The sequence below is a fragment of the Zingiber officinale genome, chromosome 3A, assembly GCF_018446385.1.
Source record: "Zingiber officinale cultivar Zhangliang chromosome 3A, Zo_v1.1, whole genome shotgun sequence".
In the NCBI taxonomy this organism is placed as follows: domain Eukaryota; kingdom Viridiplantae; phylum Streptophyta; class Magnoliopsida; order Zingiberales; family Zingiberaceae; genus Zingiber; species Zingiber officinale.
This window is the reverse complement of record NC_055990.1, coordinates 23428403-23500491: the sequence shown is the minus strand read 5'-3', so window position 1 is coordinate 23500491 and position 72089 is coordinate 23428403. Positions and strand designations below refer to the sequence as shown.

The 72089-nt window shown below is 39.2% G+C and overlaps 2 protein-coding genes across 7 annotated transcripts; one reads left to right on the top strand and one right to left on the bottom strand.

Annotated features, from left to right (window-relative positions):
- Positions 1-42980: 42980 nt before the first annotated feature.
- On the top strand, positions 42981-47853 carry LOC122051447 (protein WHAT'S THIS FACTOR 1, chloroplastic-like). Of its 3 annotated transcripts, none has more exons than XM_042612593.1 (3): positions 42981-44681; positions 44870-45056; positions 47372-47853. In XM_042612593.1, the coding sequence occupies exon 1, from the start codon at positions 43104-43106 to the stop codon at positions 44580-44582; it is 1479 nt and encodes a 492-aa protein (XP_042468527.1). In that variant the 5' UTR covers positions 42981-43103; the 3' UTR covers positions 44583-44681; positions 44870-45056; positions 47372-47853. The 3 variants fall into 3 exon arrangements, with proteins under 3 accessions (XP_042468527.1, XP_042468529.1, XP_042468526.1); XM_042612595.1 differs by having other exon boundaries at positions 44849-45056; XM_042612592.1 differs by lacking the exon at positions 44870-45056.
- Positions 47854-52301: 4448 nt separating this feature from the next.
- Positions 52302-71853, bottom strand: LOC122051445 (probable WRKY transcription factor 4). Of its 4 annotated transcripts, XM_042612591.1 has the most exons (5): positions 71486-71847; positions 58179-58299; positions 57728-58088; positions 57476-57630; positions 52302-53203 (listed from the first exon to the last, which is right to left on the bottom strand). In XM_042612591.1, the coding sequence occupies exons 1-4, from the start codon at positions 71723-71725 to the stop codon at positions 57498-57500; spliced, it is 855 nt and encodes a 284-aa protein (XP_042468525.1). In that variant the 5' UTR covers positions 71726-71847; the 3' UTR covers positions 52302-53203; positions 57476-57497. The 4 variants fall into 4 exon arrangements, with proteins under 4 accessions (XP_042468525.1, XP_042468523.1, XP_042468522.1 ...); XM_042612589.1 differs by having other exon boundaries at positions 52302-53248; positions 57728-58419; positions 71486-71853; XM_042612588.1 differs by having other exon boundaries at positions 57728-58419; positions 71486-71852.
- Positions 71854-72089: the final 236 nt, after the last annotated feature.

Here is a 72089-nt window from a genome sequence, read left to right as displayed (position 1 = left end):
TCGAGGGTTAACAGACCAGGGCGAGCCTACACTACGAGACAATCAAGCCAAAGAATCGTAACAACCCATCAGAGAATAATCACCACATGTCAGGGAATATGCTAACGGTCTGTGGCTCGTTGCCTCCTGATCCCTCCTCAGACCTATAGAAAGATGTCACGTGTCAGTCACCGCCAGACAAATCCTGACACCCGACATTCCCTGACACTCGTCAGACTCCAGAAGCATCCACTGCCATATAAAAAGGGAGACTTTGTCTCTACACAGGTACGCTCACTCGTCTTTTCATTCTCATCTACTTTTACTTTTCATCCTTTCACTGTGATTCTAGGAAAAAAGCACCTGACTTGAGCGTCGGAGGGCCTGACCCGAGACGCAGAGGAGGCTTGTCTGAGTGTGCGCAAAGCCCTCGCGTCGTCGTCCTCGTCATCACCCCCCGTTATCCGCTCATGGGAACCCTTTCGGTAGGTGCCAGATCAACCAGGCGTCTTGGCGACTTTCCGTCAGCACCAGCGACATCGTGGCTAGCCTTTGTCCGACTCAGCTTCCGGATAGGATTAAATTTAGTGTCGTCTGTGGGAATACAGCTACCTGCTCCGGAATGTGAAGATGGAGGATTCTGGCAGAATCTATGTAACTAAAGCGTACGAACTCTTCAAAGAAGCCAAAATATTGACTAAGGCTGGCGGCAACTGAAAAGCAACAAACTACCGCTTCCAGACCGCGAAAGTTACCTGAGGTTTCCAAGGAACCGACTCACGCCTCTGATAGGGGTTCCGAAAGAAAATAGCCCACGGAATTTCCACCTGCCTTTTATAGAGAGTCCGGCCAATGTTACTATCAGCCAAAACCGGGATGTTATAGCCGCAAGGAGCAACCACAAGTTTCTGTGGCTGAAAGTTCTTTGCCTAAGTATTCGAAGAGAGGGAATTCTATCGTCCCTCGCAAAGAACGTCGGGTGGAGCCGGAAGAGAAAATGCCCTTCTCTTCCAAAATATTGGAGGAAAGGCTACCCAAAGGATACCGACCCTCAACTATTGGGGAATATGACGGCAGTAAAGATCCTGAAGACCACTTCCGCAAGTTCAGGAATGCAGCTCTGTTACACCAGTACAACGATGCCGTTAAATGTTGGGTATTCCTGAATACCTTATCGGGCTCTGCTCAGAAATGGTTCGATGGACTACCGCATGAGTCCATCACCTGCTTCTCCGATTTCAAGATCGCATTCCTGCGCCACTTCCCCAGCAGTAGGAAGTATCAAAAGATGGACCAGTGCTTGTTTGCTCTCAAGCAAGGGTCCTCCGAGCCGTAAAGAAGCTATATCAAACGCTTTAATCAAGTGGCTCAGGACGTTTCCCTCGGCCACGTCAGAAATACTCATGAGCGTCTTCTCTCATGGGCTGACAGAAGGAGAGTTATTTAGGGATCTCATCAGAAATCCCGTAAAGAATTTCAATGAGATATTGGAGAAGGCGGCCAGCTACATCAACGTGGAGGAAGCGCAGGCGGTGCGAAGAAAGACAGACAACCCTGTTGGTGCAACCTTAGGTCAAGGTTGACCTGGGTGACCCGACTCGAGTTGACCTGACTCAAGGGATATTTTGATGTTTGACAAGAATAGAGAAGTTGTATTTTGATGTTTGACAAGAATAGGAACTTGGGGGATTGTGGGTGCAACTTTTGGTCAAGGTTGACCTGGTTGACCCGACTTGAGTTGACCTGATTCGGGAAAAGTCCAAGTATGGAGACTTCGCACGGAAAAGTCCAAGCAGGGAGCTTGGCACGGGAAAAGTCCAAGCAGGGAGTTTGGCACAGGGAAAAGTCCAAGTATGGAAGCTTGGCATGGAAGGTCGGAGAGGGCTCGGTAGCCTCCTCCTGACTAGGTCGAGAGGGCCTGAGCTCGTTCTCTGGACTGGATGGAGTCGGAGAGGGATCGGTAGCTCGTTCTCCGGACTAGGTCAGAGAGGGCTCGGTAGCTCGTTCTCTGGACCGAACGAAGTCGGAGAGGGCTCGGTAGCTCGTTCTCTGGACCAGACGTGGAAGTCGGAGAGGGTTCGGTAGCTCGTTCTCTGGACTAGGTCAGAGAGGGCTCGGTAGCTCGTTCTCTGGACCGGACGAAGTCGGAGAGGGCTCAGTAGCTCGTTCTCCGGACTAGGTCCGAGAGGGCTCGGTAGCTCATTCTTTAGACCAGACAGAGTTGGAGAGGGCTCGGTAGCTCGTTCTCCGGACTATGTCAGAGAGGGCTCGGTAGCTCGTTCTCTGGACCGGATGAGGAAGTCGGAGAGGGCTCGGTAGCTCGTTCTCCGGACGAGGTCAGAGAGGGCTCGGTAACTCGTTCTCTAGACCGGGAAGGCTTTAGGGTTTAGGGCTGGGAAGCTCTAAAACCTACATAGGCATTGGATCGGTCTGTTGACCGATCAGTAACCAAACAGAAGCTTACTGAGGGTTATCTGATCGGTCTGTAGACCGATCAGGAAGCGATGGACGATAGGAGGGGATCGGTCTGTGGACCGATCCACCTATAGTCTGATCGGTCCACAGACCGATCAGGCTTGTGGAACCAACTCTCTATGAGAGTTGGAGATCGGTCTGGGGACCGATCAGCCTAGGGCCTGATCGGTCCATAGACCGATCAGATGTCTTGTGGACCGATCAGGGTGAAGCCTGATCGGTCCAGGTCTAGCCGTTGAGTCACAACGGCTAGATTTCTGTGTCTTCTGTTTCTTCTTCGCAGGTGCAGTTTATAAGCCTCTACAGTGAAGGTGGAAACAACAACTTCTTCATCCTCAAGACTGCGACCAGAGCTTTGCTGAGCTCTTCATTTTTCTGAAGCTTCGTGTGAGCTTCCATTGCTGGTTTTCTAGCTGCTATTGTTGGATCCGTGAAGTTGCTGCTTCATCAACGGACTCCAGTCGACAACGAGAAGGCAAGCAAACTTGGTAGGGTGTCTTTACATTTATATTGTCCATTGTTTCTTGCTCTACTCTTTGTACTCCATTATTGCTATTGCAAAAGGAATTGTGATGAGGTTTCTCCACCCAGAAGGAGTTCTTATTAGCCGATTTTCCGGGGTCTCATCCACCGACGGATTGATAGGATTCGTCCACCTTACGGACAAGCCGAGGAGTAGGAGTATCATCTCCGAACCTCGTTATAACGTCGTGTTTGAGGTTTGATCATCTTCATTTTCGTTTCTACTTTTTATTTCCGCTGCGCTAACTCAAATTGTAGGAAGAAACGAGAATTTGGGGTCGGCTATTCACACCCCCCCTCTCTAGCCGCTATCCGAAGGTCCTAACAAGTGGTATCAGAGCGAGGTCGCTCTTCGTCGGATTAACACCCGGGGGAGCACGAGCTAGAGAATGGATCAACTTGGAGAAGACATCACGATTCCACCCTTCTACGATCGCGACGACTTCGCGTATTGGAAGGTAAGAATGAAGTATTTTCTTATGACTAACCTAGTAAATTGGAATTGTGTACAAGTAAGTTTTATTCCTCCGGTGGATAAAAGAGGAGAACCTCTCGAGAAGAAGAAGTGGACGAAGGAACAAATCCACCAATCCATAATCAACGACGAGGTAACAAAAATCTTTGAATTTTCATTACCTAATGATATCTTGTGTAAGATAGGCAGATACAACAATGTCAAGGAATTGTGGAACAACTTGGCTAAGTTCCATGAGGAGAGCTCCAATTCAAGTCATGAAGAGGAGTCAAGTGAGCCAAGTAGCTCACATCATGGAGGTATGGAATTAGAAGTTGAGGGCTACTCAACATCTAAGGAAGAAGAAGAGGAGAGTTCTTCTTCAAGAGTGGAGCAAGAAGAAGAAGCCTCTACCTCCGGAAGGGATGAAGAAGAGAGCTTATATCCATTCTCAACCCTAGGTAACTCAAGCAACTTAATTTCAAGTAAATTACATATAATGTACTTTGAGTGTAGGGAATATGGGCATTACAAAAGTAAATGTCCAAAGAGGATTAGAAAGACTCCACCGGCACCAAAAGTTGGAGTGTATACTGAAAGCCTAAGCTTTGTAAACATTCATTATGAATAAAGAATCACATTTGGTCAAATTGTCTACATTTGTTTGTAGTTGTTCATTTAATTTATATTGTAGATAACATAGTATGTGGTGTCACATACAGAAGATGATGTTATCAGTACCTTATAAATTATAAACAGTAGCTCACGACTAAAATGGAAAGGAACAAACCATTAGAAGGTCGTAGTGTAATTAGGTATTAGTATATCTTGACTATATAATTACACTAGTACACTCAGAGTGTATTGAGTAGGACCATTAGAGGTCGTTTCTTTTATACTGACTTTATAAAGGAACAAAGACCTCAGTTATTATGGAAGTGTGTGCTCTTAATCCTAATATAATAACAAACACATATCTTTTATATTTATTTCTTTAATTTATCAATGGGTGAGATTTAGTTCGATGAATCAATAAACCCGATAAGTTGGGAAATGGTATCACTTATAGTGTGTGTTGTTGATTATAGAAGGAAACTGTGTCCTAGAGATACTAGGTTGATAATGTCCCCAAGAGGAGCTCATAAGGATTGTCATGTTAAACCCTGCAGGTGGACTTAGTCCGACATGACGATAAGGTTGAGTGGTACTACTCTTGGACTTATATATTAATTAAATGAGTTGTCAGTAACTCACTTAATTAATGGACATTCGATATCTTAAACACAGGAAGACTAACACACTCATAATAAGAAGGAGCCCAAAAATGTAATTTGGGATTGGTGCGATAGTTCAATAATAGTTCTCTAGTGGAATGAATTATTATTGATAAAATTAAGTTGTGTGTTCGGGGCGAACACGGGATGCTTAATTTTATCGGGAGACCAAAACCAATTCCTCCTCTCGGTCCCTATCGTAGCCTCTTATTTGTAGAGTTCTATACCCACCTATACCCACCTTCTATACCCACCAATAAGGGGCCGGCCAAGCTAGCTTGGGAAACAAGCTAGGGCCGGCCTAGGTATGAATTTGGGTGGCCGGCCCTAGCTTGAACCCAAGCTAGTGGGGGCCGGCCAAATTAAATTAAAAAGGGATTTTAATTTTAATTTTTATTATGTGGAAGAAATAATTTATTAAAGAGAATTAAAATTAAAATATCTCTCTTGTAAAAGATCTACAAAAGATTAAAGAAAGAGATTAGATCTCTTTCCTTATTTGTAGATTGGTGAGATATTTTATTTTTTCTTTAAAATTATTCACATGTTGATAAAATTAAAATTATAGAAATTTTCTTTTATCAACCATGAAGAGATTTTTAAAGAGAAATTTTATTTTTAAAAATTTCTGAAAACAAATTAGGAAGTTTTAATTGTTGATTAAAACTTGTCTAATTTTTTTTCTTCATTGATGTGGCCGGCCATTGGTTTTTTTGGGAAATTTTATTTTATTTTTCTCAATTAAATCATGTCAAGGAAAATTAAGGAAATTTTATTGTAATTAAATTTCCTAATTTGCCTAGGCCAAGGAATATAAAAGAAGGGGTAGGGGTGCCTTCATGAGACACAACCTCTATTATTTTCTCTCCCTATTTTCCTTGGTATTGTGGCCGGCCATCATCTCTTCTCTTCTTCCTCTTTGTGGTGGCCGAAACTCTCTATTGCTTGGAGCTCTTGTGGAGGCCGGATACTACTTGGAGAAGAAGAAGAAGAAGGAGAGGAAGCTCGCATCTCTTAGAGCTTGGTTGGTGGTTTTCTTCTTCCTTGGTGAAGCTTTCTTGTTTTGGCCGAACCTAGCTAGGAGGAGAAGAAGGTGCTTGGTGGTTTCTCATCTTGGAAGATCGTTGCCCACACAACGTCCGAGGTTAGAAGAGGAATACGGTAGAAGATCAAGAGGTTTTTCTACAAGGTATAACTAGTAATTTTTCTTTCCGCATCATGCTAGTTATTTATGGAAATAATACCAAATACAAGAGGCTTACATTATAGAATTTGGAATATGTTTTTCGATGTTGTGTTCTTTTGTATTTTCTTTTCCTTGTGATTTGATTGTTCTCTTTGGTTAACCTAAAGTTATTTTAGGAAATTAAATATTAGCTTTCTATAAAAGGTTTTGTCTAGTCGGTGGTGGTTGCTCCCATATCCAAGAAGGCCATGTGCCTCGCCACGTCAGTACTGGGAACCAATTATGGAAATTAATATTTAATGGAATTAATAACTTAAGGAGACTTGGGTCGAACGTGTTAAGTTCCGCAGGAGATCCAAGTCAAAACCTAAAAGAACAAATAGATTAAGTTTTGGATCAAACGTGTTAAGTTCCGCAGGCGATCCAAAATTTAATTTAAAAGAACACATGGTAGCTAGGAAAAGGTTCAGACCTTTGTACAAAATTTTTGTACAGTGGAACCTATAGGTTTTCCGAGTAGCAACCAACAATTGATATCAGAGCTAGGGTTTTGCCTCTGTGTATTTGGTATTTAGTTTAATTATGCACATGTCATACATAATTTAGGCAGGTTAATAGTAGGATGTGCTAACTTTGTGGATGCAGGATCCAACTATTATGACTTTTAGTTATTATGTGTGTGATTAGACCCTTGGACATGTCAAGGGCATTTATATGTGTGTGCATGATTGTATTAAAATACAGCAGGAGCTGTATTTAGTTTTATTAGTATTTTATTTTTGATCTAGATACATGTACATTCCTTTTATGGAATATAGGATCAAAAATGTAAAATTCTATTTATGTCGCGGATCGAATCTTGCAAAGCGTGGAACCTTCAAAGGACTAGAGGCGCAGCGGAACTAGGAGCAAGATGGATGCGACAGCTAGACCCGGTGGCGGTGGCCAAATATGGCAGCAGCTTGGGATGACAAAACACGGAGGACAACTAGAGATAAAAGCCATAATAGTTGAAAATTAGTTTCTCTATTTATTGCTTTTATATTGTGCTGTGTGTGCATGTTAGTTTACAAGTAAAGTAGGCTAGCATAGTTAAAATTCCTCATTTATAAATAACTAAGTGGGAGAGGGAATTTTAAATAAATCCCATGGTCTCCATTACTGGTTTGTAAGTGATGCAAACAAGCTTGCGCGTTGGCTCTGAGTGCCTTCCTCTATAACGGATGAGCTTGTTTGCGGATCACTAGAACAGACTTCCATTTTTGGATGACTATAGGAAGTTAATTAAGAGCGTGTGATCTTCCCCAACGGAAGGGGCATAATCTTATTAATGGACTTAGTGTCAAGTAATGGTGTACACTTAGATACATCTAATAGTATCCTCCCCAACGGAGTCACTGCTATTATTTGTGTGACCAAATAATACCAACTATTAATTTTATTTGTCAAAAGTTAGGTTGACAAGATAATAAAATTAATGGGTTAAAATCCTCCTTTACAAATGTTGAATTTGTATACGTCCACACTAACGTGGCATACAAAATTCACGGTGTTATGAGGTGTTGGTTAATTTAAAATAGTATTGTTTGAGGAATCAATATTATTCTAAATTTAGAGTTCTGACCAAAAGTTATTTGTGATTCTTAGGATGACTTTCAACCCACTGTCCATCATACTTCAACAAAATAGACTTACTGGACCTAATTACATAGATTGGAAAAGGAACCTGGATATTGTTCTGACTGCTGAAAGCTATAAATTTGTACTGACTGAACCTTGTCCTGATGCACCCACTGGTGAATCTACCCAAGAGGAGATTGAATATCATAAGAGATGGGTAAAGGCAGATGAGATGGCGCGGTGTTACATTTTGGCTTCAATGTCAAATGTATTACAACATCGACATCAAGTACCAACGACTTATGATATTATGAACAATCTCAAGGAACTCTTTGGTCATCGGGATAGGGCTTCTAGACAAGAAGCTATGAGAAAGATAATGACGACCACCATGCAAGAGGGTACTCCTGTAAGGGATCATATCCTAAAGATGATGGCTTATCCGAACGAGATACTGATCCTTGGAGGAGAAATTGATGGAAACCCAGATCGATATGATCCTCCAAGCGCTACCTAGAAGTTTTGAGCAGTTCCGCCTAAACTATAATATGAATAAGAGGATTTATTCATTAGGGGAACTACTACTTCAAGCAGCAGAAGGATTATTTCGTCATAATTCTCAAATTCACTTTGTTGAAAATGGTTCTACTTCTAAACCGAGAGGAAAGAAGAAGAAGAAACAAGTCGGCTCAGCAAAGAAAGTGAATAAATCTCAAAGTACGGGATTTAAAGCTGGGAAGCCGAAGGGCAAGTGCTTCATCTGCAAGCAGGCAGGACATTGGAAGGCGAACTGTCCTCGTAGGAACCAAAACAAAGGTATATCTCATGCTCTAGTTGTTGAAACATGTTTAGCGGTGTTATCTACCAGCACCTGGTGTGTAGATACGGGAGCTACTGATCATGTCTGCAATTCCTTGCAGGGGTTCCAGGAAACCCGACGACTATCTGAAGGGGAGATTACCGTCTACATGGGCAATGCTACTAAGGTGGCAGTTGTTGCAGTGGGAGACGTCTACTTATCTTTTAGTAGTAATAAAAATTTGATTTTAAGAAATTGTCTTTATGTACCCAGTTTTAGAAAGAATTTAATTTCGGTTTCTAAACTGTTTTTAGATGGATATTCAGTTTCTTTCAGTAACGATGTAGTTATTAAAAGAAATAAAGTGATTATCTGTTCTGGTGCATTAGTTGGCAATTTGTATACTTTAAATTCAATTTCTTCTACAAAGCAAAACATGGAAATTTATAACTTATCTTCTAATTCTAATAAGAGAAAAGAACCTTCGGAAATGAACCAAGCATATCTTTGGCATCTAAGGCTTGGTCATATTAACTTAAGTAGGATTCAGAGGCTTATAGCCGATGGACTTTTGAGTTCATTAGAGTTGAAAAATTTTCCAACTTGTGAATCCTGCTTAGAAGGTAAAATGACCAAAAGGCCGTTCAAGGCCAAGGGGTATAGAACCAAAGAAGTGTTAGAATTGGTTCACTCTGATTTGTGTGGTCCTATGTCTGTCCAAGCGAGAGGAGGTTTTGAATATTTTGTCTCTTTCATAGACGATTATTCAAGATACGGATACATTTACCTAATGCTGAAGTCCGAGTGCTTTGATAAGTTCAAAGAATACAAGGTGATGTGGATAAACGATTAGGTAAAAGTATCAAGACACTACGATCGATCGTGGTGGCGAATACCTCTTAGGAGAGTTTAGGAATTACTTATCGGAGGGATTCAATCCCAATTATGCACTGGAACACCCCAGCAGAATGGTGTAGTAGAGCGAAGGAATAGGACTCTATGGAGATGGTTAGATCAATGATGAGTTATTGAAATTACCAAATTCGTTTTGGGGATATGAACAACAGTATACGTTCCGAACTTAGTACCTAAATCAGTTTCTTCTACTCCCATAGAATTGTGGAATGGGCGAAACCCCAGTCTAAGACATATTCGGATTTGGGTAGTCCAGTACATGTGCTAAAACCAGATCTTGATAAGTTAGAATCTCGTACAGAAGTTCGCGTGTTTGTAGGATATCCCAAAGGAACGAAAGGAGGTTTATTTTATAGTCCTAAAGACCAGAAGGTCATTGTTAGCACCAATGCCCAGTTTTTAGAAGAAGACTATATAATGGATCACAAGCCCAGTAGTAAAGTTGTTTTAGAAGAACTTAGAGAGGACATGTCTACTTCAGTACCAACAGTACAAGATGAAGTACCACAAGAGACTGCAACACATGTCACACATGATACACAACCACAGACAGTGCCTCGTCGTAGTGGGAGGGTTGTAAGGCAGCCTGATAGATTCATGTTTTTGGGAGAGTCTTTGGACTTGATCCCGGGTAAACATGAACCTGATCCACGAACATATGACGAAGCACTCCAAGATATAGATGCAGCATCTTGGCAAAAGGCAATGAATTCTGAAATAGAGTCTATGTACTCTAATAAGGTCTGGGAGCTTGTAGAACCACCTGATGGTATAAAAGCCGTTGGATGCAAGTGGATTTACAAAAGGAAAAGAGGGACAGACGGGAAGGTAGAAACCTTCAAAGCTAGGCTTGTTGCGAAAGGGTACACTCAGAAAGAGGGAATCGATTATGAGGAAACCTTTTCACCGGTAGCCATGCTTAAGTCTATCCGGATACTCTTATCCATTGCTGCTCATATGGATTATGAGATTTGGCAAATGGATGTCAAGACAGCTTTCCTTAATGGAAGTCTTGAAGAGAACATCCATATGAAGCAACCAGAAGGGTTCATTGAAAAAGGCAAAGAGCATCTAGTGTGCAAGCTCAATCGGTCCATTTATGGACTAAAGCAAGCTTCAAGATCTTGGAACATCCGGTTTAATGAAGTAATCCAGTCATATGGATTTATTCAAAGTCCGGATGAGTCTTGTGTATATAAGAAGTGTAACGAAAGCGTGGTGGTATTTCTTGTACTATACGTAGATGATATTTTGTTAATTGGCAACAATGTCAAGGTATTATCTAACGTAAGGGTATGGTTGTCCAAACAATTTGATATGAAGGACTTAGGAGATTATGCACACATTCTTGGGATCAAAGTTATAAGGGATCGTAAGAAAAGAATGTTGTGTCTGTCCCAAGCTTCATATATAGATACAATCCTTGCTCGTTTTAGCATGCAGGATTCCAAGAAAGGTTTCTTACTTTTTAGACATGGAGTAGCTCTATCTAAAGAGATGTCTCCAAAGACATCAAAAGAGATAGAGGACATGAAAGCAGTTCCTTATGCTTCGGCTGTAGGAAGCCTAATGTATGCAATGCTATGTACGAGACCTGATATCTGTTTTGCCGTGGGCATGGTCAGCAGATATCAGAGTAACCCTGGACAAGGACATTGGACTGCGGTAAAGCATATATTAAAGTACTTGAGAAGGACTAGAGATTATATGCTAGTTTATCAAGCAGACGATTTGCTCCCTGTGGGTTACACGGATTCAGATTTCCAATCAGATAGGGATAACAGTAAGTCTACATCAGGCTATGTGTTTACTTTAGGAGGTGGAGCCATTTCATGGAGGAGTGTTAAGCAGAAATGCGTTTCGGACTCAACCATGGAAGCTGAGTATGTAGCAGCCTCTGAGGCAGCTAAAGAAGCAGTATGGCTCAGAAACTTTCTAATGGACTTAGATGTGATTCCTGGTTTGCCCAAAATCATCACAATTTATTGTGATAATAGCGGTGCAGTTGCAAACTCGAAGGAACCACGAGCCCATAAGGCAAGTAAACATATAGAGCACAAGTACCACCTGATACGAGATATTGTGAAGAGAGGAGAAGTTGTCATCGCCAAGATTGCATCAGCGGATAACCTGGCAGATCCTTTCACTAAGGCCCTTCGGCCTCGGCATGTGGAGGGAATGAGAATCAGATATATGGTAGAAGATATGGCAGCTTAGTCATTAGTATAAGTGGGAGATTGTTGGAGTGTATACTGAAAGCCTAAGCTTTGTAAACATTCATTATGAATAAAGAATCACATTTGGTCAAATTGTCTACATTTGTTTGTAGTTGTTCATTTAATTTATATTGTAGATAACATAGTATGTGGTGTCACATACAGAAGATGATGTTATCAGTACCTTATAAATTATAAACAGTAGCTCACGACTAAAATGGAAAGGAACAAACCATTAGAAGGTCGTAGTGTAATTAGGTATTAGTTTATCTTGACTATATAATTACACTAGTACACTCAGAGTGTATTGAGTAGGACCATTAGAGGTCGTTTATATCGACTTTATAAAGGAACAAAGACCTCAGTTATTATGGAAGTGTGTGCTCTTAATCCTAATATAATAACAAACACATATCTTTGATATTTATTTCTTTAATTTATCAATGGGTGAGATTTAGTTCGATGAATCAATAAACCCGATAAATTGGGAAATGGTATCACTCATAGTGTGTGATACTAGAAGGAAACTGTGTCCTAGTGATACTAGGTTGATAATGTCCTCAAGAGGAGCTCATAAAGATTGTCATGTTAAACCCTGCAGGTGGACTTAGTCCGACATGATAATAAGGTTGAGTGGTACTACTCTTGGACTTAGATATTAATTAAATGAGTTGTCAGTAACTCACTTAATTAGTGGACATTCGATATCTTAAACACAGGGAGACTAACACACTCATAATAAGAAGGAGCCCAAAAATGTAATTTGGGATTGGTGCGGTAGTTCAATGATAGTTCTCTAGTGGAATGAATTATTATTGATAAAATTAAGTTGTGTGTTCGGGGCGAACACGGGATGCTTAATTTTATCGGGAGACCAAAATCAATTCCTCCTCTCGGTCCCTATCGTAGCCTCTTATTTATAGAAAACTATACCCACCTATACTCACCTTCTATACCCACCAATAGGGGGCTGGCCAAGCCGGCCTAGGTATAAGATTGGGTGGCGGCCCTAGCTTGAACCCAAGCTAGTGGGGGCCGGCCAAATTAAATTAAAAAGGGATTTTAATTTTAATTTTTATTATGTGGAAGAAATAATTTATTAAAGAGAATTAAAATTAAAATATCTCTCTTGTAAAAGATCTACAAAAGATTAAAGAAAGAGATTAGATCTCTTTCCTTATTTGTAGATTGGTGAGATATTTTATTTTTTCTTTAAAATTATTCACATGTTGATAAAATTAAAATTATAAAAATTTTCTTTTATCAACCATGAAGAGATTTTTAAAGAGAAATTTTATTTTTAAAAATTTCTGAAAACAAATTAGGAAGTTTTAATTGTTGATTAAAACTTGTCTAATTTTTTTCTTCATTGATGTGGCCGGCCATTGGTTTTGTTTTGGGAAATTTTATTTTATTTTTCTCAATTAAATCATGTCAAGGAAAATTAAGGAAATTTTATTGTAATTAAATTTCCTAATTTGCCTAGGCCAAGGAATATAAAAGAAGGGGTAGGGGTGCCTTCATGAGACACAACCTCTATTATTTTCTCTCCCTATTTTCCTTGGTATTGTGGCCGGCCATCATCTCTTCTCTTCTTCCTCTTTGTGGTGGCCGAAACTCTCTATTGCTTGGAGCTCTTGTGGAGGCCGGATACTACTTGGAGAAGAAGAAGAAGAAGGAGAGGAAGCTCGCATCTCTTAGAGCTTGGTTGGTGGTTTTCTTCTTCCTTGGTGAAGCTTTCTTGTTTTGGCCGAACCTAGCTAGGAGGAGAAGAAGGTGCTTGGTGGTTTCTCATCTTGGAAGATCGTTGCCCACACAACGTCCGAGGTTAGAAGAGGAATACGGTAGAAGATCAAGAGGTTTTTCTACAAGGTATAACTAGTAATTTTTCTTTCCGCATCATGCTAGTTATTTATGGAAATAATACCAAATACAAGAGGCTTACGTTCTAGAATTTCGAATATGTTTTTCGATGTTGTGTTCTTTTGTATTTTCTTTTCCTTGTGATTTGATTGTTCTCTTTGGTTAACCTAAAGTTATTTTAGGAAATTAAATATTAGCTTTCTATAAAAGGTTTTGTCTAGTCGGTGGTGGTTGCTCCCATATCCAAGAAGGTCATGTGCCTCGCCACATCAGTACTGGGAACCAATTATGGAAATAAATATTTAATGGAATTAATAACTTAAGGAGACTTGAGTCAAACGTGTTAAGTTCCGCAGGAGATCCAAGTCAAAACCTAAAAGAACAAATAGATTAAGTTTTGGATCAAACGTGTTAAGTTCCGCAGGCGATCCAAAATTTAATTTAAAAGAACACATGGTAGCTAGGAAAAGGTTCAGACCTTTGTACAAAATTTTTGTACAGTGGAACCTATAGGTTTTCCGAGTAGCAACCAACAAGTTCTTCTTCAAGAGTGGAGTAAGAAGAGGAAGCCTCTACCTCCGGAAGGGATGAAGAAGAGAGCTTATATCCATTCTCAATCCTAGGTAACTCAAGCAACTTAATTTCAAGTAAATTACATATAATGTACTTTGAGTGTAGGGAATATGGGCATTACAAAAGTAAATGTCCAAAGAGGATTAGAAAGACTCCACCGGCACCAAAAGTCAAGGAAGTCGGAGTCCCGATACGCAAGTGCAAGGAGCACGTGGTGTGCTTCCAATGCAAGCAAAGGGGACATTATAGGAGTCAATGTCCAAGGGGGAGGCAACCTCACAAGGACAAGAGACCAAGCACATCTATGGGGAGAGCTAAGGCAAACCCTAAGGTATCCTTTAAGGCACATTCTTGCAATTCTAATAAGACACATGCTAGTAGTTTTATTGCAATTGTCAATAATGATAAGCATGATAACCATAGAAACCGATACATGTGCTTAGGTGCCAAACATGTTAGCCTAGATAAGGACAATGCTAGAAATGCCAACCCTAGAGTTAACTCATCTAAGGTTAAGGAAAACCTAGATAGGAATCCCAAAACAACTAGACATATGCCTAGGAATACCTCAAAGAAAAATGGAAAATTAAAGCTTGAAGTATTAAAGAAGGAAAATCAAGTCTTGAGGTCAAGACTTAACACTTTAGAAAAGGCTCTTAAGAATTTGGAGAATTCAAATCTAGGGTCTAAGGGTCAAAAATCAAAGCCCAAGGACATGAGAGGTTTGGGTCACAAACCTAAGTCTCAAGTGGCTTATCATAATGTTCCATTCGATTATGGAACAAGACCTAGGGCTAGGAAGACCATCACCAAGGTCACAAGGGGAGTCACCCCTAGAGTTGATCTTGATGAGTCCCAAATGACCAAGGCTTTAAAGCCTAGGAGGGTCATTAGGAGGGTTGCTAGGGAAGTCATCCCTAGTGAATATTTAGTGAACCCAATGAGCTCAAATAGGTATTGGGTTCCTAGGAGCGTGATTCCTTCACGCTAGATGGTTTAGGGTGTGCCAACCTTAATTGGATAGGTAGTTAACCTACTCATGGCAAAAGGTGGCATTTTAGGAATTTTCAATGTGTAATCAAGCCTTGAAAATGAAATTAAAAATTATTCCTAAGGTGATTAGGATGTGCCAACCACATTTGAGGAGTTTTCTAGGGTCAATCTAAATGGCACATAGTGATCTAAAAATCTTTAGTATATGATTTTAGGTCTATTACACTTAGGAATTAGAATTTATGGTAAAATGATCAAAATTATCAAAAATGGCAACTAAGGCTAGAATTAGGTATTTTCTATACCTTTATATATTATTTGTCATACATTGTTTGTCATATGCCATGTCATGACATCATATTTAACTTATTATCATTTGAAATGTCATGATAATACTTAGGTTAGTTATATGTCATGCCTTATTTAAGTTTCATACTTTATGCCATGACATCATGACATTGGCACATATTTCCACTTATGATATTATTTTATGCCATGTCATCATCTCTTGCATTTATGATCAATTAAATTGATTTAAGGATAAAAACATAATTTGATATGGAAATCTAATTGTTGTTTAGAAAATGCATGAGAACTTAGCTTAAGATGACCTAAACCCATATCTCACATCAAAATTGACTTGGATGTGTTTGATACACCTTAGATGTGTGTGAGATATTAGGATTATGAGTTACGATCAAGGTGCATGTTTCTTGTACCTAGATGAGCCTAATTCGAATTTGAGGATCGTAGGGAAAACTTGTGTACAATTCATGTACATTTAGTCCTAAGATTGTGGTTCTAAATTGAATGGTTTAAGATCATTTCAAAATTGATTTGAAAAACCTTGATGAAGCTTTTCTAGTGATAGCATTCATCATTGAGCAAGTTGATACAAAGATGAATTAACCTTGAGCTATTTCAAAGTCTTTCGAACTTTGTATCAAGATTTAAAAATGAAAATTATTTTCATAGAAAACTATTTTTTCATGATAATATATGTTATGAGGAATGTATCCTCAAAATTTTACAATTTTTGGAATTTTCTGTGATTTTTTAGGGGTTTCTGAATTTCGGGAGAAAAATCAGAAATCTTATCAGAAAGTTGTGGACCGATCAGAGAGGATCCTGATCGGTCCAGGGAAGTCTGGATCAGTCACTGGACCGATCCAGGGTAGTGTGGATCGGTCTGGTGAGATCGGTCTGGTGACCGATCAGAGCGTGCCAAAATGCTGATTTTCGACCGATTGTCTGAAATTTCAGCTATGGAAGTTGGTGTTTTAGATTTCTAAAGGGTTGAAACTCTCCAAGACATTGTTGGTGCAATGGTCAAGGAGGAGTTGACCTTTAGGGGGAGTTTTACCTATTAGTCAAGGGGGAGTTGACTTTTAAGGGGAGTTGATTATTGACTTTAGTATCAAGGGGGAAATTAAGGGTTTCAATGAAAGGTATGAGACTTTCATTAGGAAGAAACTCTTGACCTTGATTCACTCTTTTTGATGTGTGTCAAAAAGGGGGAGAATGTCCAGAGAATGTTCAAGGAAGAACATTGGAGTTTGGGGAGAATGTCCAGAGAATGTTCAAGGAAGAACATTGGAGTTTGGGGAGTTTGGGAAGAATGTTCAGAGAATGTTCAAGGAAGAACATTGGAGTTTGGGGAATGTTCAGAGAATGTTCGAGGAAGAACATTAGAGAACTATTTGGAAAACCTAAGTTAGGTTATCGGGTTAACCTAATTTGATTATGGTTTTTGTCAGACATCAAAAAAGGGGAGATTGTTGGTGCTGTTGATACAGTCTGACCTGGATGTTGTTTTGCTGTTGACACTGATTTAAGTTTGTATCAGATAATTAACTCAGATTAATTACTAATCCAGGTTGACTAGGTTGACCTGATTGAAGCAGTTGGAAAGTCCTGGTGAGTGAAGCCAGGTGAAAACCCTAGTGAGTGAAGCTAGGTGCAAGTCCTGGTGAGTGAAGCCAGGTGAAAACCCTAGTGAGTGAAGCTAGGTGCAAGTCCTGGTGAGTGAAGCCGGGCAAGGGAAAATCCAGATGGATCAAGGGTGATCGGACATCTGGTGTTGAAAAGTCCAAGAAGGAAACTTGGCATGCGGAGTCAGAGAGGGTTCGGTAGCTCGTTCTCTAGGACCAGATAAAGTCGGAAAGGGCTAGGGAGCTCATTTTTCCGGACTAGGTCGAGAGGGCTCGATAGCTCGGACTGACGGATCGGTCGGCAGACCGATCCAGGTTCTGACACCGATCGGTCCGCCGACCGATCGTGAATCGATGGCTACCGAACGCCATCGACGGTCCGCACCGATCGAAATCGATCGAGCCCATCAGAAGCATCGATCGGCCCGAGACCGATCAGAGGCCGTAAGCGTTGGGAAGAACGCTATCGATCGGTCTCGGACCGATCAGATACGCTGATCGGTCCGCAGATCATCAAGCCGCGCGTATTTGAAGACCATCTGATCGGTCCGGGGACCGATCAGATTAGTGCCTGATCGGTCCGCAGACCGATCAGCGATGATCGGCGTGGATCGATCTGCAGACCGATCCACGGTATTGTTTATTTTGCATGTACTTTTTCGATTGCCGTATTTGTCTTCACCATCTGTTTTTAACCATCTGCTGTGAGTCTTTTGAGCTTGCAGGTTGCAGGTCACATTCTCATGGTTGAATTCAAATTGAGCTTCATTAAGAGAAGAAGACAAGTGCTCTTTACACTGTGATTTGCTGCAACAGATGCATTTGAGGCATCAACGTTCACTGGGTTTCTAATTGCGATTGGGCTGCGATCTGCTTGACTCCTGGGGATTGGTTCGAGCTCAGAAGACGCCAGTGATGACTGTGATATCATTGGTGTGAGTTCAGAGAACCAGGTAAGGAGGAAGAGGGATTGGCTGCAGCGCTGATTTGCGCAGTTTTGACCAGATCTGTGACAGCAGAGATCAGATTTGAGAAGCAGTAAAAACAGCGAGAGGGGAACAAGAACAATACAACGAAGAAAGCTTGAAAGAAAAGTCTGTGCTGTTGTGCGAAGTTCTTGAGCTCTCGGGTGAACTGCGATCTCTGTTTTCTGCTACTGATACTCGCGTGGTTGTAAGCATTTCTATTCTCCTTTGCCACCGAGTTTCTGTAAGTCTCGTGCTTTAATTTAAATCTTCCTTGAGACTCTGTTGAGAGGTTGCTCCACCGAGAAGGAGACATCTTTAGCCGGAAGTTATCCGGGGTGCGATCTGCCGAAGATCAAGGAGTCGTCCACCTTACGAACACGCCGAGGAGTAGGGGCAAGTTATCCCCGAACCTCGTATATCTTTGTGTCTGCTGTGTGTGTGTTTTTCTTCCTTCGTTTTAGTTTTCCACTTTCGCTGTGCTAACTAGTTTTTGTGTAGAACTCTCTGTCTAAGTTTTTTTTTAAGAGGCTATTCATCCCCCTCTAGCCATCTAAGATCCCAACAAGTGATCGAGCTGCTCTTCATCTGGACTAACATTCCAAGGAGCAACAAGATGGCCATGAAGGAAGGATTCAGCACCAACAGACCACCGTTCTTCGATGGAGCAGATTTCCAGTATTGGAAGAGCCGCATGGAGTATTACCTCAAGACTGATATCTCCATGTGGTTCTCGGTCAAGGAAGGCTTCACACCACTGAAGGACGAAGAAGGTAAGGAACTCGATTCATCAAGGTGGTCTACTGAACAAACTCATAAAGGGCAAGCCGATGCCAAGGCGGTTGTCACCTTACAATGTGGGATTGCCAAGGACCAACTCGTCAAGGTAGGTCCATTCTCGAGTGCAAAAGATTTATGGAACAAGCTTATCGAGCTTCAAGAAGGAACTCGAGATTCTCGGATAGCCAAGAGGGACCTATTCATGAATCAACTACAAAATCTCACCATGAAGGAAAATGAAACGGTAAGTGAACTACATGGGAGGTTCAAGGAAATCATCAATGGTTTACATTCCGTGGATGAACGCGTGGAGAATCGCGATCTAGTAAGGTACGCTCTTAAATCCTTTCCAAGGAATGCCTTGTGGTCATCTATGGTAGATGCCTACAAGGTTTCCAAGGATCTTTCCATTGTTAAATTAGACGAATTCTTTTGTGAAATGGAACTTCATGAACTTGCTAAAAAAGGTCAAAAGGAGAAAGGTATAGCTTTGGTTGCAGGAGAAAAGAGCAAGGATGGGAGAAGAAGGAGAGAAAAGAAGAAGGAGAAAGAGATTCCTTCATCTTCATCCTCCTCCGAGTCCGATGATGAAGGTGGATCATCATCAAGCGAGATGGCAAATTTTGTGAGGAGGATCATGAGAAGAAGCAGGAGATATAAAGGAAAAGGTAAATCTAATGATCAAAATATCGATAAGACTAATGTTACATGTTATGAGTGTAGCAAGAAAGGCCACTACCAGAGTGAGTGTCCAAAACTCAAGAAGGAGGAACGGGCCAAAAAGAAGGAGGAAAGAGCCAAGAAGAAGAAAGCTCTCAAGGCCACTTGGGATGAATCCTCCTCAAGCTCATCGGAGGAGGAAGAGAAGAAGGAGAAGAGTACTCGGCAATTGGCACTCATGGCAAGGGAGGAGTCCGAATCCGAGAGTGATGACTCAAGCACATCAGCCGCGGCTTCATCATCTTCGGATGATGAAGAGGTAACCTCTTCTCACTTAGAAAAATGCTATAAGACTATTACACATTTGTCTACCTTGCTTAAAAAATCAAAAACAGAAAATAAATCATTAAAAGAAGAAGTAGAGAACTTGAGAGCTCTTAGGGAAGATGAGGTTGATGACCTACATCTAGAGCTCCTTGAAGATGAAAACAAAGCCTTGAAGGGTGAGGTTGAGAAACTCAAGAAAATGCTTGAGAAATTCTCAACTAGCTCCAAGACATTAGACATGATTCTAAATGCCCAAAGGGCGGTCTACAACAAGGCTGGATTAGGATACCAACCTAAGGAGTCTAGTTTTATTTCTTTAGTGTCAAGAACCCAATTTCATAGATCGCATGTTTCTAGGGTTCATGAGACTAGGAAGAAGGTAACAAAGGCATGGGTGCCTAAGTCTTTCATTATAGATGCATTAGGTCCCAAGATTTGGGTACCTAAAACATCTATCTTTCGTGTCTTGTAGGCATTGGTAAAGGGGGAGCGTCTATCAACTTGGTTTGTTGATAGTGGATGCTCCAAGCACATGACCGGGGACAAGTCACTATTTACCATTCAAAACAAAAATAGAGGTAATGTGTCATTTGGTAACAATGGTAGTCTTAAGGTTGTAGGAGTTGGAGACATTCATATATCCGAATGTCTCCATATCAAGAATGTCCTTCTAGTCAAGGGGATGACTTTTAATCTCCTAAGTGTCAGTCAATTGTGTGATACGGGTTACACAATTGAATTTCATTCAAGTCAATGTTTGGTTAAACACATTGACACACTTGACACGGTACTAGTAGGCACAAGGGTTGATAATATTTATCAAGTATCGTTTAAAAGTGCTACTAATGCTTTGATTAAGTGTTTCATGTCAAAAGAAGAAGAGTCTTGGCTATGGCATAGAAGGTTGGCACATGTCAACATGAAGAACATCCGGAAGTTGGCCAACCAAGGATTAGTGCGAGACTTACCCAGCATCAAGTACCACAAGACCAAACTATGTGATACATGTCAAAAGGGTAAGCAAACAAAAGGTGTTCATAAAGGTAAAAGCATTGTAAGTACATCTACTGCTTTAGATTTATTGCACATGGACCTATTTGATTGCAGTAGTGTAATATCATTGAATGGAAGTAGATATTGCTTGGTAATCGTTGATGATTTTACTAGATGCACATGGACTTTCTTTTTGAAACATAAGGACCAAACTATAGATATTTTTATTTCCTTTTGTAGAAGAACTGAAAATGAAAAATCGACAACAATTAAAACCATTAGAAGTTATCATGGTGGGGAATTTCAAAATCATAGGTTTTTAGAGTTTTGTCAAGAAAAGGGATATAGACATGAGTTCTCTACTCCAAGGACCCCACAGCAAAATGGGGTTATGGAGAGAAAGAACCGAGTCTTACAAGAGGCTGCACGAAGCATGCTCAATGAGTACTCACTACTGAGCTACTTATGGGCTGAAGCTGTGAATACAGCTTGCTATGTGCAAAATCGAGTTTTAATACATAGGTTTTTAGGAAAGACTCCCCATGAACTTTGGTTTGGGAAATCACCAACAATTAAACATCTTAGGGTGTTTGGTTGTAAGGTGTTTATTTTGAACACCAAGGACCATCTTGGGAAGTTCACGGCTAAGGCTGATCAAGGGATACTGGTCGGGTATTCTCTTACCAGCAAAGCCTATCGAGTCTACAACAATAGGACCAAATTGATTGAAGAGTCCTCTGATGTAGCCTTTGAAGAAATCCCTAACTTAAATGATCAACCAAGGGATGTAGGAGAAATTCAATTTGAACTTAGAAATATAAGTTTGAATGATCAAAATGAAGAACGAGTCAAAGTTGACTCTGATGTTGATGAGCAAAGGCAACAAAGAACTCAATTTGATCCTTTGCCTGATATTGAGTTCTCGCCTGTGCCGAGTGAGACCATTCATGAGGCACCACCAACACCAAGACAATCTAGGATAGCCACTAGTCATCCCCAAGAGCAAATTGTGGGAGACATCCAACAAGGGGTTAGGACTAGATCATTCTTCAGAAATGAGTCTAATGAAGTCGCATTGATTTCAGAGATTGAACCAAAATTAGTTGATGAGGCATTGCACAATCCTGATTGGATCATAGCTATGCAAGACGAATTAGGTCAATTTGAAAGGAGCCAAGTGTGGGACTTGGTTCCTAGACCGAAAAAGACCACCATTATTGGAACTAAATGGGTCTTCAAAAATAAGTTAAATCAAAAGGGAGAAGTTGTAAGAAACAAGGCAAGACTTGTAGCCAAGGGCTATAGTCAAGTCGAAGGTCTCGATTATGATGAGACTTATGCTCCCGTGGCACGATTAGAGTCCATTCGTTTGATGCTAGCTTTTGCTGCACATAAAGGTTTCAAACTCTATCAAATGGATGTTAAATCTGCCTTCTTAAATGGTTTTATTAAAGAAGAAGTCTATGTTGAACAACCACCGGGGTTTGTGAATACCGAAGCTCCAAACCACGTGTACAAGCTCAAGAAAGCACTTTATGGGCTTAAACAAGCACCACGAGCTTGGTACGAAAGGTTGTCAACATATTTACTAGAAAAGGGTTTTGTGAGAGGCCAAATAGACCCAACACTATTTCTGCGTAGAGATGGTGAAAATATTTTTGTAGCCCAAGTATATGTCGATGACATAATTTGTGGCTCAAATAACAAGGGCTATTTGAATGAATTTATTTCTCACATGGAAAGTGAGTTTGAGATGAGTCTAGTAGGAGAATTGACATTCTTCCTTGGACTTGAAATCAAATAAACTCGAGATGGCATTTATGTCCATCAGACGAAATACACTCAAGAGATGCTTAGAAAATTCAATATGAGTGACTCTAAGGAAGTGTCCACTCCAATGGCGACAAACACTCGCCTTGACAATGATGAGAGTGGGAAACCAATTGATCTAACGCAATATAGAAGCATGATTGGTAGTCTTCTATATCTCACAGCTAGTCGACCGGACATACTCTTTGCTGTGGGCATGTGCGCTAGGTATCAAGTCTGTGCCAAGGAATCTCATTTAATTGCAGTTAAGAGAATATTGAGATACCTTAAGGGCACAATTCGAGTAGGTCTATGGTACCCTCGTACAGAGTCTTTTGACTTGATAGGCTATACCGATTCCGATTATGCTGGGTGCAAATTGGATCGGAAAAGCACTAGTGGGGGTTGCCAATTCTTAGGTTCATCATTAGTTAGTTGGTCAAGTCGGAAGCAACATTGTGTTGTTCTCTCCACGACCGAGGCCGAATATATTGCCATGGGAGAGAGTGTATCACAGTTGTTGTGGATGATACACACCCTAGAGGATTATGGATTTTCTTATAAGGGTGTACAAGTGCTATGTGACAACATTAGCACGATCAACCTAACTAAAAATCCAGTCCATCATTCAAGGACCAAGCACATTGAAGTGCGTCATCACTTCATTAGAGATCACGTAGCTAGGGGTGACATTGTGCTCACATATGTGGAGTCAAAGTCAAACCTAGCCGACATTTTCACCAAACCCCTTTCGGAAAATGAATTTAGTCATTTAAGGAGGGAGTTGGGGATGTGTTTGGCTCCTTAGGTCCTTAGGACTTCATCATGATCAATAAGGACAAATTAAAATGACAAAAGAAATTGGGAATGATTTTGGGCAACTTGGGAACATCTCACACAAACTATAAGGTTTAACAAAATATTTTTGTTTGCTAGAAATGGGGTAAGATGCTAGGAACAACCAAATTATTCAAAATGTATCATGCATCTCTTGAATAATTAGGTTGAAGAGACATTAATTGAGTATGGGGAACACCATTACATAATTCATGTGTAATTGGTTCCTAGATCTTACTTATATATTCCAACCAAGGAATCTTGGTTGGACTTTTGCCTAGAAATTTTCCAATCATGGTTGATGGTTGATGTGTTGATTGGTATTGTTGTTTGGTTCATGTCATGACTTTTGATTGATAAAACGATAGGTTATTAAAGGAAATAATAATAACTTGGATATATTTTGACAAACTTGAAACTAAACATAACAAGAATCAAGAATTTCAGCTTTCATGCCTTGATTGCAAATTAGGACAAGTTGTCTATATTTTGACAAACTTGAACCTGATCATAGAGACGAGTTTAGCAAAAATATGTTTTGAACTCTTAAGGACCAAGAAGACAGAACTCCATATGTTTGGAGTTAGTGTGAGGTTTTGTTTGATGAGAATCTGAAACTTTAGAGCTATAAACATGTTCAGACCATAACTTTTAGGTAAGAGCTATGCTTGTAGATCCTCCATGTTCTAGGTGCTGAACTTGGGAGTTTTCCTAGAGAAACTCCCACGAATTATCGAACACAAGTTACTGAAATTACTACTTTCAGTTACTGAAATTACGGGAGAAATCAGACACTGATCGGTCTACGGACCAATCAAGTCAGCCTGGCATGCTCGAGCCCGCTACTGATCTCTTTCTGATCGGTCTACAGACCGATCAGAGAGTTCCCTGATCGGTCCGGAGACCGATCAGATCAATTCGGCAGAAAAGCCACTGATCGGTCTACCGACCGATCAGGAATCTTGCTGATCGGTCAAGGGGACCGATCAGTGAGTACTGATCGTCTCCTGATCGGTCCGTGGACCGATCAGGATGATCCTGGATCGGTCCAGGGACCGATCAGGAGGCTTCTGATACCTTCTGATCGGACAACCGTCCGATCATTTCTTCACTGTACACCCATCTAAACCCTTAAAACCTCCCGATCCCTTATTTTCCTCATTCACGGGAAACCCTAGCCGACTCTTCCCACCAGCTCACCCTTTCTCTTCTCTTTGCACGCCGGAACACTAGTCCAGTTCTAGCCCTCCGAAGCTCTAGCCGAGAGTTCAATGGCACCAAGGTAACTCCTATTTCTCTAGAACTTTGGCATTTCGACTTCATTTCTCACATATCTGTGGCTTTGTGTTTCGGGTGGCTCCTGTGCTCTTCTTTTTCCCATTGTGTCCCATTAGAAAGAAACCAGTAGGTGAGGGTACTTCCAAGTCCAAAGATAAATCCAAAGCTCCTGCTGCTAGTTCCCGACCTCAACCATCCAGTTCGGGAAGATTTCCCAACCAACAGTTTGAACAATCCTTTAAGGAAAGGACCTTCAAATTGCTCCCATGTAGATCAGTCGATCAAAAATACATGAATGAGTTTTGTCCAGCAATTACGGAGACCATAGCGTACTATAAACTTGATTCCTTGGTATATTTAGAGAGAGATATCAACTTTGACCTAGTTTCTGAATTCTATAACAACCTTCATCAGACTATTGATGGTAGTTATAGATCAAGAGTGGCTAAGCAAAACGTTGATTTCAGCTTAATTGCCTTCTTTGATTATTTAGGCTGTCGTTTGTGTTCGGGGACGGTGTTCTCATTCTATCCTTCTTTGCCTGAACCCGTGCCTCATCCTCTTGATGTCTCATCTGACTCGATTTATGAGTACTTCTTTGGACATCCGAGACCGGATGGATTAGATGAGTTAGATGTCGACTTTCCTACATTTGCAGCCCTTGGCCTTTCTGCTCCTGATTACATTCTTTTCAAAATTGTCACAAACTGTCTTCTACCTATCACCTCTAAACCATTGGCAGAGATTCGACCGTATCATTGTCTGATGCTTTACGGGTTGCGTAGGCGTCTTGACTTTGATGTCATGTCGAGTGTCTATACTTCTATCATATCCCATAGCGAGCCAAGCGGTTACACCATCTATATGCCTTTTGGGCATATAATTACTGACTGGCTTGAGACCCTGGGTATTGATGTCTCTAAGGGGAGGATAGTAAAGATGGTTAGGCAGGATTGTCGACTTGGGAAACGTGCATTTTCCAAGTCTGGGATCTTAGGACAGGATGGGGCAGTTAGGTGGAAGGATGGGAGGGCACTAGGTGAGTTACCTCGACGACAGGTTGCTCCTCTTGCTGCTCCTCCTGATGCTGCGCTGGCAGATCGCCGAGCTGGAGAGTCGCTTTGATCGACACGAGGAGATGGTGGTTGCTGAGTTCGATGGACTTCGCATTCGGATAGACCAGCGCTACGATGACCAGCGCTTCGATGATATGCGCAGTCATCAGGTGGTGACACAGCAGTTGCTACTCGGATGGATGGCACGCTACCCGCCTCCGCAGTCTTACCCAGGCTATCCATCCTCCAGCGTGCCACCTCAGGATTTCACCCCTCCTGCCGATGGTGGTGATGTTCCTCAGTGTGAGGATGTTGATTGATACAGTTTGTTTGTTGACTGTCTGTATTTTGGATGTTATTTGTTAGTTTTTATGTCGGACCTGGATGTTTGCACTTCTGATGCTACTCATGTATTTATGCTACTCAGTTTTATATTTGCTTGCTCTTTATTATGCTTCATTTTCTATCGATTTTTAATATGCTGTTCCTATGCCATAATTTGATTGTATCTTGTGTCTTTCTTATTGTCATATTGTGACCTTAGAGGGAATTCTAGGTCAGTTAAGAGAAGGCAGTATGGGTTAAGGGGGAGCCTTTTGAATTTTTGTCACCTCATTTGCACCTTTTCGGTGTTTGACAAAGGGGGAGAGGATACCTAAGTTTAGAAATGTATGAAAGCTTGATTTTAGGGGAGAGGATAACGGGAAGGATCTTGATTCCCGTCCTTGACTTGGTGGTGTATCCGTCTTAGGGGGAGGATCCTGATTTCCCTAAAATTATGGGTATATGAGCATTTCTGATCTAAACTTAAATCGTGTTGTCAAACAACAAAAAGGGGGAGATTGTTGATACAGTCTGACCTGGATGTTGTTTTGCTGTTGACACTGATTTAAGTTTGTATCAGATAATTAACTCAGATTAATTACTAATCCAGGTTGACTAGGTTGACCTGATTGAAGCGATTGGAAAGTCCCGGTGAGTGAAGCCAGGTGAAAACCCTAGTGAGTGAAGCTAGGTGCAAGTCCTGGTGAGTGAAGCTAGGTGAAAACCCTAGTGAGTGAAGCTAGGTGCAAGTCCCGGTGAGTGAAGCCGGGCAAGGGAAAACCCGGATGGATCAAGGGTGATCGGACATCCGGTGTTGAAAAGTCCAAGAAGGAAACTTGGCATGCGGAGTCAGAGAGGGTTCGATAGCTCGTTCTCTAGGACCAGATAAAGTCGGAAAGGGCTAGGGAGCTCATTTTTCCGGACTAGGTCAGAGAGGGCTCGACCCGGACTGAGTCGAGAAGCTGGATCGGTCGGCGGACCGATCCGATGGCTCTGACACTGATCGGTGCGCCGACCGATCGATGGCTACCGAGCGCTATCGATCGGTCCGCACCGATCGAAATCGATCGATAGCCCATCTGATCGATCGGGAGACCGATCAGAGGCCGTAAGCGTTTGGGAAGAACGCTATCGATCGGTCTCGGACCGATCAGATTATCTGATCGGTCCGCATCGACCGAAGTCGCGCGTATTTGAAAGCGGCGCCATCGATCGGTCCGGGACCGATCAGATTAGTGCCTGATCGATCCGCAGACCGATCAGCGATGATCCAGAAAGCGTGGATCGGTCTGCAGACCGATCCACGGTATTGTTTATTTTGCATGTACTTTTTCTGATTGCCGTATTTGTCTTCACCATCTATTTTTAACCATCTGCTGTGAGTCTTTTGAGCTTGCAGGTTGCAGGTCACATTCTCATGGTTGAATTCAAATTGAGCTTCATTAAGAGAAGAAGACAAGTGCTCTTTACACTGTGATTTGCTGCAACAGATGCATTTGAGGCATCAACGTTCACTGGGTTTCTGATTGCGATTGGGCTGCGATCTGCTTGACTCCTGGGGATTGGTTCGAGCTCAGAAGACGCCAGTGATGACTGTGATATCATTGGTGTGAGTTCAGAGAACCGTAAGGAGGAAGAGGGATTGGCTGCAGCGTGATTTGCGCAGTTTTGACTAGATCTGTGACAGCAGAGATCGATTTGAGAAGCAGTAAAAACAGTGAGAGGGGAACAAGAACAATACAAGAAAGCTTGAAAGAAAAGTCTGTGCTGTTGTGCGAAGTTCTTGAGCTCTCGGGTGAACTGCGATCTCTGTTTTCTGCTACTGATACTCGCGTGGTTGTAAGCATTTCTATTCTCCTTTGCCACCGAGTTTCTGTAAGTCTCGTGCTTTAATTTAAATCTTCCTTGAGACTCTGTTGAGAGGTTGCTCCACCGAGAAGGAGACATCTTTAGCCGGAAGTTATCCGGGGTGCGATCTGCCGAAGATCAAGGAGTCGTCCACCTTACGGCCACGCCGAGGAGTAGGGGCAAGTTATCCCCGAACCTCGTATATCTTTGTGTCTGCTGTGTGTGTGTTTTTCTTCCTTCGTTTTAGTTTTCCACTTCCGCTGTGCTAACTAGTTTTTGTGTAGAACTCTCTGTCTAAGTTTTTTTTTAAGAGGCTATTCACCCCCCTCTAGCCATCTAAGATCCCAACAGGTGCAACCTTAGGTCAAGGTTGACCTGGGTGACCCGACTCGAGTTGACCTAACTCGAGGGATATTTTGATGTTTGACAAGAATAGAGAAGTTGTATTTTGATGTTTGACAAGAATAGGAACTTGGGGGATTGTGGGTGCAACCTTTGGTCAAGGTTGACCTGGTTGACCCGACTTGAGTTGACATGATTCGGGAAAAGTCCAAGTATGGAGACTTGGCACGGAAAAGTCCAAGCAGGGAGCTTGGTACGGGAAAAGTCCAAGCAGGGAGTTTGGCACGGGGAAAAGTCCAAGTATGGAAGCTTGGCATGGAAGGTCGGAGAGGGCTCGGTAGCTCGTTCTCCGGACTAGGTCAGAGAGGGCTCGGTAGCTCATTCTCTGGACTGGATAGAGTCGGAGAGGGCTCAGTAGCTCGTTCTCCGGACTAGGTCAGAGAGGGCTCGGTAGCTCGTTCTCCGGACTAGGTCCGAGAGGGCTCGGTAGCTCGTTCTCTGGACCAGACGTGGAAGTCGGAGAGGGATCGGTAGCTCGTTCTCTGGACTAGGTCAGAGAGGGCTCGGTAGCTCGTTCTCTGGACCGGACGAAGTCGGAGAGGGCTCAGTAGCTCGTTCTCCGGACTAGGTCCGAGAGGGCTCGGTAGCTCGTTCTTTGGACCAGACAGAGTTGGAGAGGGATCGGTAGCTCGTTCTCCGGACTAGGTCAGAGAGGGCTCGGTAGCTCGTTCTCTGGACCGGATGAGGAAGTCGGAGAGGGCTCGGTAGCTCGTTCTCCGGACGAGGTCAGAGAGGGCTCGGTAGCTCGTTCTCTAGACCGGGAAGGCTTTAGGGTTTAGGGCTGGGAAGCTCTAAAACCTACATAGGCATTGGATCGGTCTGTTGACCGATCCAGTGATACTTTGGTTTATCTGATCGGTCTGGTGACCGATCAGTAACCAAACAGAAGCTTACTGAGGGTTATTTGATCGGTCTGTAGACCGATCAAGAAGCGATGGACGATAGGAGGGGATCGGTCTGTGGACCGATCCACCTATAGTCTGATCGGTCCACAGATCGATCAGGCTTGTGGAACCAACTCTCTGTGAGAGTTGGAGATCGGTCTGGGGACCGATCAGCCTAGGGCCTGATCGGTCCACAGACCGATCAGATGTCTTGTGGACTGATCAGGGTGAAGCCTGATCGGTCCAGGTCTAGCTGTTGAGTCACAACGGCTAGATTTCTGTGTCTTCTGTTTCTTCTTCGTAGGTGCAATTTATAAGCCTTTACATTGAAGGTGGAAACAACAACTTCTTCATCCTCAAGACTGCGACCAGAGCTTTACTGAGCTCTTCATTTTTCTGAAGCTTCGTGTGAGCTTCCATCGGCTGGTTTTCTAGCTGCTATTGTTGGATCCGTGAAGTTGCTGCTTCATCAATGGACTCCAGTCGACAACGAGAAGGCAAGCAAACTTGGTAGGGTGTCTTTACATTCATATTGTCCATTGTTTCTTGCTCTACTCTTTGTACTCCATTATTGCTGTTGTAAAAGGAATTGTGGTGAGGTTTCTCCACCCAAAAGGAGTTCTTATTAGCCGATTTTCCGGGGTCTCATCCACCGACGGATTGATAGAATTCGTCCACCTTACGGACAAGCCGAGGAGTAGGAGTATCATATCCGAACCTCGTTATATCGTCGTGTTTGAGGTTTGATCATCTTCATTTTCGTTTCTACTTTTTATTTCCGCTGCGCTAACTCAAATTGTAGGAAGAAACGAGAATTTGAGGTCGGCTATTCACACCCCCCCTCTCTAGCCGCTATCTGAAGGTCCTAACAAACCCTCCTCCCGTAAATAAGCCGAAGAGAAGAGTACCTCAACCTCCTGCTCAACCTCTCCCGCGCGCTTGGGACGCCCGACCTACTTTCCACCCCGGTCAGGATGTTCTGCCGATCCCGCGCGTAGTCGCAGTCAATGCTGTTGGTGCGGTTAGCACTAACGGTCTAACCCAATTTTTGATGAATGAAAAAATAGGTTAAGTTAGTTTTGTTGTTGATCTAACACTCTGACCGAGTGCAGGAGAAGCCTAGACAGGTCGACGGGCTGACCAGATGTCTGGCACGAAGCCCAACTAGGTCAACGGGTCGACCGGATAACTGGCACGAAGTCCAAATGGGTCGACGGGCTGACCAGATGTTTGACACAAGTCCAACTAGGTCGACGGGCTGACCGGATAGCTGGCGCGAAGTCCAGACGGGTCGAAGGGCTGACCGGACGTCTAACAGGTAAGTGAAGATAAGTCACTTGAGGGGAGTGATTGTGAGGATGCATTACCGGGAAGGGAACTTAGGCGCCGATCCGACTTAGAACCATTTCGGAACTCTAAGTCAAGATCGTGACTAGACTCCGGTCTCGGAAAGACGGAATCTAAGTCATACTCTTTCTATTTTGAATTATGAACTGTGTTAATAATCTGTTTTGCAAGAGATATGAGTGCCTCGGACTAACATTTTTCTTGCAGGAAGGAATCTGCTGGAAAACATGGTCCGAGCGCCCCGGAGGAACCCAGGCGCCTGGAGGTCCGGGCGCCCGGGAGGTACCCTGGCACCCTGAGGCGGAATTTTATCCCCAACGTCACTGTGCCACGTGGAGTTCACTGGTTGGCTCGGCTACGTCATGGTCGAGGCGCCCTGAAGGTTCCAGGCGCCCCGAACCTCCTATGTAAGGAGGGGCAAGACTAAAACTCCAACAACAACTCAGAATCTACTCTATTGTGCTCCTGCGACGCTGCGAAAAGTTCTCCGACAAGTGTCAGTTTGTTTTTAATTTTTATTCTATTGTCGGTTCTTTCTTTCCTAATTAATTCTGTACTTAGTCTTGTATTAATTTTTTGAATTAATTAGTGATTGCCCAACGAAAGCACCTTTGTGTGTGAGTCTTGGAGTAGGAGTCGATAAAGGCTCCGAATCAAGTAAATCGACTTTGTTAGCCGTGCTCTCGCTTTTTATTTTCCACTGTGTACTCGTACTTGAAATTTTTTTTCGATATTCACCCCCCCTCTATCGACTCTTCACGATCCAACACATGCTCCCCGACCTGGATCTTGGGGATCGCGCTATTGCACTTATCATTGGTCCCACTCGCATCCTACCAGCGAGTGCTTTCAATTTGCCCGTGATTCCCGGCGTGTTGCCGAGCTGGGCCTACCACCCCCTGAGCTGGCTCCTCAGGTCCAAAGAATGATGGAGGAGCAGCGCAATGCAGCGAGACAGACCAGCAGACCCCGGGCCAGCAAGAGGGGCCAAGCATGCAACAACAAGGACACGCTGGGGAGCAAGGAGAAGCCCGCAAGGCGGAGAATCGAGCTCAATTCAGGTTCGGACCCGTCTTCTGATTCACCTTCTGATTCTGATTTACAGGCCATCAACGCGAGGTAACTTCGGTGCTTCTGCTCTTCGACGTCCGATTCATCCGAAGATGATTTGTCCCACATCGCCTTGAGTGCTTTTTTCTTGGTTCTGTCGTTCTTTAGCTTTGGGCACTCATTCTTGTAGTGTCCCTTCTTGTTGCATCCGAAATAGGTCACGTTTTTGTTGTTAGGATCGATGGTGGAGTTGATCTTCTGCAGGTCATTTCTGCTGAAGTTCTTCTTTCTCCTAGTGAACATTAAGTTCACCAGTTATTCTTCATCTTCTGGGTCTTGGTCAGTCTTACCTTCAGGTTTAGGTTTGGTTCTTGACTTGTGTTTGGAGGAACCTGCAAAAAGGGTAATTTCTTTCTCGACCTGTTTTGAGTTAGTTTATTCATGGAGTTCGAGTTCACAAAATAGTTCATCTAGCTTTAATTTAGAAAGATTCTTCGAAATCTTGTAAGCATCCACGATGGATGCCCACAGTGCATTTCGAGGGAGCGCATTAAGGGCATACCTTATCAGGTCGCGGTTCTCCATCTGGTGGCCGATATTGTGAAACCCATTGAGGATGTCCTTTATCCTTAAATGGAGTTGACTTGCAGTTTCTCCTTCCTGTATTTTTATATTAAATAGTTTATTTAAATAGAGGTCTCCTTTGATTACCTTCACGTCGTTGGTTCCCTCGTGCAATTTGATGAGCTTGTCCCACATTTCTTTCATATTTTCGTGTGGGCCAACGCGGTTCAGTTCTTCTTTCGTTAGCCCGTACTAGAGGGTGTTGAGAGCCTTGAAATCTATTTGGACTTTCTTCTTCATCTCCAGATTCCACTGTTTCGGGTCCATCGAGCGTTATCGACCGGAGCCTTGTAGCCTCTAGTGATGCTGAACCACTGGTCGAAGTCGGTCTTCAGATAGACCTCCATTCGCTTCTTCCAGTACCGGAAGTCATCGTCGTTGAAGAGGGGAGGACGGACAGTGTTGTATCCCTCGTTTTGGGCCATTACTCTTGCACACAATAAAGAAAAATAGAGATGGTCCCAAGACTTTTGGTCTTGGATTCGTAGTGTGGGACAAAAATAAAAATATTAAGATTGAATTGGTGTTGCACCAATTCAGATTGGTTTGCTACGAGAAAATGTTTCCAAAGAGGTAATTGTACTAATTTGAATTATGTCAAAAAACTTAAAAACTGAAAATGAGAAAATAAAAAATTTCACCCATTTTGCCTGATTGGTGGTTATACCAAATCAAAGTGGTACCTGCTCTGATAGCACTTGTTGGATCGAAAAGAGCGCTAGAGGGGTGAATAGCGATCATCGAAAATTGGTACTAAAATAAAGTACGCAGTGGAAAGATAACAATGAAAACAATGCTAACAAACCAAGTTTTACTTGATTCGGAATCTTCGTCGACTCCAACTCCAAGGCCCGCACGTGAGAGTGCTTTCGGTGGGCAATTCAATAATATTTCGCAAATCTTTTACAAAATTAATACAATGAATGTATAATCTTAAGTGCAGAAGTAAATAAGTATACCAACAACTTCTCAGAGATCTGTAAGACTGTGCTTTCAGTTGTTGGAGTCGCATCACTCTGTCATCGGAGTTGTGTTGCTCGGTCGTTAGAGCAGCGTCACTCGACCGTCATAGTCGCGTCGTGGAGTCGCAGGAGCGTCTTTAGAGCAGCACGCAAGAAAGTAATCGTAGAAGAAACTTGTGTTCTGTGCTCTTGATGGAAGGCTGCTTATATAGCCAGTTCTGGGCGCTTGGATCCCTTCCGGGTGCCTGGACCATGACATCAGTCAACCAATCAGGGTGCTCCAAGCTGGCAAGAAGATAAGCTTCAGCCATTCCGGGCACCCAGATCTCCTTTTCCAGCAAATTGTATTCTTGCAAGAAAAGGCTAGTCCAAGGCAAATAAAAAGTATACTACCTTGCAAAACAAAGTAAGCATAATAACAAGTAGAGCAATAATTAGATTATGTCTCCTCGAGATCAGAATCTAGTCAAGATCTCAACTTAGATTTTCAAAATATATCTATGTTGGATCGACGCCTACTGTTCCCTCAAACGGGGAGCACGTCCTCACCAAGTCACTCTTCTCCAATGACTTACCTTAACTTACCACTTGGCTAGACATCTGGTCAGCCCGTCGACCTATCTGAACTTCATGCCGGCTATCCGGTCGGCCCATTGACCTAGCTGGACTTCGTGCCAGATATCCGGTCAGCCCATCGACCTATCTAGACTTTTTACCAGCTATCTGGTCAGCCCGTCGACCTAGTTGGATTTCTTGCCAGATATCCAGTCAGCCCGTCGACTTATCTGGACTTCTCCTGCACACTTAGTTAAATCGTTAGACCATAATAAACCTGCTAACTTAACTTACTTTATATTCATCAAAACCTGAGTTAGACCGTTAGTGCAACCTGCACCAACAATAACGACAATAATAATAACAGAATTCTAATAAACTAGATAGGCTACCACCACTCCCGCTAAGACCGACACTAGAGCAGTAGCCAACATTATCCCTGTCAGCCTGGATTCATTTGGGGTAATCTCAAGTGGCGCAACTTTAGGATTCTCCATCGAATCCACAATCGGATCCTCTTCTAGATCTTCCTCGATCATTTCCGGGTCCTCTTTGAACTCTTCAGGATCCTCTTCAGCTATATGATAAAGTAGTTCCTCACATAATTCTGAATATGTGACGCGTCCTTCATGACACCCCCATATATAGTCTACTATGAACTTAGGATGCTCTGGCAATGAACGCGTCAAAGCTCAGATCCTATAACTATTCAGGACTGGAAACTCTTCTCTCTCAAGTTTCCAAAATAGGTCATCAAGTCGTCTAACGTATCCGTCGACTCCATAAACAAAGTTATACTCTATCTCCTGAGTTTCTTCCCTCAGCTGGTTCCACCGTACTTCATGACAAGTCAATGTAGTAATTGTCCGTGTCATCTGAAAAATTGAAATTAAATAAGTCAGTACAAAATTGACTAACCAGTACAAAATCGGCTTAATTCAATTTATACAGGCATAGAATCAACATAATAAATCAAGAAAAATAAATCTTCTCGATTTTCAGGAGCCTAAGTTTACTGACCCATTATACCCGTTGATCGAGAATCCAGATCCTAAGCTTGCTCCATTGTCCTCAATTGGAACCGATCTAATTGGACAGGGAATTACTGTACTTATGTTATGTTATTGTTTAATCTAAGCTCATTTCAACTAATTTCAGATTTATTGATCAAACTCAGGTCCGTTTGATCAAATCAATGCTCATTGGTGTAACTCTGATTCATTAGAACAAATCTAATCCAATTGATCAATTTAGACCCAATAAAATATATATGGTCATTTGATCATTTTTAGTCTAAATCCAATTAATCAATCTAAATTAATTCTGATTTGAATCAACCTAATTTGGTTAAATCAAATAATGATTTATCAAATTTAATTGGACCAAAATTGATTACTCCATTAATTATCATGCATTCAAATAATATTAATGCATGATCGAAAATCTATTTTCTAATTAATTAATGCATGCATTCAAATAATATTAATGCTACATGAAGCATGCATGGGCAAAATATCAAGGGTGCATGTTTTTTTTATTTATAAAATTCATTGCATGAATAGAAAGAGAAAAAAAGAGTAAAAGAAATATCTCACGAAGCATTGAGCTTTGTCATCACTGTCCCTTTTTTTTTTTTTTTTTCGCCTCAGCGATTTCTCCGCCGCACGCTACGGCTACCCACACCACTTCAACCGTGCAACCCCGATAGACGCGGTCACCTACCATACCAGCCTCTTGCCGACCTATAGGGAAGGTCGCTGGTCCTTTCCGGCACCAGGCTTTGGTCGCTCTCGGTTCGACAAGGTCGCCTGCTTTTGTTCTGCCCATCCCAACTACCAACACATCGCCGGCCAGACGGGACGCCATCTCCGGCCATAGAACGCCATTGTCGGCATATCCTCGCGGCATGAGCCCAGTTCAGATGGAAATCGCGACCCTGTCGCGATTTTAGCCCAGTGCACTACCGAACAGTAGTGCTATCACCGGCGACGATTCAATCGCTGACCAACGACCCTATCACTAGTCTCCTGCTGCTTTAATGCAGTCGTTGGCCCTCCTTTGCATCGACCAAACCGTCGGCTACAGAAGCACGGAGATTTCCATTCAAAAGTCACCTTCGTGACTCGTTGCAGCGTGATCAACAATGAGAAATCATTAAAAGATATAATTCCTAATGCTCTTATACCAATGAAGGAATTATATCTATTAATTATACAAAACAATTAAATACTTATATCGATCTCCCGTAGATCTACAATCGATGAAGGTGGGACTTACTCTCGGAAGAATCATCACAGGATCGGAAAGTTCTCCGTAATTCTACGAACTAAATCTCATCGTCTCAGATGTTCTTCTTCCTCTCTCATTGTCTCCTTCTACATCTCTTTCCTTGAATGATCCTTGAACGTACCTTTTATAAAAAAAAAATAACCTAAGATATAATGGACTTTTTCATTAAGAATAATAGGGAATATGAGCACGTTACCACGTTCTCATTTCTTATAATTGATATTTTATGAATGGTTATTTTAATAGATTTTAACATCAAATTTTAACGGATACTAACCTTCCTCGTACAAAAGTCAATTACTCTAAGATAAATGTATCTGTGGTTTACTCTGTTTCAGAAAGTGTACAGCTATCTTGAAAGAACCACTAACATGACAACTTTATCTTTTCTTCTAATGGAGAGTTTTCTCCACCTATAAACAAATTTGAGCAGAAGAAAAATAGTGAAAATTTTAGAGTCCCCAAAGAATTATAGGTGGTGGATAGAAATTAGAGATTCTAACCATATAAATTAATTTATTAACATTAATTATATTCATACGCATTTCTATTGTGACTAACCGTGGTTGATTGTCATTGCTAAAATTATGGGTGGATTTAGGATTTTAAATTTAGGAGGTCGCATATTAAGTGATGAGTATTATCAAATTTACTATGTATATTTACCTTCAAACGGTCTAAAGAAGATTCTAGGAAAAGAATCGAAGAATTTTAACTTGCAAGTGGACAATTTATGTATTTCATCTTATTCTTCTTTCCTTCATATTTATAGATGTTCACGCCTTTCATTTTTATATTCAAGAAGAATTTTAACTTGCAAGGTGGACAATTTATGTATTTCATCTTATTCTTCTTTCCTTCGTATTTATCGATGTTCATGCTGTTCATTTTCATATTCAATTTTTATGACACGAAAAACATTTTAAAACTTTATTTTGTGTTTCGTAGGTGTTAATTGTGATTTCAATTTGAGAAATCGGGAGAGTCAAAAGTTTTTGTGGCAGATAAGGATAGATTTGAGAACAGAAATATTGTTTCATTAATTTATATAAACAGTCATCATTCTGAAAATTTATTTTTGTCATTATGTCTCTTCTTATAAATCAACACAAATAATATTAAATTAACGAGTTCTAATTCTAAATCCTCTATTAATATGCAACCATAGAAATTTGTGTTAATTATTATATTCTATGTTGATAAATCCTTCGGTCATAAGTTTATTTTTTGAATTACTATCGAAGATTAAAGAATTCTTAAACCTATCATGATGCAACTTGTAATTGTTTTTTAAAATGAAAATTTAACAATTTCCTAAAACTTCACTGGCGAACATTAAATTTAGCATAAATACAGATAACTACCCGTTGAAACTTTCAAACCGTTTCATCATTACCAATCTCTTTAAAAACAATTCCAATTTTTTATCTTAAATAATTTATTGAATCCATATACAAGGAGAGACCTTTGTTTAAAACCTAATTTCGTATCTCTAATTTACTCTATGTCCCAACTTAATCCCTCTTCTTTTTCATGTGTCAAATACATCTTTTAACTTTTAAAAAATATCCCAAGATTGTCCCTCCATTTATTTGGACATTAGTTGCCAACTTAATCCCTCTTCTTTTTCATGTGTCAAATACATCTTTTAACTTTTAAAAAATATTCCAAGATTGTCCCTCCATTTATTTGGACATTAGTTGCGGACATAGGAGTGTCTGAAAAATCTGACTTCGTCCCTCTAGTTTACTCATTGTCCCAACTTAATCCCTCTTCTTTTTTATGTGCCAAATACATGGGGATGGATCTTCTGATCCGTAAAAACTGGACTAATTCATAGTCCAACCTTTGTATTGGTGGGAGACAATGTGCCCCCACCTATTAACAGGTAGAGATCATTGTCTCCCACCAATCCCCTTGTCCCGGTCCAGGAGCAGACCAGGACAAAGGGACCAGAGGATCCGGTCTCCAAATATATCCCTTAACTTTTAAAAAATACCTCATGATCATTCCTTATTTATTTAGATGTTAGTTGCTGATGAAGGAATGTCTCGTTTTCTAAAAATTAATCTTACAACAATAACATCAACGCAAAATGAGGGGAAAAGCATGAAACCAAAATAAGGTGCATCAATTAAATCAAAATAAAGTACATCAGAATAAAAATAACACATGACTATTTACATAGAAGCAACATAATATCAATATTTCAACCAAAAAAAGAGTCGGCTTGATATTCAAATAACAATAACAAATCCAACACACTTGACCAATACTAATTAAGTATAACCAAAAATAATATCCAAAATATACAAATAACAACTACAATATCACTGTTTGGTAATTGATACACTTGACAATTCTGCTTGCGCTTTCTTTTGTTGGTTGTCCAATGAAGCTCATAATCCTGATAACATCACAAAGTTCTTTCCACCTTTTACAAAAACATGATTTTGCCCATTGAATATTTGCTTCACCTGAAACATAAAATTTTCAGAAACTAAAATTCATCTAATGAAAACAAGTAATCAAATACAATTCTATTTCACTTACGTTGATTAATGGTATCGTGTTAGAGCTGTCCTTAATCTTCACTCCAGTTGTCTTTTGTCGTATAACCTATAAATAATCATAATAATCGAAAACAAAAAATACATTACTATGAACAAAGTAATACACATTATGCTTTTCTAATATGTATAAAATTCGATAACCTGTAACTTTTCTCTTTCGTTTGATATTAATGCATCATGCACTATCTCTTTCTTGGGAATGATTCTCTCTCCTTCATCTTGCATTGCACAACTGCATTTGTGTATGTGCACCTATCTCCATTTCATTACATTCTCATGGTACTAATTCATGCTCTATCCCTTTGCTTTGATGTGATGTTGTATTTAAATCACTAGATTTAGGTATCTTGCAACTCCTTTGATTATGACCAATCTCATCACAACTCCTACATTTGTTGTTTCTTCCCAAACTTGTCAGCTTTGTTTGTTTTGAAATAATTCATCTGGATCTCACCTTCTCAATTTTGCTAGCCTACCAACTCTTGCAATGGAGAGATTAAATGACATTCATGCCACAAATTCAGTCCATTGATGGGCATGATTGATCCACTATAACATCGTTTGTAGGTCTCAACACTATAATGGCAATGTACATAAGCTCTTGGATCTTCTCTCTTACACTAAATAGCACAAATAACATGTGGGAAGGGATTCTTGTCAAATCCCATTTCCTACAATTGCAAATTGCATCCTACACAAGTCAACGGAATGCTACTGGGTTGGCCCCATGATTTGATAATGTGTCTCGTCAGATATCATGGGACTATATCCAAATGCTTCCAAGTGATTCTTTCCCAACACCACCTTAATTTTAGGACATATTACAGTATTCCATTTCTCAGCCTTTACCCTATTCAGTAATAATTGCACCCTATTCTTGCTTTTCATAAAACAACCATAACACCAATCACAGGCCTACATGCCTGTTTAAAACCTTCTTTGCAGGCGGAGAGGCAAACATAAAGTATCTGTAATCTTAAACCATCATCATCTTCTATCATCTTTAGAATCACCTAAATACCTACATCATACCTCTTTAGTTTAGCACAGTAATTTCTTATTTTGCTAAATTATTCTTATATGCTGCCCTCAATTATCTTAAGTGCTTTTCTCTTAGCTAGATAAGCTTGTTTCTTTGAAATATTTGCCTTCAAAGTAGTGCATATATCTTGTCTGAATTCGTTGGTCCCCAACTTAGGATTTGATTTGAATTTCTTTGTAAAAGTTGTACCCAACCAGGTTGAGCTGATGTTTTTACTAGTACGATTCCAATAACAGTTGCTATGTGTAGATTTCAATGTCTTTATTTGCTAACAAGAATCTTTATTCATTGGTGATACAAGAATATTCCATTCATAGCATTCAATTTTGCACTCACCCCGATGTCTAATTTTATCATTCTTGATAAACCTTACAAGCTTCCCTCATCTTATATGTTGTCTTTCTATCGCAAACTTTGTCTCTTCTTTCGAACTGAATATCATACCAAGTTTCAATTCAGGATTTTTGAAATCTACATTCGAGTCATAAGTCAAAAATCTTTTTGAATCATCATCTTCTTCTGATTCAACAACACCCCCAAACCATCACTATCTACACAGTCATCATCCCCTTCATCTCATTGCATTATTGACAACAACTCATCAAAAATGTCTCCCTGATTTCCTAGACCCCCCATCAATGAATTTGTCAAACAATTCATCATCTTCCTCAACACCCGATCAATGAATTTGTCAAACAATTCATCATCTTCCTCAACACCAAAGTTATTATCATAAAATTTATCTGCATCTTCTTCATCATTGTCTTCCTCACTCTTGCTACCATTTATCATCACTTCAAGGCCTTTTGCTTTCTCTAAACCATTAGGAAGATCTATTTGATTGATTGTAACAACATCAATATGTTCTATATAAATTTCTACTTCAAAGTTTCTAGGAGTATGATTCCTAATATCAAGTGCAGTTTCATCATTGTCCAACTATCTCCTATTACATAAAGTTCTTCCAATTTTGTGCCAAAATCTGAAGCTAGCTTTCTCTGTACATCCTACTTCTTCAGCAAACCCATAGAGTTCAATCATTCCCATCTTCTCCATATTGACATAATCAAAAAATTTAACACTCCTACCTCTATATACTTTCTTCTTCCTACTAGTTTCCATCATACCATTGTAGTACAATTTGATCGAAATACAAGATTGCTCCCCAATAGAGCCTGTATACAAATAATTCACACCTCAACAAACTTATCCAAAATATCATCCAATTGACAAAACTAAAAGTGGCGAAGCTTTAAATGTATAAACATTACCATTATATGGTGTGAATTTCAGATAATGTTTGTTTCATCTAGCTATAAACCAACACCACTTGCACTTAATGTAAATCCAGTAATTAATTACATCCAAAAATAAAGCAATAATAATAGTCAGATTTATAGACAAAAAATAAATCCAGCAACTAACTACATAAATAAAATTATTCTCATAAATTTTAAATTTAGGAATCAGAATATATACAAAGTGGTAATAAATTGGAAAAAGAAAATAGTTGTACCAACAGCAGCAAACAAAATCTACAGAGCCTTCATAACTATGACATTATGGAACTAAACCTTGAATTGAAGCTAATTATGTACTTATTTTTGCCACTTACTTTGATTGGACCCAAGTAAAGCAAAAAATTAAGAATAAAAAAAGTCATATTTTCACACCTTTCCCCTATATAACTCCTTCCAATCGCCAGTTTTTTCTCACAATTCTTTTCACTTCCAACCCATTTCTTTTCTTGAATATATATATTAAATAGTCAAATTTGCCAACAAAAGGGAAAGAAACCAGTGAAAGAAAAGAAAAATAGAGTCTCAATACAAACCTAGCGACAACAAAGGAGTAGAGAGCGGTGCAGATTTAACACATGACACAAAACACGAAATGACGGTGGCTAACAGTAGGAACTTCAGAGGTTGGGACTTTGTTATGTGGGTTCTATCGTTGGCTCTCTGTCTGAACTCAGAACACAACACACATGGTAATTTGAAACAACAAAAGGTTTTACATAAATTTTATGTCGGAGACTAAGAGTGGATGAGACTTCATCCCAGTGTCAATTTTGAAACACAAATTTAAACATGTAAAAATCAATGGTTTAAGAAGATTTTGAGAGAACCCCATGAAGAAGAGGGGGCGGGGGAATAAGTGTGATTAGGGTTCTAGATCTAATTTTAAGAAATAAGACATTCCTTAGTTAGTAACTAACGTGAGACAAGATTTTGGGATGTTTTTTTTCAAAGATAAGGGATGTATTTGGCACATAAAAAAGAAGAGGATTAAATTCAGACAAGGAGTGAGTGAAGTATAGGGACAAAATCAGATTTTTTTTCCCAATCTTTTCTCCCAATTCACTCTTCCTTTTAAGGGTGTAAATGAATCAAGTCGCTCATGAAATATTCGAATCTTGATTCGATAAAAGTTCGTTTGAGCTAGTTTAATGAAGCTCGTTAAAATAAACAAATCAAGTTCAAGCTTTACAATATTTGACTCGTTAGCTCGTGAACATGTTCGTTAAGCTCATAGATAAACTTTTAAATAAAAAACATAATAATTTTAATATTAAATTTATAGATTTTACACTAATAAATATATTAAATTTATTGATTAGAATAAAATTATAAATTTCAATAAGAATATTATAATTTTCTCTAAATACTAGTGATCGTGCACACGCTTCGCGTGTGTAATATAATACATTAAAATCACATTCACCATTTATAATGAAATTATATTAATTAAAGTATTTTAGTATTAAAATACTAAAGTATAGTCATTAGTAGAGTCATTAGGGTAAAGTACTTGACTTTTGAAAATCTGAATTATTTGGGTCTTTGAAAATTCGAATGTTTGGATTTTCGAGTGTCACTTACGGTTTCCCTATGAAAAAATTAATTTAATTTAATATTATACTTATCTTAGTCAAAAAAACTAAGAAAAATATATTTTTTAACATTGTCGGCCTAAAATATTTATAGAAGCTTTTTTGATCATAGAGAACTATATATTTTTATATAAAACAACCAGAGAAAATTAATAATGAGAAAAATTCATAATAATATGCCGCAGCCGAGTCTCGAACTCTAGATCACTGATTGTTTCACTTGTGGAATTACTAATAAATCTTGGAATTATTTTTAGTGTGAATAGAAAAAAAGATATTAACGTAAATTCATTTTAGGCTTCACCAAAGTTAGTTAGTAAAGGGGGAAGATATTTAATAAAATAATAATAATAATAAGATATAATTTTATTTTTAATAAATATTTAAATTTATAATTTATATTTATTAAATTAGTTTAGGTTCGATAAAAGCTCGAATAAGTTCGTGAGCAATAAATATATTCGTTAAATACAACTTGAGCTCAATTCAATTATAAACGATCTAAATTTAAACATTCAAGAATTCAACTCGACTCTACTCGATTACACTCTTGTTTCCCTTTCTACATTTGTTATTAAATTTAGGTATCTGTGTTAAGACTTTTCCAGAGATATTTTAAATAATTAGGTAAACTTTGCGGGGCATTTTGAAATTCTGTCTGAATTTTTCCTGTGCATAAATATCTATCCCCTTTCTCCGTCGCAGAATAGCAGGCGTCCGACTCCGACGCGCTGCGCCGCCTTCTAAGTCGCGTGTACCTCTTCTCCGGCATCTCACGGCTGTCGATCCTCTTCTTTACGGCGGCCATGGCGCTCGTTGCCCTTCCTGTTCTCAGCCCACCGAGATTGAGTGCGGACCCTTGCATTTCCCCATTTCTCAAGTCCTCCTTCCTCCCGGCCACCATCATTCCCTCCTCCTCCACTTCCTTCTCATACCGCACCACCACCACCACCACCACAGGACGGAAATTTCCTCGTCCTTTAACCGTCACCGCTTCCTCCTCCAAGATCGTCCGCTTCCCCCCGCTCGACCGCAACGCATCCAAGCACAGCCGCCTCCGCTTCGCCCGCAAGCTCAAGACCCTACTCCTCTCCAAACCCCGCCACTTCCTCCCCCTCCGCATCCTCTCCCGCTGCCGCCCCTACCTCGGCCTTCCCCCCTCCCGCTCCCTCCTCTCTATGGTCCTCCGCTACCCAGCCCTCTTCCGCATCCTCCGCTCCCCCTCCGACCTCCTTTCCGTTGCCCTCACCCCTGCCGCCGAGGATCTCGCCGCTCGCGAGTCCCTTGCTCGCTCCCACCTGACCTCTGCCCTCGCCTCAAAACTCCAACGCCTACTCATGCTCTCCCCTCGCCGATCCCTCCTCCTCTCCAAGCTCGTCCACCTCGCCCCTGACCTTGGCCTCCCCCCGAACTTCCGTTCGCATCTCTGCAATTCCCACCCCGACCGTTTCCGCACCGTCGACACATCGTACGGCCGCGCACTCCAGCTCGTCGCCTGGGACGACGCCCTCGCCGTCCCTTTTCCTTCCTTCCGCCCGCCTCTGTCCTGCGAAGACCGCCGCCCCATCATCGATCGCCCTTCGCGCTTTAAGCACCTCCCCCTTCGCCGCGGCCTCAATCTCAAGCGCCGTCACCGTGATTACCTAATTCGCCTGCGCGAGATGCCCGACGTCTCCCCCTATGCGGTTACGGCCGATCGAGGAGAAGAACAGAGCCGTTGGTTGTCGCCTGAAGAGGCTGAGAAGAGGGCGTGCGCGGTGGTGCGAGAGGTGCTGGGAATGACGGTGGAGAAGCGCACCTTGGTGGACCACTTGACGCACCTGAGGAAGGACTTCGGGCTGCCCAACCGGCTGAGGGCGTTGCTGGTCCGCCACCCTGAGTTGTTCTACGTGAGTGTGAAGGGGGTGCGCCACTCGGTGTTCTTGATGGAGGCTTATGACGACAAGGGGAAGCTGTTAGTGGAGGACGAGCTGCTGGAGGAGAAGAGGAGGTTGATGGAGTTGGTTAGGGAGGGGAAGAAGATGAGGAGGGAGAGGAGAAAAGATGTTGGATACAGTGACCATGCGGACTCTGTGGAAGAGGAAGAGGACGACGAGGAGGAGGAAGAAGGCAATGAGGATGATGATTTTGCCAACCTGTTTGAGTCTGGGATTGGGGAAGACTGGGAGGAGATTAGGAATTGGACTAGTGATGGGATTACGGAAATTGAAGTCGAAGAATTTTGGGTAAAGAAAGCTGCCTCCACTGGTGTTGTTGAAGGTGTTGGAGAGTTGGAAGCCTGGTGAACCATAGCTCCATGGATATTAAACGTATCGGAGACTATTAAGAGAGAGATCAGTCAGTTCTCAGCGATACAAAATTGAATCTAACAATTACTCCTGCAGGTATGCCTTTATGCGGCTTGTTATATTACTGAAACAATAAGAAACTATATACTGAATCAAAAAAAAAGATGAAATGTTAAAATCTAGTTTATGTTATTCCTGATGTTTCCAAAAGGGTTATGCAAATTGGATTCCTTTTCTGTCTCTTGACTTGCGAATCTGAATAGGTTTTGCTGCATTTGCAACAGTAAGAAACTATATACTGAAACTGGGGGCAACAAACTGTACACCTCAGAAGTTCGCTTGATTAGTTTTTGAAGTGCATGCTATCTCATTCCATTTCAAAATCCTTGAAGAGATTTTTAGAACTCAGATTATGGAAAATCTTATGGCAAACTGAGATCTCTTACCTTAGAAGCTAATGATATCAGACTGGTAATTTAACATTTTATCTGCAACATTTAGATGCTATATGGTTTGTTTCGTAAAACTTTCGACAAATGGTGTAAAATTCTTGAGCACATGCTGATTTCACACATTAAATAGGGGATGAACTACTGATGCATCTCAGTTAATTAGTCGGTGTACCAATGCCTGTCTATCAAACGAAAACTTGACTTTGTTCATGTTGATATACTAGCCTATGCTAAAAATACCAATATAGTGAAAGTCTTGAGCAGGCATGTTCAAAAGTAGGTCTATGTCCCAAATGATTGTTGTACAATTGGGATTACACTTGGACTTGTTTTTTTTAGAAAACAAATATGTTTTTTAATTTTAGCTGAGTTTGTGTGTTGCTAAATGTATTTCTGTTATTTTTCAAACGATAATGTTTTACCTTGCATGTTCCACACTGTGCCTTCTAATAAGCATTAAGCACACCTTTCTTTCCGGGGAGGATTGCATTTGATCCTTCCTGCTTGAAGGAAAGTTTATGCACTCTTTAGGTTTTATATTTTTGTGGGGGACATCATCTTATTAAGCAGTGTTGGTGTTGCAGAGAGCGTTTCAATTTGTCTAATCCAACAATTTGTTTCTTATACTGCAACTTAAAACCGAGCAAATTCATATCATGGAAAAAGTGTTCTACTTCAGTTCCAACGAAGATGAATGGATTTATGCAATATCTTTGTGTAGCAATTCATGTTGACATCTCCGAAGGCATTTAGTCATCAACAACCATATTTCCTGTTTTCTTTCCTTTTTTTTTTTTTATCTATATTCCTAGATAATGCGGTGCTTTTATGAGCTTCAAAATTACTTTATATGAAATAGTTCTAAGCACCCACATTTATTTTCCTTTATTATAAAAGAAGCGGCATACATTTTTTATCTTAGCCATATGTGCATGATCCAATCAGTAAAATAAATTCAGTCTTTGAACATGTGCTCGGCTCTGAGACCCACAAAAGTTTTTCTCAGAAATCCTACTCACATGCCAAGGTCAAAGCTCTGGTGCAATACGATAATGCAGAAGAAACTTTTTACTGAATGCAATCAGTTTTAAAAAAGAATAAGGAGATAGTGAGATGGGCAGGAAAGATAGAAGGGTAGTTGATTCTTATCTTTAAATACATGTTCCTGTGTGAACACTTTCTATACTGACTTTGCAACATGGCTTCACCCTCCTTTTTATCTGGATACAACCCAAGTAGCTTCCCCTACTAAGCTGGTGGCATTTGTTGAATCAAGGTGCTAAAAGAGCTTCTCATCTGCCATTGAAGAAAGGGAACGCAAGTGAGCACTTCCTTTGTTGGTGCAAATGAGCATTCTATTTTTCTCACTCCCTGTCTGATGTTTCCTTTGGGCAAAAGTTTTGATTGAATGTATTGGTTGTGCGAACGAGTTGCAGCAGAGTCTCTTACTCAAGGTGAAACCCGGATAGAAAGGAAACTTCAGTTAGAAAGTCACCTATCACAACTGCAGCTCTTCTTATATTATTATAAAAACTCATTCCCTTCCCAAGGCTTTAGGGCAGTGAGTGACTTCCTTTGGTTCAATCCCTGAATGAATAGGTGGGATGGAGATCACAACCAAGACGAGTTCTGTTTTAATTAACAACAGAAATAAAAGGTGTTCATTGATATTGAACGCAAAGTAAACTAATTCATGCAATTTCCTTATGAACATTTCCTTCAGTTTTTTTTTTTTTTTTTTTTTTTTTGAGAGAGATATCCCTTGGCTCCTTTGGTGGTTTAATTTAAAGTAACTGGAAGTGTTTTTTTATTCAAGATTTAGATACTTTCCTCAGATATTATAAACATATCAATGGAGAAATTCTGCATGTGCTCACACGCATTGCATGTGTTTCAGCGGAGCATTAAGGAACCAGAAGCAGATATTTGTTAATTGCCTTCAAATCTCCAATACCTTGCTAATCGTTAGGTACTTATTTCCACAATTGAGTCCATAGGGGTTGGATCCCTTTGCTCTTTTGTTGATATATGTTGTGAAGCAAGGGGAGATTGTGTTTGGAGTGAAAAATAGGAAACATGGAATGCCTTATACTTGTTATTTATGCCTTTTTGTTTTTCCTCCTGTTTCCTCTTATCTTTCCATCCAAGTAAACTAAGTGCATCTCTGAATGAGCCAATATCAAGTGTCCTACTTTGGTGTGAATATGTCATGCAATTTAGATTTCTTATATCAATATAAGAAAGTGCATTTTGATCTTATGAACTAACATTGCAATTTTCCTTTTAGTTGAAATACGTTGTCCTGAAGTTTGTTTGACATGCTACCTTGAACAGGCAGCGTTATTGATGGACCTGAGATATATGATATATACAAGCTGATTACCTTCTCTGCCTATATAAGGCAAATGCTACTTGAATTTAAGAATGAAGGCAAAGGACCCTGACAGGCACTAATAGCAATATTGTGAATCATTCTACTCTGCAGTTCTTGTTTGCCGCTGCATCAGCATCAAAATGTGCACTCATCAATTGCTGTTTTCGATAGTAAACGTGAGCAAATATCTCCAAGATGCAAGTTGCAAATTAATTTCAGTTTGTAAAGTGATTCTGACCTATTTTGTAGAAGATCTCTCAGTGTTCACTCGAAGAGATCTTGCAATTTTTCACAACAGAACCGCAATGAACAATACAAGCATGACCCTCATCAACATTGCTATTGTTGTATATTCATTTCAGTTAGGCATTATGACTGAATACATTATGGCTTCTCAGACATCAGTTAGGAAAGTAAGCATCCATTCCATGTAGCTTTAACCTGTTTGGTTCACAGTATAGAATGATGAAACAGACTGGGTCTATGGAATGAAAGGATTATTCGTAGAATACTTTCAGTCGTCAGTTCACTGTGTCTCCACTGAGCTTTTGATTCGTTAATGCAGCACAGTCAGACGATGAGGAGATTCGTCTCTTGTTTCAGGGTCCTGCAGAAGTGTCTTTTGCTCGCTTTCCTCACAGTTTGAGTTCAGTTCGGGCTTTCAGCTTCAATGAATACTCTAGGCAAGTCCATCTCAACTTCACCATCTGCCACTTTTTCTCTCTCGTTTCAGGTTCCTGCAGAAGTGTCTTTTGCTCGCTTTCCTCACAGTTTGAGTTCAGTTCGAGCTTTCAGCTTCAATGAATACTCTAGGCAAGTCCATCTCAACTTCATCATCTGCCACTTTTTCTCTTTATAATTCAGCAATTCATAGGCAAGTCCATCTCAACTTCATCATCTGCCACTTTTTCTCTTTATAATTCAGCAATTCATAGGCAAGTCCATCTCAACTTCATCATCTGCCACTTTTTCTCTTTATAATTCAGCAAAATTTTCATTATTAATAGTCAACCCTATTTAGTGGGATAAATCTTAAATATGATAGTAGAAAGAGTTATAAAATTTTCACCAACCATATTTGCACTGGAGGCGCTAACCTAATGTGAATGGAGTTCCAACCGCTCAGCCCCTTTCCCTTCCAACTGACTTCATTTTGACAGGTTCGTCTATAGTTGAATCAACAAAAAATATTCATCTACTTTTTCGTGTTAATGTGATATATTTAGTCCAAATTTAAAATCATCTCTTCCGTTGTGTCGTATCTAATGTAATAGTTTTTTTTTAATCTCTGTTTCTCCCTTAAAATGGATTGTTGTTCATCCAACTTATACTCAGTCATCAAAACCGAAATTTGTAATCCTACCTTTCTAACTCTCTCTATCATGGTGAGATTTTAAATTCATGAACTTACGCAAATTTAAATTTAGATTTTAAGATATGAATGTATTGTTGTGGGTCCTAGACTTGCACTTTCATTTCAACTAATTTTGGAGGTGAGCATCTTCCCTCCTAGCTCCCCCACCAGACATACATTTTCATTTTGATTCATAGATGGCTAATTATTAAAGTGATATGTTCATTTCATCTTAATGGATCTACTACACCTCTCAAATTGAAAATCAGCATGTATGGATTTCTTTAACCTACACAGAATAGCAGTGGTCTTAGATTTTTATTTTAGGCATTGGAATGTAGAATTGAAATAGAGGCTAGAGGAAGGTGTGAATAATTAATCATTTAACTTCTATTAAAAAAAAAGGAATGCGCTACAACAAAGAAACAATAAAACACAAATTTAAAAATAAATAAAGAAAATGCAAATGAAAGTATTTGTGGTTCCAGTTCTAAATTTCTATTCTATGGGTTATACTCTTAGGCAAGTCATTTCACGAAATTTATTAATTCTCTTTATCAAATACCTTCTAGAATACGAAAATTCTTCAAACTTTTGGCAAAAAGAAAAAAATTACAATTACGACAAGAGAAATAGAGTGAAAGTTGAGAAGATAAAAGAAAATAAGTACTTCTATTAGTTTTTTTTAGCCTCTTAATCCCTATTTTTAGTTCTTAATCAAGTTTTCATTTGAACTTCATAGTATCTTCTCTATAATGGTCTAATCAATTGTAATGTGCGGCGAAGGTGACGTGTTCATCCTATGTGTTCTTCATTACCGGTCTTATAGTGAGATTAAAGGAATAAATGATGATGATTGAGCGCCATCTTTAGATGGGAGAGATTTTATTTTTTAAAGAAATTGTTGGTTCGAGGATTCAATCTCTATTTTTACGTGACAATCTACTACTCAAGTACTTGTAGGGAGTAACTAATTGTAAAATACTTCTGGTAAGTTATTCATTCACATGTGATAACTTTATTTGTCATTTCAATCAATTGAGTCTCAATTTTGATGAATTAATAGATGATTTTTTTTAATAAACGGTTGATTTAAGATTGATGAATTATTCATTGTGAGTACTTTTTAATTTATCTTAATGACCGATAATAAATTTTTATAAGATTGAAATGATTATTCTAAGATTAATAAGTGTAAATCGGATATCCCATATCAATTTAAAAAAAAAAATTGGTCTTCTGCAAACTCACTGTTGTAATAGATTAATCATTCTGTTGTAAACGCTTAATTGCTCTATTAGTTAACTGAATCTTTCACCCATTGGCTGTGCTTGCACAACCTTCGAGATCAACTGACTTAATAAATTAATTATTTCATTGTAATAGTAGAGCAATTTCTTAAGTCAAATTGACCTAAGTTGATTGCCCTTTTATCAGTCAAATGACACATTGGTCAACGGTTCTCATATTAATCAAATGAACGATAGACTAGCTTTTAGGATTCCAAGTAGGATGTATTTATAGGATTTTTTTTTTCAATGAGATACATAATTAAGGGATATTGAAATCCTCCAAATTCAACATTATTTGATTTGATTAATTATTTTTTTATTAATTTATTCCAAGTCAATTAACTAGTCGACTCAAGTTTCACACGATTGAAAAACACATTCAGTCGGTTATTTCATTACCAAAACTATTTCCAAGATTTAATGTGCCTAATCTACTTCACAATAAACCACTTTGTATAAATATTATCACTCACTTTTGTACAAATAGAAAACCACTCAGAGTTGCCAAGAAGCCTCACTTCTGGATTTTCTTCTTTTCTCAAACATCTAGTTCATCTTAATCGACTGTCAAGGCTTTGTCAAGCATAGTCATGTTTTTTTTTAAAGTTTTCATCAGATATCTGACTCTTTTAATTAATTAAACATCTAGTCATGTTTGAACACTTTCGCTATTGCACCTTCAATATTTGTGCCAAGTATATATATATATATATATATATATATATATATATATATATATATATATATAGATAGATAGATAGATAGATAGATAGATATATGCATTTGCACACTTAACTTTCTTTATTACTAAGTACCACAAATTCTAACTTCAACCTTATATTTAAATATCAAAATCATCTATAGACATGATTGCACAAACCATCTTACTCTATTTAAATTATATCATACTAAAATTGGAAGAAAAAAAAATACTACTATCCTATGGAATAACTCTCCTTTAATTAAAACTATTGCTCCGATTAAATGCATCAATATTTTTTATTTATTCTTTCTTCTCTAATTTAATATTGTTGGATATAATTATCCCTATTAGGTGAGCTTATTTATAAGTTGCACATGTAAATACGATCCGAACTCATTTAAGTGATTTAATTTAAAGTTATTGAGTCTTCATATTATTAGATGTGGATCTCATATGTGTAGAACCCATTATTCGTATTTATTATCATCTATGGATTGATAATGGATGTGTACTATATAATGGATTGGTCCCAGAGGATTAGGACATCTATTTGAGACTTCTCTTCATTTTTCATTGACACTATCAACTCTAACTCTTCCGAAAATCTTCTTCTTTTTCCACAGAATTATCGGATTAACGAGCTCTACACAAATAACAATGATAATTTTGTTACGTTCAGATTCTTCATAATTATAATATTTATGTATTTATTTTTTTATATCTATTTTTATGAAATGAAGATCCATATTTATATATTTTTATATTTCCTATATACAAATTTTTATATAGTTGTTATAAGTTAAGGCTTGGGTTTTTAAAAAACTATCGAATATTTCTTCTTCCATTTATTAGACATCGAAAATATATTTATAAGGGTCCTATGGGTGTGATGCAATGGTAAAGTACAGGAGCAGTGAGCGAATATTCTAAAAGTTGACTTTTGAATGTGCAAAATTATGTTTTAGATTTTATCCAATAAATAAATTAAGAGAAAACGCCTTCGACCTTCTGAATTAGTCTGGCGAATATATTAAAGGAAGTATGCTATGAGTTGGGAAAATCATTCATAAATTGTAAATTTCACCTTTCACTCAACTTGACCTTTTCTCAAAATGAATTAAAATGCACCAATAATTTCTATAAAAAATTGTTAATACTTTAATTGATATAGTCAACTTACATTTGAAATTTTTTGTCAACTAAATTTGTAAAAATTCTCAAAAAAAATTATTAGGTTCAAAATTACTGAAATTTTATAGACATATTTGCCCTTTCATGTTTTATGAGGAAAAATATTTTTTTTTATGAAAATTCACTATTAGTGTGGCACGAGATGCAAAGCATCCAAAGTTTGTATCCAGTAGGGATTCAACAAGTAGTCTGATTTCTTATTTGCTTTTATAACCATTTTAATCTACATTTTAAAAGTATTTTCAATCATGATCATGGAGAACTATATATATCCCTTGAACATTAAGTTTTCCATTGTACTAGTTCAGCTTTGAACAACAAATAAAGCTGGTGAATGATCTAATCTCAGCTTGAACTTCAAAATCATACTTGTACTTCTCCATTAGCTGATAAAGAAAGGCATCCACTAAAGGACGTTACATATAGATAGATATCTGAAATTAACCTTATAGTCATTCAATTTTGGCCACGTTACTTAATACACATATTTTGCTTCCTCAAATTTCAAGCCATGTGAACTAAACCTATTGTTGCATGATACTACTATGATACAGAAAAAAATATTTTTATTTTTTAAAAAACATTGATATGAGGAGATGAACCTAAGCATTTCTTCGCTTAGCGTAAGGGAATACCTACTGCAATAAAAGTTCGTGCATAAGCTGAAGAAGCTGGGAATTTTCACATTATGAAGATCATTCACAAGCCTCTTTCTGTACAGGAATCATGCTGAGAGCTCGTACCATCTTCCATAGACTGCTGTTGGCCAAGTAGAAAATGAACTTCACTAGCATTTGGTCTTGAAAGATCATAAACTTTATAGTCATAAAATGCAGTGCCTGGCCTCGGAACGGACATCTGAAAAGGTGAGGTAAAGTTTAAATTTGATGGTGGATGTGGAAGAGTAGGCTCTTTGCAGTGAAATCTGGATGCAACTGATCCAAATGACAATGATTGCAGCATATCATAGGATGGAAAGGCCCTTGACAAGTCAAAAGTAGCATTCCCTCTGTTACTTAGAAATTCAAGATTTTCATGGAAGCTGGGGAATATATTCTGGCTTTCTTTGAGTTTGGAAGTGATGGAGGATTGAGCAGTTGGAGTGTTCTGTGGTTTCCCACCAGCGTTTGGTTTAGGCACGTCATGGTTGTGCTTTCCCTCATAAGTTGTGATCACTGATTTCAAGTCATGTGAGGCTCTTTCGATAAGTTTCCTTACTGAACATGTCGGATAGGTACACTTGTAATAGCTCCTGTTGTATAAAAGGACATATTAATAAAGCTGAGTCGCAACAAATCTGGAAACAGAATGTAAACATATTAGTTGAATGAATCAGTACATATCCGAAAAAGATAAATCGCAAAAATATTTAGTCACAATTTAACATCATCAAAACTTAAACTAGTGCATCCGGGATGTTCCTATGAGGCGGTGCACTGATCTTCAAGTAAATGATAAAATTCCCCATATTAGTTGGAGGATGGAGAAGAAAAATCAGATGAGACTTGTTAGTATATTAAGCTAAATGGATAAACTATGAAGCTAAGTTATGAATGACGTGTGTAAATAATATATGGATCATAAAGTCCATTAAATGGATAAGACATGAGCTTTTTGAGAAGGCGAAACTGCAGCACTGCGGAGAAGGACTGATCCAAGTGTTGCAGGCTTAATCAACAGAAAGTTGATACATGTTTGATCAACACGGGGCTATCATTATGAGGACAGGCTGGTTGGACATGGCACCCCTGACCACTGGGGGAAGTGGCTGTTGCACAGCTGCTCACGTCAAGACCTGTAAAAGGGGAATCAATGCGATGTACAAGGATAGCAAGAGAAGCATTTGGAGATTGGAGAGTTACTACCATGAACCAGAAAGCTCAGGGCAACAAGTAACTGCTACCTTAAGCAAGCTCAGCTAACTCTCTCCACTGCAACCTAAATCAACCCACGAGTTACACCATGCCTTGTAGCCTAGCTTCACATCAGCCCAAGAGCTACACCATGCCTTGTAGCCTAGCTTCACAACAACAATCACCACCCCACGCCCCATACACCTCAAACAACCTGCTTACGCCTGTACCGAATTCAATAAAATTCAATTGAACTCGACCCAGCCAAAGAAAAACTAATACCCTATCCAACCCAATCCAACTCTTCCAACCCAGTCTTCTCTATCTAGCTTCCCCAAGGTTGTCAAACTAGACCCAAGTTCTGTTAGAGTAATATATCTACTACAATCATGACTTTACCAAATTAGAGTTGTCAGTTGAAACTTGCTCAGCGTGGACTTAAGAGGAAACAATTAAAAATTCATTGGACATGCCCAGGAGGAGAAAAACTAAAACTGCAATTAGGCAAGAAGGGGAAGGGGAAGTCTGAATTTCTACCTTGCAAAGCTATTAATAAAACAAATTGTTCAACTCTTGGACCATAAGTTCAGATGTTTCATTTAATTCACAAGTGGTGAACGGGGAAGGTTGAAAGGCAATTCAAAAGCAAAGTGAATGTCAAAAATAACGAGGGAAGATGCATATTGTGAAGGAAAACGAAGAAAGCTTAAAGGTGGACAGGGCTACATGGAAGAGGAGGAGTTTGAATACACAAGGAAGAGGAAGAAGAAGCGCTACAGGATAGAATAGGGTGGACTGATGAAGAGGGGAATCTGGGGTTTCTTATTGGCAAATGAAAAAAACACAATTCTAGGGTCATAAGCTCAGAAGTTCTATTCAATTCAGTGGTAGTGAACAGGGAGACATGACAGGCGATTAAATCACCACTAAAGATAGTGTTAACAATAATGAGGAAGATATTCCTAATCTTACAAGAAAGGAAGTTCGAAGGTGGATCCAGGGCTACTCGTGCGTTTTGGAAGAAGAAAATGTATGACTATGAAGAACCAAAGTTTGAATATCCAAGGAAGAGGGAGAAGAATGCCCTAAAGGTTGGGATAGAGTGATGAAAAACACAAGAAGAATATAATGTAGAAATTTCAAGAGCAAGACTGAAGAAACTTCTAGGCCATGCATAAACAAAGGGGGAGTATAGGTTCATCAGGACATGTGTTGAGTTTTTCCAACAATATTGTGGGGTGTGCACATTGGTGTTTTGCCCACTATGATTGGACCTCTCAAAGTTTTTAAAAAGATTCGTTAATATTATTATGCCAGGGACACCCTGAAATAGAGCTAAGGTGGGAAAATTAAAGCCTCGAAGGGCCAAATAACTGAGGAAATCTAGGGTCCCCAAATCAGTTAGAAAGGCACCTGAGGGTGTTAAGACAAATGCCCACTATGGATGAGGCTCAAACGAACACCACTAAATGCCCTGCAATTTAAAGTATCATGGAAATCAAAGATCAGTTGCTTGAGCTCAACCTGGCTATAAGGTCTTCATTTCATAAGAAAGATAGATTAAAGTATTGTTAGTATCATAGAGAGTATAGGGACAGAATAGCTAAATGGATTCATTTGTAGATTCAAATTGAGAAATCAACAAGGGTAGAGCATTTGTGCAAGTTTGTAGGATAATGAAGGAGGATAAACTAAAGGTCGACTTACTTATTGTTACATCCACATCTAGAGGGGTTGTAATAAGTTCGTCTTATGTTGGAACGAAGCAACCTCAAATGTTGAAGACGCCAAGTAAGTCGAAGATTGTTGTTGTAGTTTATTATTTAGTTATGAATAAGCAACCTCAAATGAGGTAGGAGTCATAAAGTTGATCTAACGAAATGGAGTTTTTCCAAGCATTTCTTGAATATAGGACGAAATTAGTACATCTAAGAAGGTTATTAATAAAGAGAAACAGTCTGAATTCGGCCTTAGAGCCGAATAAACAATCCATAGAACATTAGTTTAGTAAATGAACATAAAGGAAGTTAAATCTAGGATTCGAAGGCGGTGAAAATTAGATTTAAGGTCTTTTGTAATTGTGCAAGGAGTAAAAGAGCCTCTTTGCTTGGTTAATGGACAACATGCACAAGTTGCACTTTGAGCAAATAAAGTCACATAAAATAAAGACAACATCTGAAGAACTCTTAAGACTAACTTTTTAGCGAGATAAATTTAGTCAAACTAGCGGTGAGTTGGTCACACCTAGGATAGATTGAATATATGTTGAGTGCCTCCCTAGTTGGCCATGAAGCGCAAACATGGGTTGAAAAAAAACCTGTTTGGTTGGACAATTTTCACCCAGTTTCAATTTCCATTTTTTTGAAAATACAGATGTTTCTGGAGATGTGTTTGTTAACTTATTTCTGTGAAATGACACTCTAAAATATAAGAAGATGAAAAGGTGGAATTTGAAAAGAAAATAACATAAAAGCATGGTTTGAAATCTTGTACCGTGGCATGTGAAATGGTTGACCATTCTAATAAGTTACCAAAACTGGATACTACTCGGCACCTCCTATATCATTGTGTAAATTATGCCGATGAGTATCATTTCATGTCATCGCTCAACAACTTGACATGTTAAAATTGAATAATGTTGTTATTTTTTCTTTTATAATTTATCTTCATACAAGCCGTTCCATGTGAAATGGTTGACCATTCTAATAAGTTACCAAAACTGGATACTACTCGGCACCTCCTATGTCATTGTGTAAATTATGCCGATGAGTATCATTTCATGTCATCGCTCAACAGCCTGACATGTTAAAATTGAATAATGTTGTTATTTTTTCTTTTATAATTTATCTTCATACAAGATAATGTAAAATCGTAGCATTTGAGCTAGAAAGCAAACATTGAACTTAATTATATAGTTAGTGGCGGATCCAGACAAAAAAGAAAGAAGGTGCTCAAAGAAGGGAGCTGGAGCTTGTCTTCCTTCTCGCTGTCCCTCGGACTGCAACATACTGATGGAATTTTCCGACAGCAAGGGGGTGCCTAACTTTTGTTTCTCCCAAAGGACGCAACCTTTCACCCAAAGTTAATATTTTGACCCCACTAAAAGAGTTAAATTGAGACAACCTTGCAATGCCCTGATTCCTATTGAAAACCTGATCAGTCATCCCTTCCTAAAGCACAAAATCTCACTAAACCCTATTTTCTAGAGATAATTCCTGCTTCTTCCTAGAAACAATTGTGCTTTTTCACTCAATGCTTTCATTTTCACCTACAAGCTGATCATTTATCTTCTTCATCACCAGAAGACACCTAACAACTCTTCACTATGTATTTTATTTTTTTTTTCATGTATTTTTTGGTTGGTTCTTATGATGGAAACATATTAGAAGAGGCTAGCATCCTTGTAATATCATCCTATATTGTATGAAAGTGACAATTGATTTTCACACTTACATGAGCTACTTTAAATATTCTATTGGTTGGCTCAAACGAATTGTATCTGGTGCAAGTAAAACTTGCTTGTTTCTCTTCCAACCATCTTTCACATGTATTTATAAATTTCCCCCACCCTTTATTGCCAATGAACATTTCTTAATATTCTAACAGATTTATAGAACATTGGCCTTTCTCAAAAAGAAGAGGAAAAGAGAAAACCTCAGAGATGCCATTACCTTGGATTTGGATTTCCTTTAACTACCTTCTGGCCATACTTCCTCCAGCGGTATCCATCGTCCAGAATGTCCACATCGCTATTGTTTGAATAACCACTCTTGGTTCACGAGCACCACAAATTGTATTTGAATCAACAAAATAGCTCTCTTCCTTCCTAATATTAACATGAGATTACACTCTTGTTTCTTGAATTTTGAAAAGTCTCTTGTTAAACAGTAAAATTGCATTGTGAAACTAGGAGGAAAGTTTACCTTCTTTTCAGCTCGGATTTGTTTCCATCATCATCATCATCCTGCTCAGCTTCATTTGCTTGAGTAACTGGATGCTTCATAGGAACTTTTGAGCATTTTTCTTTTGCCGTAGAGAGAGCATCTGAAAACTCAGTAAAATCAGATGTGGGTGATGCCCTCTCCATAGCTGTGTTCCAGTTTACAGCATTTTTATCATTGGATTCTTGCTGAGAACCTGTACTAATTGATTCTTCTTCAACATTTATGGTTGCTTCAAGACCAATTGCAGAGGTGGACAACTCGATTGAATAAGATGATGAAAACCCAGAGCTATGAGTTGGTTGAGGTTTTGGATGACGATGAGGACCCTCATAAATGATATCTGTAATATCACCTTTGAGAGAATGCTCTATCTTTTTCTTTACTCGACAACTTGGATAAGTACATTCGGAGTAACACTGAGGAAACTCACAGCATTCGACCTGCTTCTGATCATACTCTCTCCAGTTGTATCCATCTTCTGATGTTCTTCCTATTAGAGTTGCAAACTCTGCTGACTGATCTTCCTTATGAAGTTGTTGTACCATCAAATCCTTCCCATTTAAAGACTCATTAGGAAAATATGTCAACACGCTTACAAAATTGAAATCATCAATCAAACTGCCCTCTATTGTTGAAGTAATAAAAACTCCTTTATTATCCTCGAATTCTATCTGCAGCTTCCGCAACATATTTTGGATGGTTAAAAGCACCTGCTCTACTCTAGAGTCTAGATAGATAAGAATGCTTATGAATTTAAAAAGATAAGTAAAACAAACAAATGTCGTGGGAACTAATTTTGAATGGATACATTCAAAGTTTAAGACAGTTTCTATCTGATTGAAATGTACGATTTTGATATTGTACAATGTCATGCTGGTGCAGTTTTAATAGTTATTTAATTAAATTTTAATAATAACATGATTAATGTTATTATAAGTTGTAATTTTTAATTTAGTTATGATTATAACTAATTGTTTACTGAATAATCAATTAGAATTCTAATATATAATAATGTTCTTTCGTTAATATTTGTCAATTAATCAGATTATCTCATTAGAGTTAAAAAATTTATACTAATTAAGTTTTAATTTTTAGCTTTAGTCACTTATAAAATGTAAACTTCTTCCATTTTATAATGATTTATACTTATAATCTATTTAGCTTTTTCAGGTAAAATGCTGGAATAAGCAGCAAAAAATGAAACCTTCCTTTATAAACTAAGGTATACCTTTGATGCAGGATCAATCCAATAAGACCTCTTGAACTTCAAAAGGTCATAATTTTTGACTTGGGACTCGGAATCAGGATTTGTCTGCGCTCACGTGTGCAAAATTTAGCGATTTACGTTTGTTACTAGAACCAGTAACTGCCAAGTTTTGAGCGAAAAAAATACTGTATAGGACCTTTTCAGAGGATCCGAATATCTTTTTTCTATTTTTAATAATTTCTATTTTTATGGTATTTCGAGTATTTTTGGTATGTCGGGTATAAGTTTGTCTATATAAACGTCATGTTTAACTGTTTGCAGAATTATCCTATCTATTGAATAAAGTTTCTTTTTTTGGTAAAACCTTAAGAACGGCGGGTTTTTCTTTGTTTTCGGCGGTTTCTCTTCTTTTCTTCTTCTCAGTTCCCCCTTCTCGTCAGCTAACATTGTATCGGAGCTTGCAGGTTTTGATTGAGGAAGTTGAGCATCAAATCTAATGGAAGTTCGTCGTGGTTGTGCAAGACAAGTTCCGACTGAGGAAACCTCGCACTGTGGTCATAGCACTCGGGATGAGATTGAGGATTTACAGAGACAGGTTGCAGATTTAACGTAGCGTCTAGCAGCATGAGATCTCGAAGATCATGAGATCGTGGATCTAAGTCGACCTTCGAGAACCCATACCACCGACGAGGAACGCCGTGGTCAGGAGGAGCCTTATGGAGACCTCGGTTTTTGGATTGATCTGCCCAAATTTTCTGATATGTTACAAGCAAAGGGCTTCGTTACGAAGTGGAGCGAATCTTCGACTATAAATAAGTTCCGAACCGGATAAAGGTGAAGTTGATTGCCATCAGACTTACGAAGCGAGCATTGGCGTCGTGGGAGCAGATGCGGCACTCATGAGGCAAATAGGGCAAATCCCAAATAACTGACGGGGTGAAGATATAGAAGAAGATGAAGGAACACTTCCTCCTGTCAGGTACACTCAAACTCTATTCTAGCGACTTCACTCATTGAGACAAGGGGTGAGATCAGTCGACGAGTATACAGATGAGTTCTACTAGTTGGTTGCTTGACACGACTAATCCGAGACGGAGGAGCAGATGGTGGAACCATACTTAGGGGATTGTGCTAGGCCTATTGTGGACGGTTCCAGAGGCCTTCCAATGTGCACTGGCGGTTGAAAACAATAGAATCGGAAACCAATGGGTAGAGGCTACCAAAACAATCGGATCATTCGCCCTCAAGATTCTCTTCCTTCACAGCAGTAGCCACCACAGGTTAATTCTAAGGCCCCTTTCAAGTGTTATCGTTGTGGTGAACAAGGCATAGGGCAAACCAATGCAGGAAACTTGATGCTAATTAGAAAGGCAAAAATTTATTGATCGAGGGAGACGTGGAAGAAGAGATAGCAGCAATTGGTGAACCGGTGTATGAAACTGACGACATGCTTTATGGTGATGGCCATGAGACTTTGGTCATTTGCAAGAGTCTAGTAACTCCCAAAGACAATTCAAGGGATGAATGGTTGAGATCCAATATTTTTCACACTACCTGCACCATTGCGAATAAAGTTTACAAGATGATCATTGACAACGACAGTTGTGAGAACGTAGTATTAGAAGTTGTCCAAAAATTGCAATGGAAGACAAAATGTCATTTTAAGTTATATAAGTTGTCATGGCTAAATAAAGACAGTGAGATAACAGACAATGTCTCATATATTTTTCAATTGGTAGCAAATATTTTGATAGTACTTAGTGTGATGTGGTAGCCATGGATGCATGTCATGTATTGTTTGAACGCCCTTAGCAGTATAATCGCAGCGTTATCCATGATAGACAAAAGAATACTTATACCCTTCACATCAAGGGAAAGAAGATTGTGTTGGCTACAATCTCAAGTCACTCAGAGAAGAAGGTGTATTCAAAACCCTAATCTCTTGTCTTCTTCTTCCTTGTTATTGTGAGCTATTTCTGTTGACAGAGAGAGAGTTGTAAACCTTGTAAAGTTTCTCTACCTTCGGCGTAGTTCCGAGAAGGAGAGGTTTTATAGTGGAAGAGTCGCATGGAGCATTATACCTAAATTGACATGTGGTTCTCAATCACGGAGGGATTCATGGTGCCAACCGAGGATGGAAAAGTGCTTAAATCATCAAGGTGGACCATTGAACAAAAGATGAAGACTCAAGCAAATGCTAAAGCGATCGTGACTCTCCAATGTGGGTTGAGCTCGGAGCAACTCAACAAGGTTGGACCCTTCAAGAGTGCCAAGGATTTGTGGGATAAGCTCATTGAGCTAAATGAAGGCACCAAGAATTCAAGAATGGCAAAGAGAGATCTCCTAATAAATCAACTTCAGATTTCATACTGAAGGATGGAGAAACAATAAGTTCACTACATGGGAGATTCAAGGAACTCCTAAATGGTCTTCATTCAGTTGGAGAAAGTGTGGAGAACCGGGATCTCATAAGGTATGCACTAAAATCCTTCCTAAGAAATTCATTATGGTCGTCCATGGTGGATGTCTATAAGGTTAAAAGGGATTTGTCAATAGTAAAGTTAGATAAATTATTTTGTGAACTCGAATTGCATGAGCAAGCTAACGCAAACCACAAAAAGAAAGGTATAGCATTGATTACAGATGAAAAGAGCAAGAAGAAGCACAAAGAAAAGAAGAAGGAGAAGAAGTCATCTTCAGAATTTGAGCAAGACAGTGATAGTGATAGTGATAGTGATGAAGAGCTATCATCAAGTGAAATGGCAAATTTGTTCGAAGAATGATGAGACGCTCAAGAAAGTTTGACAAGAAGGATGTCAAGAAGATCTTCAATGATGACAAAAGAAAAGGTAAATCTCTTGTGGATTCGAAATCTAAAACAAATGTAATTTGCTATGAATGTAAGAAAAAGGGGCACTACAAAACGGAGTGTCCAAAATTGAAGAAGCAAGAAGAAAAGATTAAGAAGAAAAAGAAGACTTTGAAAGTCACATGGGATGAATCATCTTCAAGCTCATCAGAAGAAGATGAAAGGAAGAGCTCAAAGCACATGGCATTCATGGCCTTAAGTCATGTGGAATATAGTGAAGGTGAAGATAGTCATGGGGAGAATGAGGAATCTTCAAGTGAGTCATCATCTAGTGATGACGACGCAATTTCTGCCAAGCTTGATAATGTATGTTACCATTGCATGTTTAACTAATGCTCTAGCAAAATCAAAAGATAAGGTTAGAAAGTTACAAAATGTATTGAAATTGTTTAAGAATGAAATATTGTCATGTAAAACTTACATGCGTCATGAAAATGACATGAATGAATTTGATGACCTTATAAATGAGAATGCACCTTAGAAATTACAAGTTAATGATCTTACAGGTGCTTTAGAAAAGTTTACTACAAGCTCTAATATTTGGACAAGATTCTAGGAGCTCAAAGGGGTGTCTACAACAAAGCGGGTTAAGGATTTAAATCACAACATAAAGAAATCAAATTCATGTCTCTAGTTAGTAGAAACCATTGCTTCAAGGGTTAAGATTGTGCAAGCTTGGGTACCAAGTAATTTGTTGTTAATACTACCGGATCCAAAATTTGGGTACCAAAATATTTGGTTTATTGTATTTGAACAAGCATGCACCGAGGGGGAGCATCCAACAACATGATTTATAGATAGTGGATGCTCTAGACTCATAACGAGAGACTTATCAAAATTCTCATCATTTAGACACAAAAGTAAAGGTATTGTTTCTTTTGGTAATAGTAGTGAATTAAAAGTTATGGGAATAGGAGATATCAGAATTTCTGAAAAATTTGTGATAAAAAATGTTTTATTAGTGAAAAGCATGGCCTTTAATCTTCTAAGTGTTAGTAAACTATGTAATTCAAGTTATGGAGTTAACTCATCTCAATGTCTAATCAAGCATAGTAAACTAAACATCATTATGCTCATAGGCCATAGAAAAGAAAATATTTATCAAGTTGAATTATTTGGTGCTATTAATGTATTTGCTAAGTGTCTCATGTCTAAAGAAGAGGAGACTTGGTTTTGGCAATGGAGACTTGCTCACACCAACATGAGGAATATCAAAAGGCTTTCAAAGAAAGAGTTGGTGCAAGGATTTCCAAAGTTAAAAGTTTCAAAAGGACAAAATATGTGATGCATGTCAAATGGGTAAGCAAACCAAAGCTATCCATAAAGCTAAAAATATTGTAAGTACTTCAAATGTATTGGAGCTCATTCACAAGGATTTATTTGATAGTAGTAGATATATTTCTTTAAATGGTAGTAGGTATTGCTTTGTGATTGTAGATGATTACACTAGATATACATGGGTATTTTTCTTGAAACATAGGGATCAAACTTTAAATACCTTGATTGCTTTTTGTAAAAGGGTAGAAAATGAAAAGAATCACAAGATAAACAAAATAAAAAGTGATCATAGAGGTGAATTTGAAAATGATAGATTCACAAGTTTTTGTATGGAAAAAGGTTATAAACATGAATTTTCCACCCTTAGGACTCCTCAACAAAATGGAGTTATTGAGAGGAAAAATAAGATTTTGTAAGAGGCCGCTAGGAGCATGTTAAATGAATATTCACTTCATAGTTATCTATAGGCCGAAGCAATTAATACGGCTTATTATGTACAAAATCGAACATTAATACATAGGTTTCTAAGAAAAACACCTCATGAGTTGTGGTTTGGTAAACCACCTACAATTAAACATCTTAGAGTGTTTGGATGTAAGGTTTACATTCTAAACACCAAAGTTCAATTAGGAAAATTCTTCACTAAGGCGAATGAGGGTATTCTTGTAGGTTACTCAAGTTATAGCAAAGCATATCGAATTTACAATAAAAGATCTAAATTAGTTGAAGAATCATTAAATGTTGTGTTTGAAGAAAATCCTCCATCAAATCCTACTAGACCAAATAATGAAGAATTACAATTTGAGGTAGAGAAATTAACATTAAAAGAAGGAAATGATCAAGGGGGAGAAAACCAAGAGAGTGATAGTAAGAAAATTAAAACTTTACCACTTGAACCCGAAATTACAACAAATCAAGAATCAAGACCTACTAGGATTCATGTCAATCATCCCTTAGATCAAGTAGTAGGAGATATCACACAAGGAGTGAGAACTCGATCTTATTTTAGAAGCAAAGGAAGTCAAGTAGCCCTAATCTCTTCAAATTGAAACAAAAACCATTGATGATGCCTTGCTTGATCCGGATTGGATTTTGGCAATGCAAGATGAATTATCTCAATTTGAGAGAAGTCAACTTTGAAATCTAGTTCCTAGACCTAAAGAAAAATCAATTATTGATACAAAATGGGTCTTTAAGAACAAACTTGCTAATAAGGGAGTAGTTGTAAGAAACAAAGCTAGATTGGTTGCTAGAGGCTTCAATCAAGTAGAAGGGTTGGATTATGATGAAACTTATGCACTCGTAACGAGATTGGAGTCTATTAGGATGATGTTGGCATTTGTCGCTCGTAAGGGATTTAAATTGTATCGCATAGATGTAAAATCAGTGTTTTTAAATGATTTTATAAAGGAAGAGGTATATGTTGAGCAACCAGAGGTTTGAAAATTTAGAATCTCCAAATCACGTGTATAAGCTTTAAAAGGCCTTATATGGGCTAAACTAAGTTCCACGTGTTTGGTATGAACGGTTGTCAACATTTTTAGTATCAAAAGGATTTCATAGAGAAAAGATTGATCCTACCTTATTCTTGAAAAATAGTAGTAATGATATCTTTGTGGCCCAAGTCTATGTAGATGACATCATTTGTGATTCCACAAATAAAGATTTCTTAAATGAGTTTATCAATCCCATAGAGAATGAGTTTGAAATAAGTTTGGTTGGTGAGTTGACATTTTTCCTAGGTTTAGAAATTAAACAAACAAAAGAGGGAATTTACATTTATCAATCTAAATATGCCAAAGAATTATTTATGAAATTCGGAATGGAAAATGCCAAAAATATATCTACTCCCAAGACCACTAACACTAAATTAGATAACGATCTCGAAGGAAAAGAAGTTGACTCTAAGGTGTATCGTAGTGCTATAGGGAGTCTTCTTTATCTCACGGCTAGTAGACCCGACATACTTTTTGTCGTAGGTATGTGTGCAAGGTATCAATCGTGTGCCAAGGAGTCACATTTGAGTGTCGTTAAGTGAATTTTTTGATAGCTCAAGGAAACTCAAAATGTCGGCCTTTGGTATCCACAAACCGAAACTTTTGACCTTGTGGGATATAGTGATTCCAATTATGTCGGATACAAATTGGATCGCAAAAGTACTAGTGGTGGATGTCAATTTCTAGAGTCCTCTCTAGTAGGTTGGTCAAGTAGGAAACAATATTGTGTAGTTCTCTCCACAACCGAAGCTGAATATATTGTTATAGGAGAGTGCATATCACAATTATTGTAGATAACCCATACTCTAGAAGACTATAAACTCACTCATAAAAATGTCCAAGTCCTTTGTAATAATGTGAGTACAATAAATTTGACAAAAGATCTCGTCCATCATTCAAGAACAAAACACATAGAGGTCAAGCATCATTTTATTCATGATCACGTGACTCGAGGTGATATCGTTATAAATTATATTAAGCCAAAATCAAACTTAGCCGACATTTTCACTAAACCTCTTCTCGAAGTTGATTTTAGTTTTTTTCGAAGGGAATTGAGAATGTGTTATATTGTAGACTACAATCCTCCATGATCATTTCAAAGATAAAATTATCGAAGTTTCCTTAACCTTTGTTTTCCTTGCTTTGTTCTCTTGACATGTTTAGATGAGAGTGAGAAGTTAGGGACAATTCCTTTGGTCATAATGCTTGTTATGATGCATTATTTTGGTCATTTGTCTAATCATAGGGAAAGCAAATGTACAAATAATGTACATTTAGCCCAAATATTATGGTTGGAAATTTTGTTTTGAACAACATCTCAAAATCATTTGTTTTTAACCTTGGTGAAGTCTATCTCTTAATCAGAATCACCATTAATTCATTAGATACAAACTTGAAAAACATTTAAGTTTTTAAATGGTTTCCAATTATGTGACAATCCTTGAAAATAATGGTTATTTTAATAATAAAAGACATAAGTAATGTATGCCCAAAATTTGACTTTTGAAATTGTGTACAATTAGTTATGCATTTCTGAAATTCGGTCCAAATCAAATTCAAAAATGCAGACTTAACAATAATCCCAATCGATTGGGAGGCCCGTGTTTTCACACAAAGCATCACGGAATCGATCACTAGATCGATGCAGTGAAAATCAATCGATCAGTTGATCAATTGATACGTTGTTCGAGTCGCACAAGGCTGTCTTGAATCAATCAGGCAATCGATTCTACTTGTCGCAATCAATCGGACGATCGATTGGGGAATTCCCTTCATGGACAGTATGGCCCGTCGATTCACTTATTTAAAATCTCTATATCTTCGCGAAAAGCAATTCCCACTCTTCAAACACTTCCAAGCGTGTCCTGTGCCCTAGATCTCGAGCGATTTGGGCGATTCTCCCGGTGATTCTCCCATGCCTTCCAACTAGCATCTCCAACGGTTTTCTCCGGCGACAAGGGCCCTCATCTTGTTTTTGCCACTTCCGTCCTCTCTTCTCACGGAGAAGAAGGCATTCGGGTCTACTACTTCTAGTCTCGTCGTCACACAACCCAGCTTCACTCGACGACCATTCTTCGCACGTAGATGAGGAATCCGAACCATAAGTAAACCCTAAACCTTAACTCTACTCTTTTTCCAGATTCTATAATATTAGTAGTGTTTTAGGTTTCTAATCTTTTTGTGATTCGACATGGCATATCACTCATGCATCATTTATGCACAGTATTCATTGCATTGGTGTTGTTTTCATTTCCTTTCATTCATCATGTTTAGGAAAAAGTCGAAGGTCAATGAATCCAGTGAGGGGTCTTCTCAACTTCTACCTCGACCCCTACCCCCACTTACCAGCATTTCCCCAATGCCTTCAGCAGGCGTTTAACAGAAATACTTTCAAGCTTATCCCTCCTAAGTCTATTGATAGGCAATTTTATCATAATTCTTGTTTTGAGGTCTATTCCTTAATCGAACACTATAAGCTTGATTCCATTGTCTATTGTGAGAGGAGTGTCAATGTCGTGCTTGTATCTGAGTTCTACAATAACTTGCATACATCAGATGGAGTTGTTTACCGTACTCGTACCGCCAAGCGCAGTTTGAACTTTTCTTATCAAATCCTTCAGAACTTTTGGGGGTGTCGCCCATCGACAAATGAGTTTGTATTTTATCCTACATTATCTGATCTTTTGTCTCCACCATTTGAGCATATCACTATTGATTCTATGTATCAGAGTCTCTTTGGTCGTCCTCATCCGGACGGTCCAAATGCACATGTTAATACATTCTCTCCACTTGAATTATCCGCCAGGGACAATGCATTATTCAAAATAGTTATTAATTGTCTTTTACCTATTGTCTCTAGTGCCTTAGCCCTCGTCAGACCCTCTCACATGTTTTTGTTTTACGCCATATGACATTCCCTTGATGTCAATATCGTTTTGAACATCTTTCATTGCATTATTCATTTCACTCAGCCGGTGCATCGGACAATCCGCATACCTTTTGGCAACATCATTACAGATTGGCTGGAGTCCATACACATTAATGTCTCTTGGGGGAAACTAGAGCCTATGATCGTCGTGTATTCCAGAATATCTGCATGGTCCTTCACAAAGGCCGGTATAGAGGCTGGGCCGGATGGTGTACAATGGATCGACTGGCGTGCCCTTAGTGAGGGGCCAAGGGATCGACCTCGGGGGGCAGTGCAGGAGCTGGCTCCGGGGGCAGCTGATCTTAAGGAGGATGTTAAGGCACCTACTCCTCCATTGGAATTGCTTAGCTTTATACACTCGAGGAGACCATAGGCACTCGTCTTGAGGAGCTGTGCATGGATATTGCTGAGGTGCGCGCAGAAGTTGCCACCATTGAGCGTTGACTAATTGCTATGTAGCCGAGCTTTGACTCTGGCTGATTTAATGCAATCCTGGATGTCAGGCCACTCTTCTCAGCTTCCCCCCTCTAACGAGTGATGTCCCACCTGATGTAGATGTCCCCATGGGTCCTGCTCCTGCTCCGCTCCGCTCCGTTCCGCTCTTGCTCCTGCTCTACTCCTACTCCTACTTCTGCTGAAGGCGACACAGTTGATTTTTATGTCTCGTTATGACATGTCGCTCTCACTTTTTTATGGATATGGTTGTTTGACTTGTCGTTTATGATTTGCACTTTGGGCATTTTGTTTGTGTGCTATATATATATGATATGTCACTTGTATGACTTTATGTTTGTGATGCAGTGTCTTCTATTTTGTTATCAAAGTGTCTGGTTGCATAATACGTAGAGATATACCCTATCGTTCTTTGGTTTAGGGGGAGTGCTCCTATCAGGTTCTGTGACTACTTCTATATTGTGATCGCTTGTGCTCGGGGGAGTGCTCCTAGTGTATATCGTGATTGACTAATGCACACATTGAGGGGGAGCTCTTATAATTTCCTTTTGATATTTGGCAAAGGGGGAGATATAAGTTTAAGTTTATGCTTATTTGAAATGAAATTCATGCTCACTTGATAATTTAATAATAACATGATGATTTGCTAATTTTGATATTACTATTTACCATTTTGTTATTATGATATGTTGAAAATTAGTCTAAACTTAAATAGATTGTCAAACATCAAAAATGGGAGATTGTTGGTGCAACCATGCCCTGAAAGTTTTAATGTGTTAACAATTATTTAAGTTTAGGTTAATACGTTAGATCTAACATGAGTTGCGAGTTTGCAAGAGAAGCTCTTGTAGATTGGAAGACTGGATGCAAGGCAAGAGAAGTCCAAGGAGGTTGAGGATCGGATTCTTGGCAAGCAAAGCCCTTGCAAGTCAAAAGATCGAATTGGGAGTAACCAATTGATCAGCCGATCGATTGATAAGGTTTTTTTTGCAAAAGCACAGAATACTTATGGATCGATCAGCCGATCAATTGTGCAGCCTTTTCGCGAAAAGAAACAGAAGCCTTAATCAATTAGTGGATCGATTGGTGAGTTCAATCGATTAAGTTTTTAGCCCAATCGATTGGGATTCAAATGAAACAATCTACACCGTTAATCTGGAGTTAGTGGCGCTCAACGGATATCTCGGAATCGATTGGAGATTTACCTGAATTGATTCACGGCGGCATCTTTGTGAGAAACGGCTATCTTTTCGAAGATGTTTAAAGGAGTTCTCAGCTAAAAGCGATAGACATCGCTTGAAAACACTGTTCCATCGCACTCCACCGTCTCTATTACTCACTAGTGCTCAAGCTCAGCAAAAGTTCAAACACTCAAGCTCTCACTAGTGCTACAATCTCAAGTCACTCAAAGAAGAAGGAGGTGTACTTAAAACCCTAATCTCTTGTCTTCTTCTTCCTTATTATTGTGAGCTATTTCTATTGAGAGAGAGAGAGCTGTAAACCTTGTAAGGTTTCTCCACCTTCGGCGTAGTTCCGAGAAGGAGTTTCATAGTGGAAGGGTGACTATGGTGTGGATCCTTGGACTAGTCATCTCCTAAGTGGATACCAAGTAAATACAAGGAGTTAACATTGTCTTCAAGTTTTCCGTTGCGCAAAATCAAGTCAACAAAGAAATTGAAGTCTAGCTCAACTGGTCCTAACATGTAAGACTATAGGGAAGCTTTTGCACCTGCAACCAAACTAAACTTAGTTCAAGTCCAACTAACAATGGCAGCAAATTCGAATGACCTCTTCACCGACTTAACATCAAGAATGCTTTCCTACATGGTGAATTGTATTAGGACGTATATATGGAAAAACCCTCTATATTTGAATGATCAAGGCAATGTTAGGAAAGTTTGTATACTTGAAAAAAACCTCTATGAGCATAAACATACCTAAAAGCATGGTTTGATCAACTAACAAAGTCATATCTTGTTTGTGAAATTAAAACAAGGGGAAAAGGATTATCATCGTTGTGTACGTGAATGATATCATAATTATAGGACACTGTAAGGAAGAAAGTAGTGATGTGAAGAAGCTCTTAGACTGAGAATTTGAGGTAAAGATCTTGGGAATTCTCAAGTACTTTTCTTCAATCTACTTAAATCCTAATTGCATTCGGTTTTTCAGCTTAAGCCCAACTAAAAGCTGCCTAATTTGTAAAGCTGTTACCATGTTGTATCCCTTTAAACTAGCTTCACATTCCCAAAAAACCCAATGCAATTTGGAAGGTTACATTTTAACATGTCATAAATTTATATAATTGTTCATTATGAGAGTGTGTGCCTACTGAAAAAGCCTATTTCTTCACTGAAGTAATTAACATGAATGTGTTCACCTTTCGATGAAATATGATTTTTGAAAAGTAATATGACTAGTTTTAGCTATTGAACAGCTTAATCTCTAGTTTTTCATCCTTCATGTTCATAGAATCATGAGAGAAAACATGTTTGAATATGAGTTGTCACTTTAGAAATGATGAGATTCTCATACTGTGAGAAAAGCAATGCCTCAATAGTCATGAGGAACTCTCAGCAGTCTTGTCCCAACTGCAAAGTAAGTGTAAGAATTATTCCTAGAGAGTAACAACTTCAAAAACTCAATCATCTTTTTATATTTGATAGACTTGTCAAACCACATATATGGATTTGGAACTAGTGAACACAAGGAATGAGTATTCAAACAACAAGAAGATTGAGATGTTCAAATCCCAACAGAACAGTTTGGAATCCAAATTCATTCACTTTCGTAGTAAAGATTCTCAACAATATGTGAGGTTGATAACACTTGGAATTCAACTTTGCCTAATTGAGATTTATAGAAACTCAAACAATAAATAGCACTTGCAGCTCTCATATTCCAAAGGAACTCTCAACATTCTCGTACCAAGTGCAAGATGAGAATAATTGGTAGTACAACATCTATCATGAATTAATTTTTTATGAGAAGAAGAAGAAATTATGGATCTGGAATATTCATAAACCAGGAATGAGTGTTGAAACTACTAAAAAAAATAGTTTTCCAAATTCCACTACAAAGAATTTTGGTTTCCAATTTTATCAAAATTTTCTGATTCAATAAACATATACAGAACAGAAAAGAATGATTTAGGAAAGAACCAAATGAAATGCATCAATCCCCTAAAACACCGGGTCTGGAGTTATATCTCAGAATTCATTTCTGCATGATATGAAATTATTTTTTTTCTATATAAAATGAGTTCAAACCAAGTTTTAGACTAAAGAAGGTGCATCTGAGCATGTCGTCTAATAGGTCACGGGAAACACTAACAAAAGTGCCAAAGAAAACCCAAAAAGTACAAGTAAAGGCACGAAATGCTTCCCACCCCACATTAGCACGGACCGACACATCCAAATCAGGACGACGGACCTTCTGCGACAACATAAGATTAACAACTGCGATCACGAAATCCACGGGAGGGGGGAATAACGCTTCTCCATACCTGATGAGACTTGAGGAGCAAGACCGGCGAATCGAGCAGCGCAGTGGGACTGATACCGGGCGGAATCGTGACGAGGGCAGCGGGCGAAGCGAGAGGGCTGACGCTTCTGAACCGAGCCGTCGTGCTCAGTCGTGGCGCAGGCTCGACGAACCCACACCTCGCCGCCCTCCTCGCCGCTATGCTCCCGACCGCCACCTTCCTCGCACCGCCGCCGCTTCCGCCGCTACTAAGATCCGCCATTTCTCCGCCAGAGTATTTCCAACACTATCACCGATTCAAATCCACAGCAGCTTCCTACTTTCCTGCATCGATGGATCGCCAGTGTCGCTGCAGAGCACTGTTAAAATATTCTTTCATTTTAAACACATTGCGCAATTCCACTTTACCCCCTCGAGCAAAATTCCAAGTTATCCTTTTTACTTCGTCAATCTTTACTATAAAACTTTTCATTATAATGTCAAACTGATCCAATTTAGAAATCAGTGTGGATTAAATTGTAATCCGTCCTCTTGTAAATATCTTTTATCGTCCGAGTGCTATTTAATTGCTCGTTGTTAATATTTGTGCAGTGTTCGAGTGGGATTGATTTGGATGTAATTGGCTC

Coding starts and splice junctions, on each gene's coding strand:
- LOC122051447 (XM_042612592.1), top strand. CDS start 43,104: ATGGCGCTCGTTGCCCTTCCTGTTCTCAGCCCACCGAGATTGAGTGCG.
- LOC122051445 (XM_042612589.1), bottom strand. CDS start 71,725: ATGGCGGATCTTAGTAGCGGCGGAAGCGGCGGCGGTGCGAGGAAGGTG. Junction 58,420..71,485: donor TGCTCCTCAAGTCTCATCAG/GTATGGAGAAGC, acceptor CGGAAGCTGCAG/ATAGAATTCGAGGATAATAA. Junction 57,631..57,727: donor AAATCCGAGCTGAAAAGAAG/GTAAACTTTCCT, acceptor TGTTAATATTAG/GAAGGAAGAGAGCTATTTTG.